Here is a 72,089-nt window from a genome sequence, read left to right as displayed (position 1 = left end):
AATACCCCTTTTATATTAAAACAGTTGGCATAATATTAGACATTTTTCTGATAGACAGAAACATACAATACACAAAAGAAAAGGCAAACCGAGAGCTCGTGGAGGACTAAATTCAAAACCTTTAATCAAGAAAAAGTTTGAAAGTACTCAGGAAAAATCTCAGTTTTGTTTTGGAAAAGATTAATTACAATCTTAATACTCTGTGGCTAACTGCCACTAAAGAATCTAATGTTAAAAGTAATTTTCTAATATAAAGAAATGGAGAATATATACTGGGATTTTTTTGTCTAGGTCCTATAGCTGTGGCTTTTAAGCCTATAGCCAAACTGAGCAACCCTATATGGAAGCTATTGCAATATTTTCTTAGCATGGCCCCCATTGCTTTGCAACAAGTATGGGGCTGGGCCTATTAAGACTATATTGATGTCAGTGGGTCTCACTGTGTTATGCCTGCATACAGTCAATTGTGCAGAACTGAGCCTAAGGTATATCAGAAACCACTATATCATAAATCGGCACATGCTACATTATAATGGTGATAAATGCAATTTCAAAATTTCTTTCATTGTGAACTGGCTGCTCATTAGCATAGTGATAATCTGTGAAGAAGAAAATAAAAAAACAATCTGGGCAAAATAAGATAAAGCATAAACATATTACAAATGAAGAACACATATATTAGATAATTTTATCTATTCTTAAGACCACAAATATATTGCTAGCAATAACACTTATTAAATATATAGCATAAGAATATTTTAATATAGCCTCATTGAATATCTGAGAGGATTCACTGGTGCAAAGAATATATGACATAAGAGTCTCTGGAATATTCACTGCAAGTTGGAAAGATGAAATCTTTTCGGAGCCACATAGCTTGTATATGGAAGCAACCTACAATCAGGGAGGTGTAGATGTCAGAGTAAAGAGTCTGTTCGTAATCATTTGCATTATCAAGACATACTCTGAAGAGGCAGTATGCTCTTCAAGAGGGAGCACAGCCCAATGATCAGAGTGCTGGCATAGTGCTAAGACTTGGGAGATCTCTTCCCAGCCAGCTCTGCCACTGGACAGCTGGGTGACCTGAAGTAAATCATTTCTTCTCTCTGGATCTGTTTCCCTTTCTGTCATTTGTCTTCCCTATTTTGATTGTGTGCTCCTCAGGGTTAGATATCGTCTCTTACTGTATGTTTATACAGCACCTAACTCAATGGAGTCCCGATTTCATTTAGGGCCTCAACACACTGATGTTATATAAGTGATAATATAGTTTGAGTTTCTTGGGACAAATTTAAAGTCTTCTTGCCTGTTCTAAAAGTGCTCAACGCAAGAAAAGGAAATGCTACCAGAATGGAGTATCAAGCAGACCAGACATCTCATACTAATAATTAATATGAGAGTGGGTGTTTTTCATCCCCCCTATTAGTGGTAGCTGACACTAAATCACCAGCTGATAGTTGGAGAAACAGATGCTGGGAGGCTGATTTTTCTGCATTAGGAGAATCACTCCTTTTATGTGATTCTCTTTCTGCAACTTAATGAGAGATGGAGGTTACAAACATATAGCTTGAAAAAAAGCACATTCTTTCCATAAGCACTGACAATGTACACAACGGCTACATAAATGGCATAAAGCTGATTATGAATGCCTCCACAACATGATTAACAGAAATGGGAGGCAAAGTCTTTTCTTAACCTTTCCATGGGAAAGCAGAATCAGATCTTGACACACTTTGTCCATTTGTCTGGTTAGATTTCAGAATCTCTCAATGATACTATCCTTAAGAAAACATTTTAATTGCTGGATTTTCTGGTAATTGTTTGTAGAGAAGATACTGCCTGATGAATACATTCAAAACTATTAATATTAAAATGAACAAGTAGCTCAGCACTACAGATTCATAGCTTTGTTATTACATTATATTACTGTCAGCTGATACAGTGGAGAGAGCATATGGGATAGCTTTGATCTATATAAAAATTAAGTTTCTGCAATGTTCTTCCTTATTGCCTCACCTGTTAAAATCAGGAGTTGTGTCAGCAATGTCTGAATCACAATCCTTGGGCACCACAGAACCAGAGATATGGGGAAGGTTAACACTTTATATTTGGAAATGCTCAGTTCTACTTTGCCTGTGATTATAGATGAACAGGAGCTTATCCCTTGTTGTTCTTGGTAATAGACTCAGGTTGAGATATTCAGTATGGATAAGATTCCTAAAATCCTTCAGGAAAGGATTTTAAATCTTTTGAAAGCTAAAGCATGAATTTAAGCTACTAAACTAGGATTTTAATGTAGATATGATAGCACATGTAGGTAAAGGCAAATACTACTCTGAATTCTGTGGGCCATTATTCCCCATAAATCAATATATATTTAACAGATTTACAGAAAAGCAAAACTTGCAAGAAGTAAAAAGACTGAATTAAATCTCTCTCCTTAGATTTATTACACCAGTCTGTGGATGAAAATAAATTTGCAAAAGAAAGTGAACATATGTCCCCGACTTCCAATAGTTAGTGCATAAGTAGTGACACACATTCATAATAGTGGGGCAGTTTCTGGCAGCGCCTTACTATAATTATTTATCCATTAAAATAAACTAAAATAAACATTCAATTAAAAATCATCTGAATTCTTAATGAATCTTTTGTCACATTCATGCTTCTTTTTTATTCACTTTCTGCAATTGAGTTTCACTGACAAAAATAGTTGACAAAATTAAATATACATGTTAACATTTCATGCGTGAACTAAAACTGAATTTTAAGTGTCAGACTATCTTGACTTGCTTGGTCCCAGACAACCAGTCACTGGGCGCATCTACATGGGATGCTTAACTTCGCATTAGCATTATTTACTGTGAAGTAAGCATGTGCTTCTACACATACACATCTTACTTTGCAGTAAATCTCCCTAATCCTGAGTAAATGTGTTAGTGGGAAATGCAAGTAGCAAATGTACTCAGGATTAGAAACAGTGCCATAGCACTCATGTAGATGCCTGATTGGGAGCAAAATCTACTCCTGGTCAGCTGTCCACCAGAGGGTGGGAGATAACTCCCTGCCCCCAGGAGCTGCCTGCTGCTGGGGCAGGCTTTGCCACAGGAGCCTGGGGTAGGAACTATGTCTCACTGCCCCAGCAACAGGGAGCTCCAAGCCCCCTGCTCCCAGATCATGACTGGGACCAGGGGTTGAGAGATACTTATCTCCCAGCCCAAGCTCCATGGTTGTGGGGCTTGGGATGGGAGACCCTTATCTTCCAGCAGTGGCTCCACGACCGTGGGAGATAAGCATCTCCCAGCATCTCTCAGCATCTTCCAGAGATAAGCATCTCCCAGCAGCAGCTCTATGATTGCAGAGCAACTGCTAAGACTTAAGTGTCTCCCAGCCTAAACCCCATGATCATGGAGCTCAGGCTGGGAGCTCCTGCTGGCAGGGCCAGGGGAGCCTGTTCCACCCCAGGTCTGAGTATGGAGCTGGAGAGGAAATAGGCTGGGAAGCTTCTTCCCCCCCCTCCCCCTGCAGCTCCGTGCTCACAAAGCTGGGCAGGGAGCAAGCTCCTCAGCCCCCACCCTGCATACCCAGGTGCGGACAATGTTCCCTTGCCCTGGCAGCAGGGAGCTTCCAGCCCCCAATCCCCGATCATGATCATGGGGCAAGAGCTGGGAGCTTGTTCCCAGCCGCCACTCTGTAAGCATGGAGCTGGGGCTGGGAACAGGCTGGGAGCTTATTTCCAGTCCCCACTCCGTGATCGCAATTGAGACCATGGAGTAGCATCTGGGAGCTCCATGCATGGGGACAGTTCCCAGTCAGCCCCAGGCTGTGCACGGAAACATGTACAGCCTGGAGATTGCTGGGGACTGTCCAGTTTTGGGCAGCTCCAGCCAGCTCTGGGCTGCACGTGAAGACTTCCCTATGCAGCCTGGGGTTGGCCAGGAACTGCCTCAGTCAGGGACAGGTCTCATCCCTGTGCCCCAATCAGGTGATCAAGGCACAGGGCTAGAAAAGAGCTGCAGTGGGTGGTGTAGGTCCCAGCCCACTGCAACGATCTGCTGGTGCAGCAGCTAGTAACTAGATACCTGTTAGCTGCCCCACTGGCAGATCGGGGCAGGGGGCTGGGACCTACCCCTCCCCTGTGGCTCTTTTCAATCCCCATGCCCCTGATTGGGAGGCAGGGCCAGGAGGTCCCTGCTGCTGGGGCAGAGGGACATTGTCCTCACTAAAGTAGCAGGCAGCCCTCCGGGGCTAGGGGACATCTGTCTCCTGGCACAGTGCTCTCTGCCAGCCCCTGGGCTTGCACCCAGGGGGAGCCTGGAGTTCCCTGCAGTGGCCACAGGAACCCATTGCAGGGCTGCAGGGAACTGGTTGCAAATCAGCTTCTTAAACCCGGCATGTGTAAGTGACAGATTAATGGTTAGTGGGGCCCTGTGATCCAAGCAGGGTGTGGGGCCCCACCTCCTGCCCCACAGCATGTCCATGGGGGAATTAGTACGGCACACTGGCCACGAGGCGGAGGCCACAGTTTCTGGCCAGAATGGCTGAAGAAGCCCACAACTTGCTGGGAGGGAGGGAGGGAGGGAGGGCTACAAATAAAATATGAGCGGCTCGGCAGTGGTGGCAGGGCCTGCTGTTGTTGAAGGCCCGATGCCACCACACAGTTTGTTCCACGGTAAATCCACCACTGCATGTGCAGATGCCTGCCCAAAAACCCTTACTCCATCTTAGTTTGCACCTGAGTAAATCTAGGTCAGAGTAAATGCATGTGTAGATGTGCCCACTGGGATTTCTGTTAGGTAGAATAAGTATTAACTGGATCCATAGTGTGGATCTTGTATGGAGTGCAGCTTCTACTCTTCAGCTAGTCCAATGCAAGCGGGAGGGTAGACAGTGGCCAGTCTTGGCTTGCCATCCTCTATGTGCTAGGTATTGGAACTAGTTATGAACATAAGGGGCAAAGTGCAACCTTTCAAATGCTTTAATAAGCTGATTCCATTACACATCATCCCTTATGTAGACCTGACTCTAGAGATTCTGTCTAGCCCTCAATTTGATTTCCTGAATATTTGTGCTAAAATTCTTGTATACCCTGAGCCAGACAAGGAACCAAAACAATTACATGTGACATTTCTGACCAGCCACTCATCATGAAAATTCCAGAGAATAAATATTTTGAAAAGCTGTTTTTAACTGCATTTGAATAATAAATATATTTAAGGAAAACATTTGCTGCAAAATAGTCCAAACAGAAAAAGATGCTACATCTGTTGACTATATTATTCATTAGGTACATCTACATGTGCATTTAAGCACAACTAAATTTAATGTGCATTAAGATAATGTGCATTTTGGCAGGTGTCTACATGTGCAGGGACCTGGGCCTAAATTTAGTCCCAAGTCCCTGCTGCCCTGCCATGTGCCCCATGGCCACAAGGAGGAGGTCCACCCTCTGGCCACATGGTTGCCAGAAGTTAACAGCCATGTTGAAACCAGAGCCAGCTGCCAGCACCTGGCAGCCATCTGGGAAACTCTGATCCCTGGCCAGCTCCTTCCCTGCCGAGGAGTCCTGTGCCCAGCACAGGGGCAGCATGCAGCAGCTCCCTCCTTGCCCATTCTGCTTCCCCATGCCAGGGCTCCTCCAGCCCCTGCTCCTACCAGCAATGCCCAGCATCCCACTACTCCAGCCCAAACCCTGCCAGCAATGACCAGTGCCCCATACTCCTGCTGGCCATGGTGTTGGCCCCACCAGATCCCAGAACAGCTGCACACCTGCTAGTGGGGATCAGGCACTGTCTGTGGGGTGCTCTGCCCAACCCCATCCTTTTGCATTCCCCGCTGTGCTCCAGCCTGCCTCCCCCACTGCCCTCCCACCCCCTGCCCACCCCCAGCACCACTCTCAGGACATGCACACGGGTAAAACAAAAAAACCTTATTACCTTCACAACACCCACCTCCACCCTCAATGAACAGAACCCCCTCACTTTCTCCCCTCAACCAACAGAGCCCCTTCACCACCCTCCCCGCTCACCAACAGTAAAAATCCTACTTACAAGTGGGAAACTGTATATAAGGGGAAAACTACAATATTCTATATCTTCAAGCCCAGAGTGAGGAGGTTGTAGGGGGCTGTCACAGGGCACCTCAGTGCTCTGCTCCTAGGGAGTGGAAACTGCCAGGGAGAGAGAGAGCGAGCCCTGGCAGGATATAACGAGCCCAGCTGAGGGTTGCCAGGGTAACGAGCACAGCTGCGGGTTGCCGGGGCAACTAAGGAGAGCCAGCTGCCTGTAGGAGGCAGGGCCTGGCCCTTATAAAGCCCAGGGCTGAGGGCAGGCTGGTAGTTCTCTGCCAGTGGCCAGGGAGGTAGGAGTTCCTGGAGCTAGGAGGCGATAATCATAGGAATTGCTCTAGCTGGGTGAAGGATGGCAGCTCGGAGAGGTTTGAGCACCATGGTTCTTCCAGGAGGCTTTATGTTTGAGTTATAGCCAGGAGGCTCGAGTTTATGTTTGGCTTTGATATTACACCGGTGGTTTGGGTGAGGCTATAGGGGTTGGAGGAGGCCTCATGGGGACCCACAGGGGGTGGGACCCTAGTGCCAGTGAGGGCACAGTATGCTCAGGGGGAACCCCAGTGGTATGGGGACCCTGGCGCCAGTGAAGACATAGTGCCAGTAAGCGTGCAGCTTGAGGGGTTTAGACCCCAGCCCCAGAGAGGGGTGGCTTTGAGAAGCCCCAGCGCGGGCACAATGAGCCCCAGAGAGGGGGCAGTGTTATGAGGAAGCCCAGTAGGGGCACAGCAAACCCTAGAGAGGGGACAATATTATTAAGAAGCCCAGTGCAGGTGCGGTGAGCCTCTGAAGAAGGGCTAGTGATGCAACAAAGCCCGGAGCAGGGTAGAGTGCTGTGGTTGCCCTGGTGAGAGGGGGTAGTGGTGCGATGGCCCTTGGAGAAAGGGGCAGCAGTGCGGTGGGCCCGAGAATCGGGCAGCATTGCCGAGAAGTCCCCAGAGTGGGTGCAGAAAGCCCCAGACGGGGGGGTGTAGTTTAGAAGCCTGAGTCTGGGTGACATTACAGGGGGAGCCCCAGGAGGGGGCACTAGTGTAAAGGCCCCAGACAGGGGGCGACACTCTAGAGAAGGCCCCAGAAAGGGGCAACATTACAGGGAGGCCCCGAGTGGGCTAGATCATAGAGGAGGCCCGGGAGAGTGGGCGTGTATTCTGACAGACCAACATCCGGTACATCTGCGAGGCTTGGGGCGTGGTATTAGGGGTTGGTAGGAGCCACGTGTAGCCCATAAGGCTAGGGTGCCAGGGAAGCACCCATCATACCGGGAGACCCCCAGGGGGTCCGGGAACACATGGGGACAGAGGTCCCAGCTAACTGTGCCCAGGGAGTCGTAAGGCAGCCTCCCAACTTTATCTAACCATCAGAGACATGGCAGGCGAGAATTTGAGGGTGCCCTTGGGCTGGCCTTGACACGGTGCGAGGGACCTCAGGGAGATCACGGCCCTCCTATAGGACCCGCCGTGACAGGGGCCTAGGGGCAGGGCCCCGGGGCAGGTACCCCGCAAGGAACAGGGCAGCACTGGATGTTCCCTGGGGCTGGGCTTAGACTAGCCCCCAAGGAAAAGGGCAGACCCAGCACTTAAGTTAGAGCTGGGTTGTGTCTACATGTGTGTTAATGTGCATTAACTAATCATGCCTAAATTTGATACCTGTATTTAAGGGCGCACCCATGTAGATGTGTGCCCGTAATGCACATTAACTTAGACTAATGTACATTAAGAATTATTGCTGTGGCTTTTTTTAGTTAGTCTTCCCTTTCATTGTTTGAGATATGAAGAAGTTATTTTAAAGATAAATGTTTAAATATGGTATCATAGGAAAGTGGGGCTGGAAGGGACCTCATAAAGTCATCTAGACCAGCCCTTGCTCAGAGCAGGATCACCCTCAAGTAAAACATCATGTCCCAGTCAAGTATTTGTGTATGAATAATAATTGTTTCAGTAAAACATGTATTTTCAGTGAAAGAATTGGTTAGGAAAACAGCAATCTTGGTTTATGAGATAATATGCTTACATGCATATACTACATCAGATAATTGCTATGGATATTTAGGGCCAATTTCTGCTACTAATCACCTTGCTTTTGGAGAGGAATTCACAATTGGCAAAGGACAAACACAAGGTCTACATAAGAGTTGAGTCTCATATCAGGCCTCATGGAAGAAATCCTGCTCCTACTAAACTGAGTTGGATTTTGGTGGGGCCAAGCTTTCACCCAGTACAGGGGGTTTAAGTGATTTGGTAACTACAACAGCTTAGTCCCAGCAGCCTCCTGGGCTAGGGATAGACATTCAAAAAGTCTGAGCCTGAATTGATTCAATCTTTACAGGTTAGTCTAACCTGGCTAGGCTGAATTAGTTTGTAACTGTAAAGACATTCCAGAAATGCAGGCATGTGCCTGCAATGGTTCAGGCTAGAAGCCTGGGGAGAGAGGTGTTCAGGCTAGAGCAGCCCTCCTTTTCCTCCCACAATGCTGAGCTGAGAGGGTACGGCCAGACCCCAGCAGGACACTCTGATAAGGGAGGGGTCCCCCCCCACTACCACCCCCCCCCCCCCCCTGCTTTTGGCCAACCCAGCAAGGAATTGATACCACAGTGTTTATCACCCCATTAAGAAAACAACAGAGAGGCATTACCAGCTACTTGTTGATTCTGCCTTTGTCCCGTCTGCCACAGCACAGACTGTAGTCAGCATGTAGTCTGATAGCTAATGCTGTGTCTGTGTAAGGCAGAGGTGATGGGGAAAGCCCTGCTTAGGAGGGAGCGGGCAGGGGAAGTGGGAGCAGAGAAAAGCCAAGCAGACACCTGCAGTTTCTGCCAAGCTCCAACCAGGGACCAGAGGGGAGAGGCCAACCCTGCTGGGGAGCAGAGAGCCTTGCCCAGCCCAGAGAGCATGCTGGGATTCTGGGGGACTCTGGTTTACCAGTGAGGGATCTGGGACAGACATTGCATAAACCGGTTTGAGTCAAATCAGTTAAGTCCGATAGTATATTCAGCCAGGTATATCTTAAACTGGTTTCAGCCATTTTCAAACTGGTTTATGTGCATACTGTTCTGTTACAGGTTTAAACCAGTTTCTGATCACTTAAATCATTATATATGTAATGTCTTTCCCTAGTCCTGGTAAATTAGCTCATAATGTGCTGATGTGGGTAGTGTGTTTCAAGGCAAATAGCTAGCTAGAGTATCTCTGGAATCACTACAGTGTCGGTTTATGTGGAATAATTTCTTGAAATCACTGGAATTACGTAAGATGTAGGGCAGTAACATGATTTTTAATACTGCATTAGAATTAAACATATACTGGTGGCATGGACAATTCTTATTCTTGAATGTAAACTTTATCTTGATGGCAGTTTATAAACTATGTCAGTACTTTACAAGTGTAAATATCTGGGGAGAAATTGCCTGCCAGCTTAATTCAATTAAAGTCAATGCAGTTCATCAGTAGACAATATGTCCCTGTTTCTTTTAAAGCCACATAAACACACAAAATCAGTCAAGGGTATTACATATTCAGTCCTTCTTTCACTTGTGTTGTGAGTGACAAATATCTCTACTAAACAATTAATTTTCAGCTCAGCTCAGAAAAATATTCTGCGGTAATAAAACAGTTTCTTATTGTTTCTGCCAAATGGATGTTTCAGCATAGGAACACACTTGAGTACACTGATATGACACTAGCCACATTTGCACTTTTACTCTGCTTTGGTGAGGCAGAGAAACAGATAAATGTGGTTGGCATAGAGAAACCACAGTTTATGGACCTGTGGGCATTGTATAGCTGTTCACATGAATTTCTTACAGAGTTACTCAAACTTTGTAAGATCCTGTAGGTTTCTCCCTTGGCAAATACAAATCTGAACCACAGTTGACAGATCTATGAAAGCTGCCTAAACTATACAGCCTTGTTTCTACAACAAACCATACCTTTCTTTCAGAAAACTGGATCCTGATACTATGACATACATTATGCTATACCCTTTGCATAGCCTGGAGAGTTTGCTCAAGTTGTCACAGAAAAATAATAGTGGTTTATCTGAGATGAACAAGCTTTGGGAGACTTAAGACATCAAGGGATTTAACTAAATGAATCCTACTGAGAGCTGAAAGGGTGATCCGGCTGGAAATAATTACTGACACAAAAATGTTGAAAAGATATCCATTGGAAAGGGGCTCTTCTGCTGTGTGAAGTGAATGCACAGCACATCAAACTGGTATTACCCCCACAGTTTATACTTTAAAACTGAGCATGTTAAAACATTGTGACAGATGATATATATCATCATTTAACAATATAGCTAATGTGAACACTGCTGCCCTTTCAAAGTTCTTCCAGTGAAAGGGTCTTTTACTTAGTTTCACAAGTTATTTACTAAGAAATGCAGGCAGCTGCTTGGATACTCTATCCAAGGCAGCTTTCGTGGAGCACATCCTCAGTGGCTATAAACTGTCATAGCCACATCGACTTTAGCAGAGCTATATTTTATACCATTGAGGTCAAGTCCTACAATTCCTTGTAGTTCCTTGTTTCAGTTTTCTAATTCAAACCAAGAGCTCGGTTCTGGAAACACTTCTTTGCATCCTGCCTTCTTAACCTTTTAAGCATTAATTGCAATACAAAGGAAGACTGACAGGAGAAAGGGTTTACAAGATTAGAAACTAAATCTTTTGGTAATGTTAACTAGTAGAAAAGGGAGAAATTCTCTTTGCTCATCTTTTCACATAAGGGCCAGTGAGAGTTTCTGGATCACACTGTACGTATCAAGTGCATAGTCCAGAAACAGAACAACTTTATAATGAAAGGCAAAATTTGTTTTTCCTCTCTATTTATTCTTTCTTTTCAATAGTGTTGACCTCCACATCACCCTCCCTATTTAGCATTCAGAGCAGTCCATATATATTTTTTTTTAAATCAGCTTAAATATAAAGCAAAATTATATCCATTTGTAAAAGTCTATTACTATAATAATTAGCAAGCAATGCTTGGAATGACATCTCTGATTTATAGGATTATTTTCCATCTGAAATGTAATTCAATTGGGCTCATGATTACAGTAGTTTTTCTTTCTTTCTTTTTTTTTACTTGCATAGGATAAATGGTACCTAATTAACCACATGAACTGAAATACACAGCTTTCATTTTTGAGGCTCATGCAGTACATAGTTAAAAGTGGTTTGCATTGTCTGACATATATGGTATGGGCTTTCTATGACAAAAGAAATGCAATTAGAAATATTTTACATCGTCTCTAATACTAGATTTATCCATATAATCTTAATGAATAGCATACAGCTTTGATGGCCATTTAATTACAAAATCCAGGTCTTGCCTTACTTTCTTTATGTGACCTGTCTACATTTGCACCTTTTCTTTTTATTTAAATAATAAAAGGTGCCCAAATAAAATGGGTCTTTTTATGTGCCTCACTGTGAATATGTAGTAATTTCCAAAGGAAGGAGAGCTGGCACGCCATTTAAGCCATTATGCAGAATGAGAGGGTATTTGGGTTTCCATGGTCAGTGGTACATCTTTTTGCCAATAACAGGGCTAACAAGGCAACTCTGTGTAGTGCTTTGATGAAGTTCAGTGATATAAAACATACACATGTAGCAGGCCAACTCCAGGGAACCAGGGCCAGATTTACAGAGATATTTAGACACTTAAAGATGCAGATAATGGCCTGGTGAGATTTACAAATGGTTCTGAGCTCATCTACCTGACCTCACATGCCTCTAGACATTCCACTCGTGCCCATCTATAACAATAGGCACCTCCAGTGGCATCTTTTTCAATGTAACGCTCAAGTCGTTAACCTCTTAGATAGCGCCCTGTAGAAAGACTGAATAGTTGCAGAGAAATAATTCTTCCCTGAAACCATAGAGTAGCTGAAGAACCACATCATGCAGAATATTCAGCTCAGCATCTCAAACAACCTTGCATATTCTGAACACCACTACTGTCAGACTGGAGCCTTCTCACAGGAGTAAATTCTCCAGCTTTACTGCTTTCCCCTGCTTCATATTTTCCAACATCATCCCCTAGGCCAGCCATGCCCAAATGGCTGTTAGGAAAGGAGCTTTTCCAAACGTCCCCCTTGGAAAGTAGATGTTCCTGGGTGGGGTGCATGCAACAAACAGCAGCAATCAGCATCCCCCGTCACCCCATCCCCTTCAACCACTCTTGTATTCCCCTAGTCAGTAGCTGCCCCTGCTTCCCTTGCAACTGATTGCCACTGGTGAGGGAAATTCGCAGTAATCAGCAGCAGAGGGAATCACTGATGGGGGAAATCAGTGCTGAAGAATGGAACAGTGGCAGATGAAGTATGGGGGCATGAGCATACATGACTTTACTACAGTGGGGCATAAATCTGCAAGATTTGAAAAAAAAAACCCTGCCATAGACAACTATGGTCAAGGAAAACCTATGGGCCTAGGAAATCCTCCTAGTGTGAGCCCCTTTAATTTATACAGTAGAGGCACATCCCAACGAGCATACATGTGCAGTTTGTGGCACCTCAAGCCAGTGCAGTGCACATGTACCCATTCACCACACTGCTAGTTTGCAGTGCAGCAGGGGTTTTTTGACACTGGGAGATCCTAGTGTTAAAAAAAAAAAAAGCCACTAAAAAAAGCAGCATGGCACACACAGCAGCAGCATGTGCCACCTGAAACTGGAGCCTGACTGGCCAGAGCCATACTCTGGCTGCTGCCCAGGCTCTGAGCCGCCAGCTCAGCACCACTGCTGACCTGGGAGACCAGCAGACCCCAGGTAAGGCTGCTGGGTCCAGCACAGGTGCTGGCTTCAGCCTCTCCTACCCTATGCGGGGCAATTTGCCATGCGCTGGAACATGTGTGCAGGCATGCTCCCTGGGATAAATAGCAGCAGCAAAAATATGTGCCAGTGCTTTTTGTTGCAGGGAAAGTGTTTGCCCCTGTGTGTGCTCATTGGGAAGTGGGTTGACCCCTACAGCCAAAGGCATTTCTGTAGTTACAGTGGTGAGTGTTGCATGGCCCCTGACGTAAGAGTATTATACAATTGAATTATATATAGTATTTTTTTTCCTAACACATGTAAAAGTCACAAGCTTGCAACTGGCATATATGAACATTTTAAAAAATGCATTCAGCCATATCTCTTTAGAAATTAGCTAGTGATGGGAAAGACCATAACATATCTATTAAGGTACCGTCATGGGCTTTGCCTCTTTGACAGGTAGGAGAAGTTTATCTTTGAAAAGTTGGCAATCTGCATGGGGAAAAGCACACTCTATGCAAAACATTGAAAAATAAGAATGTATATCCAGCAGTTATGCTTTTACCAGCAGATAGTCTCATCTCTTACAGTGTCAGTTCAGCATGTGTTCAGGGACACAGCTCACCGGCCTTTATATTAATTTACTACTCATATTCAGCTTTGGCAATTTAAACTAGTTCTTTTGGTGGCAAATTAATTTTAATAACTTTGAAGAGCATATGTTTACAGTGAAGAATTAATACCAATTAAAATAGTGTGTGATGCTCTATAGGAAGTGGCACAACATAGTCAGCAATGTTGAAATCATGTTGTCTGTTTTAAATTAAAGGGTTAGTTGCATAAGCCAAAAGTTACATTTGTGTTTAATTAAGAGATTTAAAATAATTTATAACTCATTGGTTTCCTAACGGAAAATGTTAAAAATCTGAAGGAAATTCAAGGAGGAATCACACCAAGATTTATTGGGTTCTAGTCCACTGGTCCCAGTTTTGTTGCACCATTCTCCAGCATAAACTCACAACACGTTTAATTATACTGAATGGCCATGATCTGATATAGGCTTTGAATCAACAAAGTATCTTTCTTTTAGAATTCTCTTAATCAACTCTTGTTTCAAAGCTACAAGAATGTTAATTATTAGACTAAATTAATGCCTGAGATCATGCCACCTAGCATAAACTTTGGGAGGGGAGGAGGGGGGCACAGAGTCAGGTAATCTCAAAGGAAAGATTGACCACTAAAAAGCAGGCAAACAGCCAGGCCCCCCATCCTAGTTGCAATCAAGCATTATTAAATACAGACCAGACATCTGTGTTCAGAGCCATATGCTAGAGCAGTGTACATTGCTCAGGCCCAGGCGTTGTCTTTTGCTTTGGACCCTAAACTCATTCTGTGGGCAAAGACTCTCTATCACTGGTGACCTGGCCCGAAGATCAGAGCTGAACCTGTCCCAGCTACTTCAGCATATACTCCCTCAGGGGTACTCTGGTTTATTATTTAACCTTTTAGGGTTTGTGTGACAGTGGACACTGATGTTATTATTTATTTTATGGATTGCTAAATTAATTACCCTTCTCCTTAAATAACACAAATGGCTTACAGAGTTATGCAAAACAAGGCACATCTGAACCTAGTTCCCTGGCTCATTTTCCTCTTCTGTTCTTGAGTGGCCTTGGGTTCCCTCTCCTGGACGTTGCTCCTCCCACTCAGGCCTATTTTTAACGGCTACAGCCAGCTGTCTTCTGCTTTAGCTGATCCAGAAATCAAAAGGTTCTTTTGAACTTAGACAAGTTTCTTTCTGCAAACAAGTTAAAGATGCTCAGTGGGCACATCTACATGAGATATTTACAGCAGAGCTGCCTAATTAGCTCTACAGTAACGACTCAGAGCCTACATGTGCAGCCCTATTGGGCCACAGTAAACTAATTAACTCCTCTGTAGGTTAGTAATTATAAACACAAGTACAGTCCTACAGCAGTGCTGTTTAGTGCACAGCAATGCACATGTAGAAGCTCATGTGGCTGGCTGGGGCACGAGGATGCTTCAGTGTGAGACTGCCTGCCACTTAGCCTCCCACTACAGTACCCTCATGTCTCAGCTAGCCCCTCTGCAGCACATTGAGCTGGGTCAGAGCAGCCCTGGGCTGGCAGGCTGACCTCCTGGACCCTCTGCTAGCCAGGGCTGCTCCCACCCAGCTCAATGTTCTGCAGTCCTATGTGCACATGTAAACACAGCACCTGAAAGCAATGAACTGTAGTGAGAGATGCACCAGAGTTTATTGCATTGCATTCATTTCAAGTATAGATGCCCCCAGTTTTTCCAAAATTGCAGCTTGATTGTTGTCCTGCCAAGACGAAGCATATTCAGCAATAGATACCCAGGTACATTGCCCCACCTCCTTAGCCCAAGAAGTAGGATGCAAGACTACAGCAAAAGGCAAGCATATAGCATAAACATACCAAATCCATTTGCTGTAGGCAACTAGCTAAGCCTTCCGAAGCTTCTACAGAGAAATCTCATGTATCTTGGGGGATCTTTGGGGTACCAGGGTCTCACATGAAGTCCCAAACCTTCCAAATTATTTCTAGGTTACTATGTCTGAAGCTTTCAGTGTACTATCCATGGAAAAGCCTGCCCGCTCAGGTCACTATTAAATCATAAAATCATAGAAAGTGAGGGCTGGAAGGGATCTCAGAAAGTCATCTAGTCCAAGCCCCTGCTCAAAGCAGGACCAGCCCCAACTAGATCATCCCAGTCAAAGCTTTGTCTAGCTGGGTTTTGAAAACCTCCAAGAATGGAGATTCCACCACCTCTCTGGGTAACTGTTCCAGTGTTTTACTACCTTCTTAGTGAGAAAATTCTTCCTCATATCTAACCTAAACTTCCCTTGTTGCAACTTGAGTCTGTTGCTCCTTCTGTCATCCGCCACCACTGAGAACATACAAGTGAGTCAATGCAAATCAGAAAGGTATCCATGAACTTCAGAAAGGATACATCTACTCATTATAAAAGGGAATACTAGAAACTCTAAGACAGTGGTTTTCAACCTTTTTAAAGTCAGGGCGCCCCTCCATGATTTTTTAATGTAGTGGCACTCCTGTTCAAGAACTACTATTGTAGTGCCTCTGCTTACCCCTGTGCTTTTTAACCAGGTGCTATTGCATGCACACTCCTGTCTATATTAGGGTTTTCTGATAAACTTAAAGCAGGCAGAAGCAAAGACATGGCTAATGGATTTTGTGCTGTTGGTAAAACTCCCTTGTGCCTCTGGTGTGGAGAGTTAGGGGGTCTTACCTGCTCTGGGTCTCCAGCAGTGCAGTGAAAATGGCTGCTCCAGCACAACAGGACTCCTTTAGCTGAGCGTTGTAGAGGGTTGCTCCACAGCCCAGCCTGACCTTCCAGACGGGCTGTGCAAAAGGCTGCAACCAGAGCATGACCTTTTGCCACAGTCCTTTCTGGTCTGAACCTTCATGCTCTTCCCAGAAAAAGAAGGGTGCAGAATAGTCTCACATGTCCAGTGTGACTGTTTCTGGAATCAAATGGTGGAGTTAGATTGGGAAGAACTGCAGGAAAAGTTTGGGCCCCAGCTGTTGCTGCTTTCCAATCTGCCTCTACCAGAGGCACAAAGGGAATTTTAATCTGGCTTCAGCAGTACCCATGTCAAAGCACTTATGGAAGGGGCTCACTGCACCCCAGGGTATGACAGAACCCTGTCTGAAAACCACTGCTCTAAGACATTCACTGACACTCAGATCCACCATGGGTACATCCACCAGAGATGCTTTAGTGCACAGAAGACTACTGCACAGTAAAGCATCACTAAGTAACCATGCATAGCAGCTACTGTACATTGAAATAGGTTATTATACATTTTTCTATTGTCTATAAATGCAGGTAGTGGGTTTACTATACATTAGGTAATGCACAGTAGTGCACACTTACATAGTTAACCAGGAGCAAATTGCTCCTCGTCAGCTCAGGCAGCAGCGGGCAGGAGAAATGTCCCCTCCCCTGGGCAGCTGCCTGGTTCCCAGTCCCCGCTGTGATTAGAAGATTGGAGCCAGGACTGGGACATTGTCCGTTGCTTTGGCAGCAGGCAGCTGCTGGGGTTGGCTCCTGTCTCAAAGCTGTAGCTGGGACATTGTCCCCTTCCCTGGCACCTGCCTGCTGCCAGGGCCAGCTCTGATCTCAGGGCTAGGGCTGGGACACTGTTCCCTGCCCCAGCAGCTGCCTACTGCCAGGGCAGCGGACAATGTCCCAGCCCCCGCCCTGATCTTGGTGCGGAGGTTGGGCTACTGGGGCAGGAGTGCAGGGTAGGAGGCAGCTGACCCAGAGGAAGGACAGCTCCCCCTGCCCACCGGAGTCCAGGCCTGACCCTGGTGCCCCCTGCCAGCCCAGAGTTGGCACCTGGGATAGCTTAGAGCTTCCTCTCGCTGCTATATGGGAGCAGAGCAGGGCAGGAGCAGCCTTGCTTTGAACTGCTCCCAAAAGGCACATGTGGAGACATGCTCCCAGGGAAATCAAGGACAATAAAAAGTCCTTTTTCAGATATGTGGGGAGCCGGAGGAAAAGCAGGGGCAACTTTTGACCCCTGCTGAACCAGATGGGGCAACTGACAACTGACGCCCAGGAAAAAGCCAACCTATTAAATGGGTACTTTGCGTCGGTCTTTCATCAGTCCCATGGGACGCCCATGCCCGCTACGGGACAGGGAAGTCCGGGTGAGAGTGATTCCCTGCCCTCCATTAATGCTGACTTTGTGAAGGAACATCTTGAGAAAATAGATACCTTCAAGTCAGCCGGCCCTGACAATCTTCACCCCAGGGTACTCAAGGAGCTGGAGAGCATCATAGCCCAGCTTCTAGCGCGGATCTTTGAAAACTCTTGGCGCTCTGGTGTAGTGCCCGAAGACTGGAAGAAGGCCAATGTGGCACCTATCTTCAAGAAAGGGAGGAAAGTGGATCCGGCTAACTATAGGCCCATCAGCCTGACTTCTATCCCGGGGAAGATCTTAGAAAAGTTTATTAAAGAGGCCATCCTTAATGGACTGGCCAACACCAACATCTTAAGGGATAGCCAGCACGGGTTTGTCGCAGGTAGGTCTTGCTTGACCAATCTCATTTCCTTCTATAACCAGGTGACCTATCACTTGGACAAGGGAGAAGAGATTGATGTTATATATCTTGACTTCAAAAAAGCCTTCGATCTGGTACCCCATGATCACCTCTTGGTGAAACTGGCCAATTGTCACCTCGGGTCCACCACGATTCATTGGCTGGAAAATTGGCTCCGGGGTCGGACCCAGAGGGTAGTAATTGATGGAAGTCACTCATCGTGGTGTCCTGTGACCAGTGAGGTCCCCCAAGGCTCTGTCCTTGGACCTATATTGTTCAACATCTTCATTAATGATGTAGACACTGGAGTCAGAAGCGGACTGGCCAAGTTCGCTGACAACACCAAACTTTGGGGCAAAGCATCCACATCAGAAGACTGGTGGGTGATCCAGGCTGGCCTGGACAGGCTCAGCAAGTGGGCGGACGAGAATCTGATGGTGTTCAATGCCGATAAATGCAAGGTTCTCCACCTTGGGAAGAAAAACCCACAGCATCCTTATAGGCTCGGCAGTGCTACGCTGGCTAGCACTATGGAAGAAAGAGACTTGGGGGTCATCATTGACCACAAGATGAACATGAGCCTGCAGTGCGATGCTGCGGCTAGTAAAGCGACCAAAACTGGCTTGCATCCATAGATGCTTCTCAAGCAAATCCTGGGACGACATTCTCCCCTTGTACTCGGCCTTGGTGAGGCCGCAGCTGGAGTACTGCGTCCAGTTTTGGGCTCCACAATTCAAAAAGGATGTGGAGAAGCTTGAGAGAGTCCAGAGAAGACCCACACGTGTGATCAGAGGTCAGGGAAGCAGACCTTACGATGACAGGCTGAGAGCCATGGGGCTCTTTAGCCTGGAAAAGCGCAGGCTCAGGGGTGATCTGATGGCCACCTATAAGTTTATCAGGGGTGACCACCAGTATTTGGGGGAATGTTTGTTCACCAGAGCGCCCCAAGGGATGACGACTAGGTCGAACGGTCGTAAACTACTTCAATTTCTTTACTGTCCGAGCCCCCAAGGTCTGGAACAGCCTGCCACCGGAGGTGGTTCAAGTGCCTACAATGATCACCTTTAAGAGCAAACTGGATGCTTATTTTGTTGGGATCCTATGAACTCGGCTGACTTCCTGCCCTTTGGGCAGGGGGCTGGACTCGATGATCTTCTGAGGTCCCTTCCAGCCCTAATGTCTATGAAATCTATGAAAGCTTACTGTGCAGTATTTTCCTGAGCAGTAAGCTTTTCGTGCATTAATTGCACATGTAGACACATCCTGTCTTTTCCAGATCTATCTTCATATATATTCAGGTGTTACATACATTTGCATATTAAAAATAACTCATTGGTTACTAAGTAAAAAGGCTACTTTGAGACCTGAAAGCTGACACCCTTGCTCCAACCTTTTGTTTTCAGCCACATTTGCATGGTCACAGAGCAACATCGGCACACAAGAAATTTCTTGCCCAGGAGAGCCTTCCATCACCCATCCTCCTGTGAAATATGAAACATCATAACAAGAAGCCAAAATTCAACATCCCGCTTGCCCTCAGACAACTCTGAGGTAAATAGACTGCTCCAACTTTTACCTGAGCCTATTTTGCATAAAATGAATTTTTCCAACCAGGAGATCTTACACCACCTTTCAGCTCTCCTATGAAATATGAATTTTCATTTCCATCTCAGAGAAATTTTACAATCGTTGCACTCTCCTATGCCCCAAAGATTGCAAATAAAGAAAAAAATTTGCCACTATCAAGTTGCTCTAATAAAAGGTATCACCTCCCCAAGATTTCTGATTACTAAGGCTACTAATGTAGCATTCAGTGCTGACTGAAATGTATGTTATGCTTAATCCTTTCCCTCAGTTATGATTTTAAGAGAGGAGATTGTAGTCTGTCCTATAAACATCTATTTATATAGCATATAGAGCAGATATAAAGTGGGCTTTATGAAGGATTCTTCCCTGATCTCAATGGGCTCTCAGCACCTTATACAATCTGGCCTTTAATTAGATATGTTCTAACTCAAGGTCCTTGTGCAATGATAAGTGTGCAACAGAATCACAAATAAATTTGTCACCTGGCTCTCTCACCTACACTGACTCTCAAGAGGAGACAGTGCACAGGGGAATTTTTTGTAGCATGCGTGGCAATTAAGTGTATGTGTATGTATGATTTATAGCGTCTGTAATGGGATTATAAATCTTTCCAATTATTATGTGCCATATTTACAGTAGTTATACTTCATATGGTGCAACTTTCTTTCCTTTAAAGAGTCTCTATCAAGGTAAAATTCTTTGTGCGATGAAGATAAAGGCTAAGTTTAGTCAGCCAGCAAAGAGATTTTCATGCAAGGAGCTTCTCAAACTGGTTAATGAAGAAAAATATGTCTATTTGTGCATGCAACTAAACTAGGAGGGGTGTCTCTCTCTTTGATCAAGAGTCATTTGAAGTGAGAAGACACCTTTAAATGAACCAAAGTATCAATGTAAATTAAAACAGGAAAAGAAACATGACATGTTGGTCCCAGACCTACTATTGACTTCGCTAGGAACAAAATCAGACTCATTATGTAACGAATTAACCACAGTCAGTGCTGACACGCAGCCTATGTAGCCAAGGTAATAAAGGAAGTGTGAGTAAAGATAGAATCTGGCCCAATGAATGTATTTGTGAAGATATAACCACAGGGGCGCTGAGATAATCATCAACATTAACATCCATGCCTGGTCCTAAGCATCCCTGAATTCAACTAACATCATTGAGGACCCGTTAACCTATCAAAGCCTGCATGCCATCCTACAATCATGGCTTGATGAAGTAGCTTAGAAAACATGTAGTGCTTTAAGAGAGAGTGAAGTGGAAGAGACACTTGGAGCATCTCATCCTTATTAAGATAAAATGGAGTGTTCTTTCACTTTGCCCAGAAAACTGACTCATTAATAAAGGCAAATGCAAAACCAAAACATTTCCGACAGTCAAGCTCCTTGAGTACCTATTAGAATAACTTTTTGCAGGAAGGAGAATGTCCTTGATGGGATGGCATTCATTTTAAATTGCAGGAAGAAGCAGTTGCCAAGCTATGTGCAATGTGATAGCTATTTGCCAAGCACATCATTTCCAACAAGGATATGGGACACTTGACTTTACATAAGCCTTTTCTTCAGAGGAAAGAAATACAGGCAAAAAAAATACAATAAAGATGAACAAAGGGTGAAATGACAGAAACCCTGAGAATGAGGAAGCAGAAATGATGGGGAAGTGGAAAGGAAAAGCATTATATTTACTTTTCTTTTGATTTCATAGCTGTCATTATTTTTTCTCACTACATTAGCCACTTGGATCATATATCCCTAGCTCCATGTATCCATTTCCCACTGAAAATTTGCTAGCCTATAAAATCCCCCTGAAATATTAATCCACTGATATGTCACCTCAAACACAAGGGATCCAGAATTTGAGGACTTAACCTGAACTGGCCACTTATTTGCTGTATATTTGCTAATTTCCCTCAAAACTGTAGCTCAGGGTATAATGCAGGGCCTATACAATCATTTTCTAAGTTCAGTTTAGCAGTAATCTTTTGATGCCATTAGTTGCCAATAAAAGATAATAACCTACACTCTTCTGTTATCTAGCATCAAGCTGGAATAACTGCTATTGACACCAACAACCACCCTAAGTAAATCCACTGATTTGAGCAGAGTTGTTATGTACTGACGGCAGTGATAGTGCAGCTAGGAGCACGTGGCTCATCAGCCCTGTTTTCATACCTGTCCCAGGCAAACTCAAATAAATAGCGAATAAAACTACGGTAGTATAATAGGAAAAGTCTGTTGTAAACAAACAGATTTAAATCCTTAGAGCTACATGGATTTGGTTTGGTTTTATGTATTTTTTCAAATATGGAGCTGATCCTAAACCTAGAAGTCAATGGGGATAGTTCTTACTTTTGACTTCTCTGGGCTCTCCCTACAAAAAAGCAGCCTGAAAATGAACCTTGCCAGGCTGAAAATGAGCCCTTTTCTTAGGAAACCTCAGCATTGTGGGGATTCTTTTTACTTCTAAGAGAAAAATATCTTATGTACAAATCTATGGTGGCTGGAGTCTTAAAGTTGACAAAAATCAAACGCCTGATTTGTTAATATAAAATGTATCAGTATTATCAGCTCTTTGTTTTATGGGCCAAAAAAGCAAAGTACCAGAATTGGTGAGATATAATCTTTTCTTTTCTTTTCCATAATGCACTACCTTGGTAGCAGAGTTTTGAACAAGTTGGAGTCTGCTTATCAGCCTGCTTGGAAAAACTCACAAACATTAATCTAGTCTGAAGGCGATTAAGAAATGGACAAGCTTCTCAGTGTCAGCCATGGATAAGCACAGTCAAAACCTGGCAAAAAAAGAAGGTGCAGTGAAGATGGAATATCTGTGCCTGTGTTTGTGTATGAGAGGCAGAGGAAGACTGAATGAATATGTATGTCAGCATTCTCCATTTACCTGCAAGTCTTGCCATTTTTCTGACTCAAAAATTGTTAGAGATTTGCATTTTTTTCATAGGCACAAAACAAATCATTCTCATTATTTTAGTGGACATTTCTGCTCTCTCAGTAGGGATATTTTTGCTGGCACACGCTTGAGAATCTGTACCGATAGAAGCTAAGAAATAGAAGAAATGTGACTTACATGAGGAAGGAAGAAAGAGAAAGAACGTATGGTTTGGGAAGCAGCAAGAGTTTCTCTTTAGAAAAAGAATCTAGTAATGAATATGTGAAGAAGGCTTTGATCCTTCAGTGTGATGCATGTTGGAGACCCCCAATCCAAAACACAAGACTTTGCAAGAAGGGGGTCCTAAACTGATTCTCTTAGTCATTTCTGACAAGCAGTTAAGTACAATAAACCCAACTTCACCTGCATTTTGATGAGATGCTGTTTCACCATCACTGATTACCATCTATTTTGGTGCAAGTTAGATTATTGTAACATTTATAGAACAATAACATTTGTTTATTGAGAGAGCAGTGCTCAGCTGACTTTTCTGCTGTTCCCTTCAGTTCCCTCCTGCAATCCTGTGGCAAATGTAACAACTTATACATACAAAAAACTAGAACTCTTGGTTCCAAAATTATACCTTTTATTAGACCAACTGGAAAATGGCAAGAAAACTGTCCTTTTCTTCAAGCTTTCAGGATCAAAGTCCCTTCATCGGGCTCTGGGAAATGTGTAGATGGTACAAGATGGTAAAAGTCCCCATAGGTAGGAAATAAACTTCATTTTTGCACAGAGGGAGGTGAAGATGGAAGTCTGTCCCTCTGGGTCCATGAGTGTCTTTGTGAGCTGTGTTGAGTAGCTCTTTGATGTGATGATCAGGTAGAATTCCTTCCCTGGAGGTGTCAGATGGCAGGCAGGGAGGCAAAAATATTTCCTTGTTGATCTGCAATGAAGTTTAAAATCCAAGACTGACTAAAATTTGGCATTCAGTCTAATAAAAGAGTTCTTGCTCATGTTGGAACAAAGAGTTCTAGTTTTTTCTATGTCTTTTTGTCTCAGACCAATATGGCTACCAAGTACACCCGTGACAACTTATACATAACACTCTTCGAAGTATTCATACACCTTCTGCCTTTACACGTAACATATTCCCATGTAATACTAACATTGAAAGTTTAGTTCAACTCATAGTTAAAGCATATTTTAAGAGGTCTCTATTAGTCTTTGTGTTGACTTTTTGGCTCAAAGTGATCTCCTCAGTTACTCTGCATTCTCAATCATTATTGGTTCCATTCTTGTTTGGTTTCTTTGTTCAGGTGTCTCTACTTCTGTGTCATTTTCAATCTCCTCTGTCCTTTCTTGTTGCTTTGATGTTATCTCTGTTTCCTTCGGTGAATATCATGATGTTGCTTCTTTTCTCCCCGTTACTGGCTGCAAGTGTCATCTGTTCCTTCTGAACACCTGGCCTTTTGGTGTTACTATTTTATAGGATCTGAGAGTCACTCGATGGAAAGCTAGTGCTTTTTGTTTTCACATTTGTCCATCTGAAATAAGCACCATATCTTTGTTGCGCAGGTGTGGTAACTCCCTGGAACCCCTATCATAGTACCATTTTTGTCTGAGTTTGTCAAACTTTTAAAATGTTTTCATGTCTTGCTTTTCATTATGAGAGCATCATCCACAAGATTTGGGAGCCTGATTTTGAGTTTTCTGTTAAGCAACATTTCTGCTGGGGACAGTCCATTGTTTCATGGTTGTTGCCATATAATTTAAGAGTGACAGGTAAACATCAGCATTTGGTTTCAACAATTTCTTTCTTCAACAATTTCTTCACTATCTGTACTCCATTTCTACCAGACCATTGGATTGTGGATATTTAGGACCTGAAGTGTTGTGACAGAACCTATACTTGTTTACAAACTCTTTAAAATCAAAACAGTTGATGTGAGGCCCATTGTTTGTTCTCAGAATTTATGGAATCTCATGTTTAGCAAAAATCGATTTGATGTGAGTTATGACATGGGTTACTATTGTACTTTCACGCCATGCAATTTCAGAATAGTGAGAATAATAATGCAACACTAATATATAATTTTTTCCTGCATGTATGAATAAGTCAATGCCCACTTGATACCATGGAACCACAGGCTCCTCCATGGCCATCATGGCCTCTTTTTTTTTTGCTTATCTGTAATTTAGGCAAATTATACAGGCCTTTATGTCATTATTTATGTTGTGCCAATGTAAAGCACCTGTTGCTCTCCTTTTACAATTTTCAATGCCCTTCATGTGTTCTGTTTAACATGTCTTTCTTTAGCACTTCTGGAACAACCAGTCGTGAGTCTCTGAACAAAATGCCATCCAGTACTGACAGCTCTTCCTTGAACTGAGAGTAGGGACTAGGTCAGGCTTGTCCAACATATGGCCCGTGGGCTGCCATGTGGCCATCCAAGCTGTTTTCTGAGGCCTGAGGTGCTGCTACGGGAAACAAAAGTAAATACTGTACTTTTGTTTCGGGGGGGAGGGGGGTGATGTGATACCGCTTCCTGTGAGGTCTTTGAATATGGCTTGCCAGCCCACTGGTGATAAAAAGTTTGTGATCCAGCCCCACATTCAAAAAGGTTGGACACCCTAGGTTAGGTATATATTTTCCAGGCCAACCAGTACAAATAGCTGTTATCACTTTTTGCAATATGGTGTCCTGAGCAGTAGCTTCTTCAATTAGTACACACATTTTAACTGTGACAGGAATCACTCTTTTAAATAGATTAGCATGTATTATGTCTGTATTTGGAATTCTGTCATCTTCCATTGTACCATACGCTCTGGACAATGTATATGCAATAAGTAGATGTTTTCTTGGTGTATACTGTATGTCTAGATCATACATTTGCAGTTGAAAGAAAAGTCTGTAATCTTGATAGCATATCTGGTAACCCATTCTTTGCTATAATTACCAAAGTTTTATAAGCAATTTCAGCTACCACAGGCTTCCCATAGATTAATATATGACATTTCTTAATGCCATATACCACAGCTAAACTTTCTTTCTCAATTTGTACATATATAAACTCTGAATTAGACAGTAGGGCTGGGCAAAACAGCACCATTTAGTTTCGACTTCCATTTCACCATCTTAACAGGACAGTGTTTCTTTTTGAGTTTCATTTCATTTTGAAAGCACTGTTCCATTTTGTTTCATCAAAATTGTTTTACTGTTTCGACGCTGTTTCAACATTTCGCCCATAGGCTATAATGGGGAAGCATGAAACTGCCAATAACTTTGTCATTTCTTGCCTGATGCAGATGAAACTTACAGGAGTGGCAGACCCTTCTGCAGCCATAAATTCTGCCTAGTTACAAGGAGATAGGTGCATGGGTTACTGGGAAACTGTACCTCAAAGCCTTGAAAGCAAAACTTGTGTTGTGTGTGTGTTAAGGCACAGTTGGGTGAAAACTGCAGGGATGGTAGCCCCTGCTAAGGCCACAAAGTTTGCCAAGTTTCAAGGAGATAGGTGCAGGGGTTTCTGGGGAACTGCACCTCAAGATGATGACAAGCAAAACTTGTGATGTGTGACTGTGTGTGGGTGTTAGGCACAGCTATTTTTCCGTCCCTCCCTTAGCACACTGGGATTGGAAGGGACCTCAGGGAAGGATCACAGTCACTGGTCAGTTACACATCTCAACATCAGAGCAGTCCTTCCCCCCCTCTTCCTCCTCCCTTTCCTTAGTTTCTGTTTCCCTGCAAGTAAGCCCAGCTTCAAAATTTGAAACGTTTCAAAACTTTCAAAACGTTTCAAGTGCCTTCATTTCATTTTGAGGCTGTTTCAAAGCTTTTCATTTCAATTTTGCTGTTTTGAGCTCGAAATTAATTTAAACAGTGTTGAAACAAAACACCCAGAGAAATTGCACAGCCCTGTTAGACAGCAGCCTAGATGTATATGTTACTGGTTTCCAGCTATCCCCATGTTTTTGAAGCAAAGCTGCTCCAATTACTTCTTCAGAAGGATCTGTTGACAATTTAATCGGTCTTTTAGAGTCATAGTATTTTGGTATTGAAGCTTTCATTATTTTTTCCTTCAAGTTTTTTAATTCAGCTTCATGCTAATATCCCCATATCCACTGAGTATTATTTTGTAGGAGTGATCTAAAGTGTGTGCTCTGCTAAGTTAGGTAGATATTTTCCTACAAAATTGATCATTCCCAGTAATCTTTGCCCTCCTTCCTTATCTGCAGGGGGTGGCATGTTTGTAATGGCTTTAACCCTTACAGGATCAATTTGCACCCCTTTCTCCCAGATATTTTATTTCTTTGACCCTGAATTTAAATTTTTGTTTGTTCAGTACAAACCTGTTCTGCTTGCTCCTTCTAGTGCCTTTCTTAGCCTCATGTCATGTTCTTGCATAGTATTTCCCCAGACTAATACATCATCAATAGAAACCATAGGTCCATCAAGACCTTCAAAAATGTGTTTCACCTTTCTGTCAAATACTTCAAACGAAGAACACAGTCCAAAAGGAAGCCTACAAAAGTAATACCTTCCAAAGGGTGTGTTGAAGGTACATAATCTAGTGCTATTCTTTCCTAGGGGAACTTGCCAAAACCCAGAAGAGGAATCCAACCTGGAGAAATATTTGGCTTCTGCCACATTGACAAATACCTCTTCCCTAATGGGAATGGGGGAATGCTCCCTTTTGATGTATCTGTTCATTTGTTTAGGATCCGGACATAAACTCAAGGATCCATCTTTTTTTGTCTATCATGACCAATGAATGAACCCAAGCAGTTGGTTGTTCTACTTTTTTTTTATGTCCATGTTAACTAATATATCTAATTCCTTTTTCAGTGTCTCCCTTAGCACAAGGGGAATATTTCTTATAGCATGTATGGGGAGAGTATTTGGTTCTCTTAATTCTATCTTGTCCTCAGTTGATAGTTTCCCTATGCCTTGAAACACAACATAAAACTTTTCTGTTCTTGCTTTCTAGTTCCTCTGTTACGGTAGCTTGTCATATTTAGCTTCAATTGCACCTGCTTGAGCAGTGAATTATAGTATTATTTGAACTTTTCTTTTATATTCAGCCTTATTTAACCATTGTTCAAGTTTTTGTATACTCTTATTATTATTTGAACTTTTCTTCAGCATTCTGAGCTTCTCTTGAGCTTGCTTTAGTATTGTTTCCTTCTTTTTTTATCACTGTGAGAAGCAGTTTATGCTCCTCTAAAACTATCAACATAGGCATGTAAAATGTAAGCCTTGTTACTAGCTCAAATTAACTGGACTTGGCACTAACTGAGTGAATCAGAGGGATGACAAGATTGGATATGTTCATGAAAGGTGATAAGAGGGTACCAATTGGACAGTGCCCAATTGAAGAGCCCCTGGAATTTCCGATGTTAATGAACAGACCAAACTAGGAGTCTGGGCATGCCCAAATTAAGACACTGGTAGAAGGCCAAATTAAGATGTGTGAGTGCAATGGGCTTGCTAGAATAAAAGAAAATGCTGACAGGATAAGAACATGAACAATATGATGATCACAGGGAAACCAATCAACAGTGCCTACAAATGAAGATGCATCAGAAGAAAAAAGCATAAAAAGTGGGCAACAAGGAAGTTGGGTGTGTCTTTTCATCCAACAACATCTGGACTGAAAAGCAGCCATTACCCACAGATTACCACCTCTACTTTCAGGAACTGATTGGCCACCTTTTCTGTGAAGTAGAATAACATCTGGGATTGGGTGAGATCATTGGACTGTTTTTTTCTATCTCTATGTAAAAACTATTAATGCATTTAAAGTGTTAGTAAAGTTAGGTTAAGTTTAATTGTGTGAGGCATATTCCATGTTAAATTCTGGCTATATAAAAGTTACCATTAGTCCATTGGTGTCTAGGGTGATGGTTCAGAATGAATTTCTTGCATTGTGCCAATGAGGAATTCTTTCTTTTCCTCATTGCATTGAGCATTCACTTGCTGTTTCTTATGTGGTGCATCTTGTTCCTTTCTGCAAACTCTTGCAAAGTGATTGAATCTTTTGCATTTGTTGCAGTGTTTACCAAATACAGGGCATTACATGAGTTTGTGGAATCTGCAGCTGACCATTGTTTCATCAAGCAATTCTCTTTGGTCTCCACTTGCCTGTTCCATAGTGAGGTCCTCCTTTCTGCTTTGTTTTTGTGTTATCTTAGGTTTTTGCAGTCTTGTAATCCTGCCTAGTTCAGCTGTTCTGATTTTTCCTCCAGCTTTTGCTGCCTGGCATTTGCTATCTCAGCTGCTTGGCACATTCTAACTGCTTTTTCCAAATTAAGCTTAGGATGCAATCTTTTCCTGAGGCTTATATCCCTTATACCCAATACTATTTGGTCTCTGATCATGGATTCTTTTAGGTCTCCAAAGTTGCATGTCTGGCTCAGCAGTCTGAGGTCTTTGACAAACTCCTCTATTGGCTCACAGTCTTTCTGCTGCCTCATGTGAAAATTATATCATTTAAAGGTTTAATGTTGTTTGGGTATACAATATTCCTCATACTCTTTTATTACTGTGCCATAGCTTTTCTGTTCTGCTTCTGACAGTTGTAGGCTATTACAAGAAGACAAAGCTTCTGGACCTGCTATATTTAAAAAAAAAAGCTACTTTGAGTGGATCTTCCTTCTCTGTAGCTCCACTGGCTGTTATATATATGGTGAAGATCTGCTTAAATTTCTTCCACTTTTCTACTGCATTGCTGGACAGCTTTAACCCCTCTGGAATTCTGAGATGCTCCATTTTTTGTCTTTCTTCACACCCCACTCCTGGTACCATGTGTTATTCTCAAAAGACCAAGGAGTTAAGCTTATAGAATGATAAAGTTTGTTTATTCAGAGAGCAGTGTTCTGACTACTTTTCTGCTGTTCCCTTCAGTTGCCTCCTGCAGTCTCCAGGCAAATGTAACATTCTTAAAGGTATCCACACATACTCTGCATTGTGGGTTTTTTTCTCTACCACCTACAAACAAATCTTCCCTGTCTATCATTTTATTATATTGATGTATGTGTACATGTTACATATATGGAAAACATACAACAGCAAGATACTACAAAAGCAGGAAAAAAGCTTTGGAAACCTGAGTATAGAATTATTTATATAGCATTCTATTTTTAAATGTCAAACAGATATTTTCCAAACAAGGTAACTCAGAATATGCATTTCTAAGGTTTTTGAATCACTCAAAGAGACTGTAAAGTTGATCAAGATACATTGCACATACTAGTGAAACATTCCAGAACTGTTCAAGAAAAACAGTAATCTAGAAATTAGGAAACTAGAGATAACATAGGTGATCAGGCAGAACTAATTTTATGCAAAATATAATAAACAAATATAATAAGCTGCCAGGCATGGTGACTTAACTGATTTTTCAGTTCAAAAGCCCACGTGATATCTTACTGTAAATGGACCTTAAGAAATGTAGTTAAAAACATGGAAAAATAGCAACAAAATAAACTGAAAAAGGGGGTAAGGTGTTCCTAAAAGATTCCATTTTGCTCAAAAAAATGAGAAACTGAGACATCTGAGAGCTCTAAAGAGAAGTTCAGGTTGATACTGCAGAGGTTTTGTTTTGAATTTAATCTCACTAATTATTTTAATAATTAAAAATGTTCTGCTAAAGTAGGTTGTAATCAGCTAATTATTTACTCTGTTTATATTTCCTGTCAGCTTATGCATTTCTGTTGCAGTAATAAATTTAAAGCTAAACTCTTCAAAGGTTTGGGTGTCTCTCTTTCAGGGTGTCCAAACTAAGACATTTGGTGTCTTCTATAACTATTTATGATTGCCCAATTAAGTGTAACCCAGGCAGCAGACCTACCTGCCAGCTGTAGCCAGTTATGGATCCCTGGGGTCTTTGTCTTGGAGTCCCCTTCCTAGAGTGTGGGGAGTCTCTCTACAGAAGGACGCTTGGAGACTCAAAACCTTTGATCAGACAACATTCAATCCTTTATAAAATGTATTTACATAGGGAGGAAAAAGGACGGTAGAAAAGACCATAAGAATCAATATATACACCAACAAAAATACTAATAACTATTATATACTAATAACTATTATACATATGCTATAGCAGTATGAAACTCCAAACAGCCTCTTCTTCTGGAAATTTGGAAGCAGTCCATGGGGAGGGGGGGTTGGTGAGAACCCTTTCCACTCAACCCTCAGGTTGGTTCCTAGATGAGTTTCACCCTATGTTGCTTGTAGTGACATTGTACAACTCTCAGCATTGAACGTCACACTGGTTCTGGATGCAAGTAACAACCCAGTCTTTTACACACACTCGCCACCCCAGAGGAGAGGCAGCAATACTCTGACTCAATCACATGTGTAAGCCCCTTCAGGGTCTTATACTCTATAATGTAGCAGTCATAGATCCTTCTTGGATCAGTCTCATACCAGTTACCCTCACCTGAAGGGTTGGTGGAGCCAACCTCTTTTGGCTAGAACCTGGCTTCTCCCACTCAACAGGGGCTCTGGCAAGCACTTTTCATCTTACGCACCATCCAGAAATGACCCACCACCCACCGTGTTCCATTATGGAATTCCACTGGACTCTAAACTCCATTCATTTCACTTTGAAAGTGTGTTTCAATCCTGCTTCTTATGCAGTCTGGGTATATACAATTTCTTGTACCTATTAAGCATGCACTGTAGACTACATAGGTGACTTGTAACTGTTGATGGGGGCACAATTTAAAGGTCTCAGTAAAAAAATGGGGAATGGAAGAACAGACCCCCTTTAGATCTCTCTCTTTCTCATAATGGCACCAGATCCCACCTGAGGCAGTGTTGGGGACAGGATGTGTGACTTCTACCCTGCCATGCTATGCTGCTGGTGCTTGGGCAGCCTCTGGCCACAGGGGGAGCTGATGCTGGCCATGGGGGGAACTGGAGCTGCATCACAGCTACCTTTGGCAGACCCCCTAGATATGCCCCCTGTTGCCCCCTGAGATGTTGCCTGTGGTAGAATACACACTAGCTGAGTTGGTACCTGGTTCCAAATGCACTGTAAGTCACAAAATGCCACCCAGCAAAAAACTGTGAGCTGGAGAGGGGACCAGATGACCTGTGACTCAGTGGTTAAAGTACTATGCTAGGTAATTAAAGAGCTACAAGTACCCTTGCCCCCTCTGGGTAAGGGGGACCTAGAAGTTGCTGTTTCCTGGAAAAACACTCTAACCACTTAGCTATTAGGGCTAAACAATGGAAGGATTCATCTATTTTTTTCAGGATTTACACTCAAGTGCATACATATATATCCACATATTGGGCAGATCTAGGATTTTGAAAAGTGGGGCGCAGGTGGTCTGGCACATTGTCACATATAACACAATACATATTTCTCTCTAGTTAAAAAGAAACTAGAAGCTTTATTAATATGCCGGGGGCTATCACTATAATATTCAGTTTAAGATCAAAATAAATATAGCTATTGGAATGTGCACTAATTTGCTAGATTATATATTTTTTAAAAATTAAAAAACCAGGCAAACATAGTCAAAATACTCAAAAGCTATTGTGTCATTAGTCCTGTAGTCATTGTAGTTAAATGTATGTCTCTTACTCAGAGTGAGTGCCTTGACAATGCATCCAATATTTCACAGTGGGTGCGCCTACATGAGTTGCTAACTGCTCAGTAGCCTAATAACACTGCACAGTAGTGCGTCACAGCACTGACTGCACTGATATGCTACTGTGTAATATTATTAGGTTACTCTACAGTAGCATCACTAAAAAGGTGTTCTCTGGCACTACTGCACAGTAACTCTGGTTACAGTGCATTTTTTTTTAGTACTTAATTATCCAGGTACTAAATTAAATGTGCAGCAACCCCTGCACATTCATGAACATGTAGACATGCTCAGTCATTTCTACATCAGAGGACATATTACTAAATTAAGGTTTCTAGCTAGACCTAAAATAGTCTGAAGGGTTGTGAAACAGAAGAGATACATAAGCAGGAATTGCTAACAGGCAGCAATAGTGCACAAGAAAGGGTAGTTTGAATACTGGAACATCAAGATCATTAAAAAAGAATAGCAGAATCATGGAGATGATAATGAGACATGAAGTCCATTGATTCTTTCAGTGCTGCCTGAATAGAAATGCTGTTGCCACTCCCAGGCAGTTGGTTTTAAAGTTTGGGTGGAGCAGGAATCAAAGTGGGGTGCAACTATATCACCCCCACACACACCTTGAAACTGCACCTGGAGCCACATAGCTGCTTGGCTAGTCATAGCCTCCTACACAAACTCTGTAGCTTTGTGGACACTTATGTATTTGCACCGCACATAAAATAGGATCACAAACTGCATTAGTATTAAAAATACTACTTACATGGCTGTCAAACTATCATTTGGGTATAAAGCAATTCTGCCCTATGCATCCACAAATGCACTTAGATCATTTATTTGTATTTATATTTTGGGAAATGGGAGAGTTGCTCTTTTAATTGATAGAAAATACTATGCTTTTGCATTATTTGGTTATTGTTTTTGATTGGTTTGATTGATATTGTATTGCTTTAGAATTTCTACAAGTGAAATATATGCACTTGTCACTTTGAGCTGAAGTCTTCTCAAAATGAGCACCTAACTCAGCATAACTTGCACTGTAGTTCCATCATAAAGACTCATTTATTTATTTGTATGAAGCCCTTACAGGCCAAAACAAAATTATGAAAACATTTTCCAAAGCATCAATTTCCATTAGATATAAGATGAAAAGCATCAGATACAATGTTTCTAAAATCAAATCAAATTAATTAAAAAAACTTTTCTTTTAGATTTTTTTAAAAAGGCTGGTTGAAAATATTAACAAATATGTACTAAGTAGTTAAAGTGTTCCTGCATTGCTTGTTTTTTCTTCAGAGTGACAAACACAAGTATCAAGATATCATTATACAGTTTTTCTTGTGGTACCAACAGGTGTAGATAACTTTGAAAGGAAACTTTGGAAAAAAATCTGATCCAAAGGAAGATCTAACCTGAAATCTGAAACCAAGAACTTAAGAAGTTGTGCTTTAGGATTTAAGGTTTACTCATCACTGATCCCCATCTTCTCTGGCCTTCCATCCACTAGCTAGGTGCAGTAATAATGCTGAGTTCAGACAGCTTTCTTAAGAGAGCTGGCCATGTGTCAGCTCCTTAAAATAGAGTAAATTTACTATAGAGTAGAACCTAGAGCAAATAACTGTTTATAAATCATGTTGTGTGTCTGCACCTAAAATCCATGACATTTTTTTCTAAAACCTGTTATTGTACAGACACTCTTTGCCTATAGGGGATATACCTTGTTTTAGCTTTTCTTTAGCATAGGTTTGGAAACTGTTCTACATCTGTGGGAAAATAATCCAAGACACTAATTAGACCATACTAAGAATAGTATGCATTGATGTAGAGCAAACAGCTAAGAATATTGGAATGAAATTAAGAGTGGTAAATGCAGAGTTGGCTTCTGGAAAATGTTACCTAGTATGAAAAGTATTTCTGATTGTGAAATAGTCCTACATAGAACTGAAGAAAGGCACTTAGGGCATTTTTACACATGCAAGCGCAGCAGCGCTAGACTCTTTGAAAAGTTCCCAGTGTTGCAACACTTGCAGTTGTATAAGCAGTGAAATGTGCTTTTGAAGTGAAACACATAGAAGGTGCTTTAGTTCAAAAGTGCAGCGCCACCATTTTCTGTGACCTGACAAGTGCCCTAAATCAATACATTCTGTGTACAACAGTCCTGTGCCCAGTTGAGCTTGCATTGGCATGCCGAGTACCATTTTGTATTGCCTGCCTCTCATGCCTCTTCTCTAGCTCAATGATCCTCTCTATCTTGAAGCTGTGTAGGCCCTTTTTTACAGTGGCTTTTCACTTGCAGGGGTCCAAAGTGACTGATTCCCAGCACTGGTCATCAATGCGAAGCTCACGTGCCTTAAAGCTATCTTAATTATATCTTTAACTGCAGGTAGGAATCAAAAAGAAGATCTGATTATGCCTCCTTCCCCTGGTCACGGCATTTATACCATCTGGGGAGTGTTGGTGTCTGTAGAAGTCACCGAGACGGTTCTGCACCACCAAAGGACCTGTCCAGCCATGGCAGTTTTACACAGCTTTGCACTGACAGTGTGATATTAAGCAGTGTTCATGTGGGAGAGAATCTGGCCCAAATTCTTATATGATTTCAATAACCGTGTGAAAACTGTTCTGCTCCTCATTTACCTATACTAAAAATAAACTCAGAGTAGTTATTTTAATTATAGAGTAAATATAACAAATTGATGCAATTATAATTAATGCAGGAAAAGTAGTGAGAACTGGGGGAGGTATGAATTAATGCCAGGCCCTTGCTTTAAGCTAGGAAAACTGTTTCTCTCTCTCTCTCTCTCTCTCTCTCTTCTCAATGACACTCACCTCACATTCTGGGGGCTGCTTTAGTTTCCTCTCATTTATGCAGGTGTGAATCAGAACTAACTGCATAGGAGACAGTGGTAAAAATGGATGTTAGTGAGAGAAGATTAAGGCCTATGCATGTGTATTATTCCTCTACTATTCGATACTGAATACACAGAGCACTTGTGATGAGTATTTTATTATTGTAGGGATTCAGAGATATCCTGCTTTGTATAGGCCACTGCACATTTATTGAATTGCTTGCAGATCTTTATTTATTACTGCTGACACATCTCAACAAATAAGCGATATTTTCTCGTTTACCTATTCAACTCTACAGTTCTTCCTTCATCAAGAACCATCTGTGCACAGAGTTTGGAGACTAGGGTTTTTTTTAGTAAATCTGTTCTTCTATCACACTCAAACAGAAGTCTTACCAGAATGTTCTGTTTTGCATAGGTTATATTGATATTTTTCCTAGCGTTGTGCATAAAGACAGAAATACCCAGATAAGAGAAGTAAACAGAAGGTGAAATACTGGCTGTTTTGTTACCTGTCTACCTACTCACCTGTCTATGGTGTTTCTGCAACTCTCACCATATTTGTTTCTGAACACTTCTATTTTCAGATGTTTGGAAATATACACGATCAGGAGAACTATTCACTGTATACTTTTTTGCCTATAAGGGTAGGGACAGAAATTACACATAAACCAGTATATATGATCAGAAACCAGTTCAAATCTGTAACACAACAGAAGTTCAGTGCATATAAACTGCTTACAAAATAGCCAAAACCAGTATAAGATAAACCTGGATAGGTGTAGTATCAGATTTAACTGATCTAGGTTATGTTAGTTTATTGAATTTCTGTCTCAGATTTAAGTTAACTCACAGTCCCCTGGTATTCCAGGATGATTTATACCTTCCCCACAACCTCCCCCGCCCTTGCAGAATGGGAAGGCTAGCCTTGGCCCAAGCCATCTGCTCCAGCCAAGCAGGGAGATATGCTCTAGCACCCCTCTGGCTTCTGGCCTGGACCACTGCAGGCATGTGGCTGCATTTCCAGAATCATTAGTGAATGTCTGTTCACTTGCTTATGGGTTCAATCTACACAGCTTAGGCTAAAATGCAAAGACTGAATTGATTCAGCTTTTTTGACTGTCTGTACTTAGCCTAAAAGAACTGAAGCTAGATTCCAAGGTATCAGAATTTACAATATAACACGCTCATTACCCAAGACTAGTCAAAATGAAAATAAATATTCTGACTTATCAGGACTCCATTTTAAGATCTTGCTTGAAGATCTGCATAAAGAATGTGGCTTAAGGGCTCACCATGATACATTTCTTCAACCACCAGTTAGATGAAATCCTAAATTCCACATGATGTCTATGGGTAGCTTTCAGTCAATAGTTCACAATTTCACTCTGGAAGATAAAGGAAGCAACAAGGGAAATGGAAGAGTATTGGAATAGATGTCAGGAGAAAACAACACTAAATAATGAGGAGGAATGTACCCAGATACAGAAAGGCTTAGGACATTTATTACTAATATATAACAAAGACAGTTAAACATAGATAAATGACAGCTTTGATGAGCCTTTATTGCAAAATTCTTTGCGCCTCATTAAATATGAAGAATAAAAGAAGAGTACAAGAGTCAAAAGACAAATCTGTGCATATTGCTAATGAATGATGAAGAATTGAAAGACAAAGGACAAATCTGAGAATATTTGAGAAGTCTGCATTATACCAAGATTTGTGCTTAAATGAGATGAGGCTTTTAAAAAGAGTCAAAAAAGTAGATGATATGAGGGAAATTTCTTGGTTATTGCTTGGGGAAGGGAGCCAGATTTCATACCTTAATTCATTATCAGGCAAAGAAAGACTTATCAAAGCTGCCAGCATCAAAGGACTAAATGATGCATTGTTATAAGAACTTTCCAAGGAGTTGAAAAAGTGAAACATATTAGTCAGTGTTCAGACTTAAATTCTCAGTCCCATCTGTGCCATAATGGGAGAGACTGCAAGGAAGAAAACAGGCTAGGAGAAACAACAGGAGAAGCAGGTTAGGGGAAACAAGACAAAAGAAAGGAACTGCCTTTGTGACATAACTTTATTTTTAGGAGCCACACTGCATTAGACCGTCTTTTTCCAAGCAATGCCACACCCCATGTTGATCAGCACACCTTCAAAAGTGTTTAATTGTGCGTTCTGTTTCTGTGTCAGCAGCTAGCTTATAAATCAGGGATCTCTACAGATAACATAGTTACCCATGACAGCAACTGCTCTGACTGAGCAGTCTTTGGTAATCTGCAATGCCTCTATTTTTTGATCCTTCTTTTAAAAGGGCAGCTATGTAATTGGAATTTTTTCTGGCTTCATCTTAAGAAAAGTGAAATGCTCCACTTTGCTTCCAATCTCACATTGCCATATTGCCATCAGCAGGATTGCTTTGTGTTCAGCCTAAACTTCACATATTCTTATTCTCCCCAAGAAGAGCCCCACAATAAAATCCTTACCGTGTCTTTATGGCAGTGCCTTCTGATACTAGTATGAAGCACATCACCATGGCAGGAGCTCTAGGAAGCAACCCCCATAGAAGCTTGTCGGAAAGCAGGGCAGCACAGGGCTAGCAGCACAGGGCCACTACTTCATAGGCCCCCATCATCAACATCAAGGGCACATCCCTAGAAGCACACGTGTGGTTTGTAATGCCTCAGAGCAATCTGAGGTGCCACAAACCACACATGGCTTATGTGCACCTGTCCACTGCAATGCGGTGGTTTCTTTTGACACCAAAAGTTACCAATGTAAAAAAAAAATATATGCCTCTGAAAAAAGCGCATGGCATGGACCCCACGTAAGGTTGCATGGACCAGCAGAGATGATGGTTCCAGCCTAGCCTTCCCCACCCAGCTCACTTTGCTGCACTCCGGAGCACACAGGGGCATGCCCAAGGACAGACAGGAGCAGCAGATCCTTGTGCCACTGCTATTTGTCCTACGGGAAATGTACACCTTTGCACATGAGTGCTCTTTGGGGTGCATCCAAAGAGGTTAATGCTAGCTTAAGATGAGCAGCCAGATCTCCAGCTGGTGTAAATCAGCAGAGTCTAATCTCTGTTCTAGCTATGCCAGGTGAGGCAGAAGCTGGTTCCATTCCATTGCATGGACGTTCTTAAGCTTAGGTCTCATTCTGGGACAGGTTGCAGGAAAGCCCCTCTCCATGGAGGCACAGTCTCCTTGCACTCATATACAGGGCCTTGCACTCATATACAGGGCCAGGGTTACCATGTACTACCCCCCCTGAATTTTTACCTTGCTACAGACAAGTTTTCCCCACCATCCCTTGGAACAGAGTTCTCTCTGCACAAACACATTCTTTCTAGTTACATTTGAGACCATTTTTATTTTAATTTTGTGAATGCATTCATTTATTTATTTGCTTCAGATGAGAAGGTGTGTAGGGGAGTAAAGGTCTTGCTGGGGCCCATTTCCTACATAGCACTGCAATACCTGCAGAGATTTCCTGCAGCTTCACTGGAGTTTAACATTAACACAGAATGTTGCTGATTGAATCATTTGCATTAATCCACAAGCTAACACAGCACTGCTGCCCATAATATATACCACTAGGCATGTCTATAGCTGGCTTCAGATGCACACAGCTTGTTGGACTCAGTCATGCTCTCGCAAATGTTGCTCAAATATCTCACATATCATTCTGTATCACACATTCATGGATCCACTTTATATTCAAAGCCTCTCTCTGTGCTTCACGTACTTCCTTTTGCCTTATATTGGTATGTATATAATGACACAAACTCAAACGTGCTTGTCTCTTGCTGTTGCTACTATTCATTTCTGTTCCTTCAATCTTTCATGTATCATGAAGTTCTCAGGCCCTCATTCCACACTGTGAATTTAGGCAGACCCAAGCCCCTAACTAGAGTTTACCTGTGCACAGTGATTCAGCAAAGAAGGAAGACTGATACACTAGAATGAGAGGGATGACATGGCCTGCAGTGTTCTCTCTGATCTATGCCTGCACTCTCTGATACTGTGGTTTCCATTCTGCTCTCTTCACCACTGTATATCATTCCTTGTCAAACGATTCACTGACTCTAGAGTCTATGGCAGCTTAAAAGCCGTATCTTTTTCCAGGGTTACTGCACTACTGTCTCCTTTGCTTTCAAATTCAGTCTTCATTTGTTTGAGTAAGAAGTGCATGTAGCTGATAAGTAGATCTTATTGAGTTACCATTTCAAATGGGTAAACAGAAGATGGTGAATAAAGTGACTACAATATTTCAGTAACTGGAAGAAAGGACAACAGTTCATTTGTACCTACTGGCATACACTGCTGTCTTTTTACAGCTTTTTTTGTTCAAAAGCTTTTAAGGGCCAGATGGTTAAATGTGTTTAGGTGCCTACTGGGATTTTCAAAAGCAACCAGGTGCCTCCCATTGAAATTAATGAGAACTAGGCATCTAGGCACTTTAGAGAATTCCATTAGCTGCCTAACTGCTTCTTTGGGCACCTAAATGCATTTTAAAATGACATGGGAACAGAAAGAAGTAGTTAGCCATGTTAGTCTGCTGTTACACAGAAGGCAGGGTAAATTTGCACCTTAAGCTAAAAACACACAGCTTGATTCGATTCATATACATACTGTCTCAGTCTATTGGCCTTGTTACACTGTAATTTTAGGCAGCTCCTGGAGTTCTTAACCCATGGCTTGGCTGCATAACACCTTTATGTGGCTTAAAGCATTTATTTGATGCAAAATTACATCAGGGCAGGACATCATTACTTCAGGGTAGGGTTATCTGCATAACCTTCATAGTTTCATAGTTGGTAGGGTCGGAAGGGACCTGAGCAGATCATCAAGTCTGACCCCGTGCCATGGGCAGGAAAGAGTACTGGGGTCAAACAACGCCGGCAGGGTGTTCGTCTAACCTTCTCTTAAAGACCCCCAGGGGAGGAGCCAGCACCACTTCACTTGGAAGTTGGTTCCAGGCCCTACTATGTCCTGACAGTGAAGTAGCGCTTCCTGATGTCTAGTCTGAATCTACCCTCTGCCAGCTTGTGACCATTATTTCTAGTCACTCCTGGTAGTGCTCGGGGGAACAGGGACTCCCCCAGTGCCTGCTAGCCCCTCTGACTAGTTTGTAACAGGCCACTAGATCCCCCCTCAGCCTTCTCTTGTGGAGGCTGAACAGGTTCAGGTCCCTTAGCCTGTCCTCTTAGGGCCTGCCCTGCTGCCCCCTGATCATGCGAGTGGCCCTCCTCTGGACCCTCTCGATGCTGTCCACATCCCTCCTGAAGTGCAGCGCCCAGAACTGGATGAAGTACTCCAACTGCGGCCTGACAAGTGCTGCATAGAGGGGGAGGATCACCTCCTTGGACCTGCTCAAGATGCATCTGTGGATGCACGACAAGGTGTGGTTGGCCCTCCTGACCGCATCCCCACACTGTCGGCCCATGTTCATTTTGGTATCAATAATGACTACAAGACCCTTTTCTGCCTCTGCACTGATGAGAAGGGAGTTCCCCAGCCTCTAGGTATGCTGCTGGTTCTTCCTCCCCAAGTGCAGCACCTTGCACTTGTCAGTGTTGAAACCCATCCTGTTCTCATCTGCCCACCCCTATCACCTGCCTAGGTCCACTTGCAGCCTATTCCTCCCTTCTAGCGTGCCCACATCCCCCACATCTTAGTGTCGTCTGCGAATTTGAACAGGGTGCTTTTTACCCCTTGTCCAAGTCGCTGATGAAGATGTTGAACAGCGTGGGTCCGAGAGCCTTGCTCCTGTTCTATTAAGGTGTGGCCTCTCACCACAGATATTTCACCCAAGTTGAAGTCTTTCAGTATTCCATGATGCTCCAGGGATGTGGTACTTGCTCTGCCTGCCCAGACTGGCTAGCTGCTCGCATTGGGCAGAGTGAGCACTGCAGCCCTGGAGCACCCAGAGGTCACGGTACCTCCTGTGTGGCCAGCAACAGGACCACACAGGACCACAGCCAGAGGAGCCCCAACCCCTGTGTGCATCAGGTCCTGGCTTCCCTTGGGGTTGCAGGGGATGCTTCAACCACCTTTTATGCCTCCCCCCCCCCCCCCACTGAAAGGGGTTCAGGTTTAGAGGGATTAAAGAGTACCATCTCTGTCTGGGGCCATACGCAGAGCTCCTAGCCCTTCTCTTGCTCATCAAGCTGCTAATGGCAAGTCAAAGCTGTGCAGGTGAAGGACAACAAGAGTAGTTTTTTTCATTTGAAGGTATGACAGTTCCACTAAGCTGGACAACACTAAGCCAATTAACAGTTGTGCGGCATACAGCATAAGGTATAACAAGGCCCTATGGCTCCCTTGAAAACTGATTCAAGGCACACTAGTCTTAAATGGCAAAGTGTTAATTAGGATAACTCACAGGTACTTAGTGTGGGTCAATGGTCTTGTCAGTCTGTAAAGTCTGGAGTCTGCTGCAAGACAAGACCCTCAAATGCAGATCAAGATGGTTGGTTGTTTGTTTCTAGCCTTGTAGACTAACTAAATCAGAAACATACAAGCTTCTGTAAGCATCAGCTTGCTTCATGAGATGCCAAGAAGGACCTGAAGACCAATTTTCAAGACTTAGGCATTTAGGGCTCTGAGTTGCGTAAAATCCCCAAAGCCTAAATCACTTTGAAAAAGGGACGTCCCATTCATTGAAAAACATTGTGACCAGAATTTTTATCCTGGTCATGTTGATTTTCAAAGGTACTCAAATGAGACCTTGACAGATTTCAACAACCTGTTGAAATGGGAGTCAGTTGCCAAAGAACCTTATCTAACCTGCTTAGATTTTTGAAAATCTGATTAGGTACCTAGCTACATCTTTCAGCATTTAAATACCCTTCAAAATCTGATTCTTATTTTTCAAGAAGTACTTAAAGTTATGCAGGCAAGGTTCTTTGGGTAGATGTGACATATTTTATTAGACCAACTGAGTAGTTGGGAGAAAGCTATTTGCAAGCTTTCAGACACAAGCACCTCTGCAGAGTTTCCCAATGCCTGAAGAAGGGTGCTTGTGCCTGAAAGCTTGCAAATATTTTTTTCCAACTGCTCAGTTGGTCTAATAAAAGATATTACATCTACCCAAAGAACCATGTCTGCCTATATTCTTAGACCAACATGGCTACAACCAACAACCCTTAAAGATATGTCTAACTTTAAGTATATAAATAGTTGCATTGGACTACTCTTCTCTGAATCAGAGCATAAATAAATCGAGTTCCATGGAGTTTCTTGTTGAGATGCTGTTTTTGTTTTTAAAAAATAACTGAGTCAAAAATGTATTTTCTGACTTGTTTTCAATGAACTTTGTTACTTGCAAAATATTGTTAAAGTGTTTTTCATATATGAAGTTAGATTAATTCATGTTGTATGTTTTGCAATACTTACCTGTACAAGAAATGTAGGACAATGCAGCAATGAATATACCCAGTATTCCCACAGGACTTCAGAACTGCAGAATAAATGGAGAACTGAACTGAAAGGATCAGCTGAGCTACAATACCCTTGAGCATTAAATTAAAAGAGAGTTGCATAACAGTCATACAGAGATAGGAGAAACTGTAATAAGGGCCATACCCACAATTGGCAGATAGTGTCCCATACCCACAACTGAAAACATATAGGTAGTAATAGGCAAAACACATGCTCAGCTTCATCTTCAGCAGCGAATTTTGAGGGCACATTATGCAGAAAAGGAGCTGCTGATTTACATCTGCATTCAACCAGAGCAATATCAGCATTTGACCAGTGAGAACTCCCTTTGGATTTTTGTTTCATTTGATGGATCTACAGCAGCATATTATCTCTGCATCTGACTGAGCCAAGTCAGGTTTGAAGTATCACCCAGAGCTCATCTAGATCCAATTTTCACAGGCAGTAATGACAGGGCAATGGAGTGATACCATTTGAGCTGAAATGAGACAATTTTTGGAAAATCCTAAAGTTAGTGGTGAGATCTTGCTTGAGGGGATGAGCCTCGCCTATTGTAATGAGATGGAACATTAGCAAAAGATTAGCTGCACAGGCAGAGCAAGGAGTGGTGTACAGCAGAATGAGGCAGGGAGCCAGTACAATCCCCAGCCAGCCATGCTGCAGATAGAGAAAGCAGGCAAGAAAGAAAATGCACTATTTTAGGAATTAAAGAACAGTTAGCATGCTACTCAGGACAGGACATAGTCTCTCATGTGGCTTTTTCAATAACCCCAAGGATTCACTGTGTGGAGAATGATGGGATAACCTCAGGGAACTGGTAACAATGGTATTGTATTCACTGGAATCATAGAGGTCACTGCTGTTAGGAGTGTATCAGTGAAGTACACGATGCAACCAGAAGAAGAATACACTGAGAATAGGAGGCAGGATCTATAGACAGACTGGCAGATGGACACAAAACTTCACCTCCATATACTACATGTGCATAACTGTGTAAGAAAAATTGCCATTAAAAGATATATTATAATTAGCTCATACAAATGCTTGTATTATAAACACATTTACAATATTTTCATTAACTTATTGCTATTATTAATGTTTCTGTTATTAAAATACTTATATGTATAATTAGACATAGATGCAGAAAATGTAAGGAGGGTGACCTTCTGGCAACCCAGTAAGTGAGTCTTCTGCCAGAAGAAGCACAAGGCAAGGGGTAGAATATCTGGATTCCCTATAGGCAGACTATGACTTTAGCAATGCTTGTGATTCACTGGCCAGTGATTCCTCATTGGAAATGAGATTTTCAAAGATGCCTACAGGACACACATCCCTTTCACAATCCCAGCTTTGTCCCACATAGGTGTACATTCCACACACTCTTTAAATGCCTGAGCCATTTATGTTAGTGTGGAAAGAGCTATTTGGAGCTTTCCTCTAGGTATGCATGATATTCTAGTGACTCTAGCTATCAGCCCCATTGCTATGCAGTAGAACTACTACATTCTGATTTCTTTGGGGCTTCAATTCCTCATCTTTATAGCTGAAAAGATATTATGCTAGTTTCATACCTGGTATTCATATATAACGAGGTGATCACAAAACCACTAGATTACTCCATCCAGTTCTTCTGTAGTCTTTATTTTGTCATTTGATCTATTGATTATGCATGGATTCAGTCTTCTGTAATCACAATACCTTGCTCAGTGACTCCTCTATTGTTCCAGTGAGCACCCAGGTAAGTAAAATCTTCCATGATTAATGTCCCAGCCCTCACACAGACTCCTCTTATCTGCATATATATATATATATATATATATATATATATATATATATATATATATATATATTTCTTGACCTAAGGTCCATTATAGTTTCTTATCATTTGTTTTCTTACCAGTGCTATCATTTGCCTTAATCCAAATGATCTCTTCACTAGTATGGCTGCATGTGTAATGTCTTTCTTCAGACATTACTGTATATCCTCCTAGCTTCTTCCTGTCCTCTCAAGTCTGGCCTTTTACTATAAGCTCTAGCCTGATTTTTAACATTCTTGTCATTTCCTTCATATAGCCGTTTCTTGGTTATATCAAAATCTTGCTTCATCGGTTTGCAAACTTATTTATAGCTCTTCATTTTTACAGAAATAACAAACACACTGTGTCTCTATCTTGTTGTTGGTTTTCTTTCAGGACAGATATTCCTTCTCTCTCTCTTCCTATCATTTCTCCCATTATTCATTGTTAGTTTAAAAACACTGTCTTTCAGGGGGGTTTTTTGGTCTCACATGCCTTAGTATTCTACCCAGCTCTATGAATATATCTTTTAAATGATATTATGCAGGACTTCAGGTACACTTTTCTCCTTAAAGTAAAAAATAATCTCCTCCAATTATTTCTGTTTTATGAAGGGAACAACAATGTTTCTATGAATTTATTTTACGGATACAAAAATGTCCTATTCTTGAAACTAGGAAAGAATTTTATTAACTCAAATGGCTGTTTTCCTTTTCATGTTTGTGTTTGTCTTTCAGTTCCTGATCCCCTTCTCACCATTCATTTCACTCCATCTCACCTCCCCCCTGGTTATTTATTTGCTTACTACACTACATTTTCAGGACAGCCTATTTCCAAGAGAAAAAAGGAAAGAACTTTAGGGTTTTAGTAAACTGTTTTGGGAAGCCAGAAAATCAGGAAAATGCAGTTCATCAAGGCTCTGTATGTAAATATATCTTCTTTCAGGAGGATAGGCATTATCAGATCTGTAAAGTCATTTTTGGAAAATAAATTCCCGTGGACAGTTATGACATTCCTGCCAATTATAAACTCAGCCAGTCATTGATAAGACACATGGTAAATGCAGTTTCATTGTTCTATGAAAAAGCCATCTTTCCACATCGCTTTCTTTGGACAAGATTTCAGACTAAGTTACAATATTGGGTGAAGTCTCTGTTACTGGGTGCTCAAACTGAGATGGTGTAGTATAGCCTGATCTTAGAAAAAAAGCTGTATTCATTCTTTGTAAATCAGACCTCTGCAAGATATCTCAAGACCTGAAGTACCCTGGCTCACCTCCCACTAGCAATGTTGGCTAAAACATATTGTATGAGAAGATATTGTCCTCATAGTTTGGGCAGAAGTGTAATATATACAAATTAAGAAAATAAAATGACTTCACCATTCTGCGATGGAACTCCAGCTAGCTACAAATATCAAGGATATGTGGGGAGCCGGAGGAAAAGCAAGGGCAACATTGGACCCCTGCTAAACCAGATGGGACAACAGACAACCGATGCCCCGGAAAAAGCAAACTTGCTAAATGGGTACTTTGTGTTGGTCTTTCACCAGTCCCATGGGAAGCCCTTGCCCATTACGAGACAGGGAGGCCCATGTGAGGGAGATTCCTTGCCCACCATCAGTGGTGACCTTGTGAAGGAATACCTTGAGAGGCCAGATACTTTCAAGTCAGCCGGCCCTGATAGTCTACACCACAGGGTACTCAAGGAGCTGGCTAACATCATAGCTCAGCCCCTGGCACGGATCTTTGAGACCTCCTGGTGCTCTGGTGAAGTGCCCGAAGATTGGAAGAAGGCCAATGTGGTGCCTATCTTCAAGAAAGGGAGGAAAGTAGATCCAGCAAACTACAGGTCCATCAGCCTGACCTCTATCCCGGGGAAGGTCTTGGAAAAGATTATCAAAGAGGCCATCCTTAACAGACTAGCTGACAACAATTTCCTAAGGGATACCCAGTGTGGGTTTGTTATGGGTAGGTCTTGCTTGACCAATCTCATTTCCTTTATGACCAGATGACCTATCACCTGGACAAGGGAGAAGAGATTAATGTCATATATCATGACTTCAAAAAAAGTCTTCGATCTGGTATCCCATGATCACCTCTTGGCAAAACTGGACAACTGCAGCCTTGACCCCACCATGATCTGGTGGCTGGGGAATTGGCTCCGCGGCAGGACCCAGAGGGTGGTGGTTGATGGAAATCTATTGTCGTGGTGCGCTGTGACTAGTGGGATCCTTCAAGGCTCTGTCCTAGGGTCTATACTGCTTAACATCTTCATCAATGATGTGGACATTGGTGTCAGAAGCGGACTGGCCAAGTTTGCCGAGGACACCAAACTCTGGGGTAAAGCATCCACACCTGAGGACAGGAGGGTGATCCAGGCCGATCTTGACAGGCTCAGGAAATGGGCGGATGAGAACCTGATGGTGTTCAACACTGAAAAGTGCAAGGTTCTCCACCTTGGGAGGAAAAACCTGCAGCATGCTTATAGGCTCAGCAGCGCTACACTGGTTAGCACTGCAGATGAAAGGGACTTGGGGGTCATGATTGACCACAAGATGAACATGAGCCTTCAATGTGATGCTGCAGCTAGTAAAGCGAGCAAAACACTGGCTTGCATCCATAGATGCTTCTCAAACAAATCCCGGGACATCATTTTCCCGTTGTACTTGGCCTTGGCGAGGCCACAGCTGGAGTACTGCGTCCAGTTTTGGGCTCCACAATTCAAAAAGGACGTGTAGAAGCTTGAGAGGGTGCAAAGCAGACCCACGCACATGATCAGAGGTCAGGAAAACAGACCTTATGAAGAGAGGCTGAGAGCCATGGGGCTCTTCAGCCTAGAAAACAGCAGGCTCAGGGGTGATCTGGTGGCCACCTATAAGTTTATCGGGGTGCTCATCAGGATCTGGGGGCAAGTCTGTTCACCAGAGCACCCCAAGGGATGACAAGATCAAACGGTCACAAACTCCCCCATGACCATTTCAGGCTGAACATAAGGAAGAACTTCTTTACTGTCCGAGCCCCCAAGGTTTGGAATATACTGGCACCAGAGGTGGTTCAAGCACCTACTTTGAACACCTTCAAGACACATTTGGATGCTTATCTTGCTGGGATCCTGTGATTCCTGCTGAATTCCTGCCCCTGGGGCAAGGGGCTGGACTCGATGATCCTCCGGGGTCCCTTCCAGCCCAAATGTCTATGAAATCTATGAATTCTGATGAGTTCCCTAAAAGCATACTCTAAAATGCTTCCTCCCTCTATAATATTTCATCAGTTGCTTTTTCTGCTTGCCTGCTTGTATATCTTTTCAGATTTCCCAATTGGACTCTGTCAACATCTCCATATATACAGTATATGTTTTTTTTTCCCTGTAACTCATATTCCTTTGCATTGCCTTTCTTTCCAGAAACATCACTTCCAGCATTTCTACTCTAAAAATAAGCTTGTTGAGTGAGATTTTAGGGCTCCATATTTGAAATGCACTGTGCCTGTTGTGTCTTTACAGCGTAGGATGCCTGTTCAATCCATTCTGCCTATTCTATGCTCATTGCATGTTTACAGCATTCTATAAATAATCAATTTCACCCCGATGAAATACAACATGGGTGCTTAACCTCCAGCTCATGGGGCTCCCTACAGGTCAGGAAATCTGGGGCAATGGCAATAAATACAGCCACCCTCTTCTGCTGCCAAATTCCCAACCCCTGAGCCCTGCACAGCAGGTTGGAGCTAGGTCAGGCCCCCACCCTCATCCCCATGGCTGCATAAGATTGGGCCACGGCAATCCCCCCCAAGCTGAATGGGACTGGGCCATGCCCCTGGACTGGGGTTGACTCAAGTTCCTTCCTCCCCGCTTCCCCGCCCCCATGGGGCTGAGTCAAGGACCACTAGCCCGATCTGGCCTGCAGATAGTCTAGGCATTGCTGATCCATCCTCCCCAGCCAAAAAGGTTGAGTACTACTGAAATATAATTCTGCTGTCTCAAATATATATCCAGCAGAAATATTTTATCTTCACCACATTTCCATATAGGAGGCATCATACAGTTTGTTCATAAACTGCATTTGTCATGTACATATTTACAGTTCTCAAACCTTTTAGGTGTGTTTTTTAAGTCTATTTCCCAAATAAAAATTGTCAATGACAGTGGCCTATATATTATAGATGAGATGCTAATTTTTTAGTGCCTTTGTCCATAGATTAACGGGGACAAAGAATGTAGAGGAAGAATCTCAGAATATTTTGTTAAAATATTTCTGAAGATTTAAATTAACTCTGGTCAGGAAGCTGCTCCGTACTTCCTAGGTCACTGATACACTATCAGCATATGTTATGTCATATGAAATATACACATCCTTACGTTGCTTAAATTATGAATGGATATAAATATATAGCTACAACTGTGTACAAGTCAGAAAAGCTTCTTTGAAATGACAACAGAAAAGCTACTTTGAAATTACTATATACTCATTAACAGAAAAATAATGCAAATGATATGCTTCTGTAAATGATGTCATTCAGCTAACGAGAGGTTTAATGGACTAAATGTTCATCATAAACACATCACGAATAAATCGAATAGCCATTTTATCTGCATTCAAATTTGTCGAGGTTGTATTACTATATTACAGTATTCTTATGCCTGAATAGAAGGATATCATCATTAACATTTATAGTTCTTACTGGTAAAGAAGCAGATGACATACGGGCTACAAAATGATACTGTAATTCAATTGCTGGCACATTAAGATTTTTAACATTAAGGCTTGCACTATAAATTCCAATTCTGTATTCTGTCAGTAACTAACAAATGCTGAATTATCTCCTTCCTTAGACATACACCATTGGAATCCATTTAAAGTGCTTAATGATGTATTAATAAACCATGATTTTCCAGCAGAGTTTCTGAACTCTAGTCACTGGCGCCAGTTACCAGCACTGCCAATCAAATTAGGATGTCATCATTTCTGAGTAAATAAAGGTTAATTGGATGTATAGTATGAAAGGATCAAGAACATAGGAAATATCTATAGTAGCCTTGTTCTTGATTTAAAGTATTTCATATCACATTTCCAATTTCTCTTGGATGGTGATTAAAGTTTGCTGACAGTTCTAAGAGAGCAATTATTATTATCATTACTATTGATTATTTGATATGTATTTTTACAAATTACTTTGAAAAAGTTCATGGACATCATATTTACTAATTTTATCACTGATTCCCTGGAATTGTTTTGACCTACTGATTTCCAGGAAATGTAGACAGATGTGAAAATTCTCCCCCTGTGTGCTAACCATATCTGCTCCCAGGTCTCTAGAAAAATGCGGATGACAGGAAGTAATGAGACATGTATCTTAAACACATCAGACACTATATTTTCTGGTAGTAGTCTTGCTTCCTTATCCCACCATCTCTCCCCCAGTTCTGGATATAATGGCCCAGATTCACTTGCAAACCAAGCTACACCTGACAAGAGGTGGGAGGGGACATAGAGAGCTAGAGGAAAGCTTCGGCTGCTTTGATTTTCTTGGTGTCTCTTTCACCATCTTAGACCCACTTGTTTGAACTGTTACAATTTATGCCATCTGTCAAAGGGACATGCACCATTTCTGACACGATCTGGTACAGGCATGCTGTGCCTTTCTCTCAACACACACATTTTTGCTCTGTACACCAGGGAGAAATGTGTCTGATGTAGAAGACGGCTGTGACACTTCACCCCAGCTGAGTGCTCCATTTATGCTGGGGAGAGCTGGTTAATTGGGACCTAATTCCACTATTTTTCCTGCTGTACAACTCATCTTTTTTGTTAGCATTTCACTGCTTATTAATGAGCTGGAGCTATGTGCTCTTAGTTCTGCCCCTGGGGCCTGATCTTGGATCATTAAATCCATTTGATGTTTTGAGCTGGTCAAAATATTTCCGTCAAATATTTTTTTAATGAACAAAAGACTCCAACCAGAACCAAAAAAAAAAAAAAAAAGAAAAAAAATCCCATGGACAAGATTGGATTTTGTTGAAAAGTTTTATTTTTTATTGCAAAAATAAGAACTGACAAAAGTTTTGGTTTTATAAAAACAACCAACTGTTACAGTAAACATTTTCAGCTTTGAAACCCAAATCATTTCAGGTTTTATTTTCTCATTTAAAGCCCAACATTCTCAGGTGAGCTTCATAAGAAATTATTTTTTAAAATATAAACTCCCATGAAAAACATTTGTCATGTTTGACTGTCTCTGCCGTCTAGCCATTTACTCCAGATGAAATAAGATGGAGGGTCCAGACTTTATGGTTCAGTCTTTAACTATCACATTGTTTTTGTCTAATACCAGACCTAGTCTAGTTCCCATGGGAGTCCATTGGCTTTTTTCTTTAACTCAAGAGAAAGGGACCTGACTCTTGGGATACAATGCTTTGCTACATAAACCTCTTCTTTAAGCATAGGAATGGTAATAACTAATTAAATATGAATACAAAAAACCCCTCATCCACTAAAATCTAAAACTTTCCTTCACAGGTTGCTCTACATATCTAGTAAGCTAATTTAAAATCAAATTAACTTCTCAAAAATGATTGGTCAGCACCAGAACCTTGATATTACAATGGTATCATAGTATTACATAATTATCACGGATGAACAGATGTATGAGACCTGCAGAGAAAATGAAAAGAGGTATTTCTCAGTTAAAAAAGAAAAGGAGACAAAGAGGACATTACCTCTTGGTTTATAATACAAAGCTGGCATGCATTAATGGCACAGTTTTTGTGAGCTAATGCCATATCATCAGTGCAGCTCACTGCAATTGCTCTTGTGGCAAATACAATATTCAGTAATTCGCAAATCCATGGGCATCTGTGAGACTCATGAGTCTCTTTTTATTTTTAAAAGCAGATTGAATTTCTCCCAAATTTTCTATTTCACTGAAATATAGAGTGTGCAGTCATGCACACATGCATGGACAGTACCTAAAAAAAAAAAAAAAAAAAAAAAAAAGCACAAGGTTGAGGTGCTAGCATATGATGCTAAAATAAAATGAAGTCCATCTTCATCCATTGAGATCCTAGAGCTAAGAATTTGTGTTAGAGTTTACATTAGGCAAACACCTTTTGAAGATTGAAAGTATCTTCTAAATGAGTGCATAACTGTTATTCATGCTTTCTGGATATAGCTGATTTGAAAAGGTTTCAGGGTGGTTTCTAGTTTTGCTTTCTCAAATGTAGTTCAAATAATTTACTATGGACACCAATGAGAAATCATAGATATATATGCATATGCATGTCATGTATTTAGGCACCCAGATTCTGTCATTTGTAGCCAGACTTTTAATCTTAAGATTTTGAGGTATACTTAACTTTAGTCAGATGAGCTAGGTTTCCCTGTTTTCTCCGCCATCCAGATTGCCTTTTCTCTGGAAGGAGCACTTCCTGGGCCTCTGACTGGAAAGTAGAGATGTATCTGGCAGATTGATTTTCTGTCCTTGGCTTTCACTTTCCCTTGTCTTTATATATTTTAGAAGCATTGATATACTTATATATTATATATATATTTTATATATATTAGAAGTATTTATAGCATGTTAGTTATTTTAGAGTTGTTTCTTCAAATCTCTGGAGCATTCTGTCTTACTTCCATATTCTCTTTTTTCTTCTTTCCTAATGTACTGTATCACCTGTATTATATTGCTCTTTTTCTTCATCATTCTAGTGTTGTTTTCCACCCTGCCTCTGTGTCTCCATGCCATGCTATAGTCTGCCCTGTGACTTCATTTAGTAGGTCACTGGACTAACAAGCCCTGACATGGTGCTGTGTACAAAGGATCATCATCAGAAACACATTTCATTTCTCTTCATCACTTTTGTTTCTTCTCCACAGCAGGATTCCACTCCTTCCCTTGCAGAGCTAGCTTCTGGACTGAGTTACACAGTTTTTGCAGTTTTTTCAGGCCTCCCAAATTTCCTCCAAAATCATTAGACTCCTGGCCAAATTCTAGAGATGGGTGATGAGATTTAGTGGTGGCTGGTACAACATAAGAATCTATGTAGATTAATGGTCATTGTAAGCTCTGTGGCTCAAAGTGCCTCAACCAGAAATGTGATGTTGAAAGAAATAGGAAAGGAAGAAAGAAATGGGTCCTTTCCCCATTTACGAGGAGTGGAAGCTCCCTGGGAAGAAAAACCTGTCTGTCTGTCTGTCAAGGCATGATTCCAAGGGACCCTGTGCTGCAGTGCACAAAAGTAGGATGGAATAAAATGCGGAAGTTTGAAATAAAGGTGGGAAAATAATCTCTGTTGTACAGATCATCTCATGCTTCCCCCAGTAAGTGGATCACTGCAAAGGACACCCTACATTAATGAAAATTCCTATAAAACAGAATAGACATGGACTAAGATTTCAAAGCATTGCTCTAGAAGTTGTACAGTTGAACAGGGAATAATCATTTTTTACTATTCTGACCAATCCTACAAAATCTTGTAGTAAGGGTCATCTTCTCTGAGGTTATCTAGAAGAGTTCAGTATAGAATGTGCCCAACTGTTGAGCTGAAATAGTTTCTGTGGAGTGGCTTCTGTCACTGCTCTATTGCATGGTAGGGGGAATTTTCTTCCCCCCCAGGTGCCTTTTTAGACCTCTGTTTGTGTCCAGCCCAGCAATGCTAGCCAGGTACTAGGCAGTACATTTACCTACCCCTAAGGTGACTATATTATTTTTTAGTCTCCTTGAACAGAAACTATAGCTTACAGAAAAAAGAATGTCAATAGTAATGACAGCAAAGATGAGTAATGATAGTAAAGAGAGCAACTTTAATGAGCTAGGTGACAACAAAACATGTGCCATGTGTGTTTGTCTAACTGTACTCATCTTTTCTTCACGCTTTAAAGCCAATTTCCCTTCATTTTATATGTGCTAGAGAATCCCTTCCAGCACAAAAGTCTTCCTCCCACTCTTTGCAATATTTCCCCAACCAACTGTAATTGTTTAAAAAATCTATCAGAAAACATTCACCTCCATCTGGAGAAGAGAGATGCGGAGGGTCACTGTGAAGGTCACCCTCAATACCAGGCCAGGAGAGAAACATTCACTGTTTCAGCTTGAGCAATACTGTTGGTCCTCTATGTTTATCTCATCTCATCTCTAATTTATTTCTAAGGTTTGTCTTATTCCTTTGCTACCTATTCCATAGTTATATAATAAAGTTCAGATGTTTTGAGATTTAGCTTGCTCTCTCTCACACACACAGTCATCCCATATCTCTGAAACACAATGCTGGTGATGGGCTAATAATAACTTTCCAATCTACTTCTATTTTTGAAAGAGTAGGGCATGAGAAAATTATATTTTAGCTAACTGGAATGCATCCATTTGAAATATTTTTTCTTCTGTTTGTTTTCACATTGTTTGGATACATACTTGATTTCAAACAGGGAGCCACCTACAAATATAAAGCTAATAGTCATTTTATGACTTTTTATTACTTCAGAAGGATGTCGAAATGAACCAAAGGGAATCTGCTTCTTGGGATAGTTGATTGCTCCTTAGCTGTTACATTAGAGACAGAATTTACAGGAATCTAACCTGTTTCTCCAGGTCACTTTTATGTGTTAGAGTTGCTGGTAAGTATGAGGAAACTCTATGGGCATGGCTTGGGATTCAAGAGATCAAGGGATTCAACAGGTTTCATATCCTGGCTTTGTCATAGATCTCTTAAGATATCAACCGACTTGCCCAAGGTTCTGGATCCCTTGTCTATAAATAATAATGCCTTTGCTAGTCCTGTCTATTTAGATTATAAACTTGCTAACAAAAGGACTGTCATTTGCCACGTGTACAAGGGAGTCCTGATCTATACTGGCACTTCTAGGCATTGCTGTGATACAAGTAATAAATATTAAGAGCCTTGGGAAACACTAACTTCTCACTGATGGCCACTGCAGATGTTACAGTAATTGAGATGTTTTAATTAGAATTAGAGAGTATGAACATTGAGTCCATCTCACATCCTCATCAGGAAGAAAAGGGTGACATAGATATACTGAATTGGGAGAGAGATTTTTCTATGGTTGAAACCTACACACTGTTACTAGTGTGTGCTGTACCATGTATGCTGTATGCACTGCAACACAGACTTCTTTCCTATGGAGGATTCAGTGATAGCAAAACACATGCTAAATCCTTCAGCCATGCTGAGAATGAAAAAGAAGATAAGAAGAGTCAAGTACAGTGGAGCCTTACTTTTTTTCTGCTATGGATTCTTTGGAAACTGAAAAATTGACTTCCTTTTCATCCATTTTAATGTTGAAGGGTAGGCTAACTTTGGCTTAACTTAAAGATTGTCAACACTTTGTCAGTTTGACACTGCAATTTCAGAATGTATAATAAGAAAAGTTATATTAATATAGGACTCAGGGTGAGATTTTAATTACGCAAAAGTCACAACATTCAGAGTTTAGAGTCCAACAGCTGCCCTAACATTTCCCCCTTGTGCATATGCATTATAATAAGGCTTTTTGTTGCATGATCTCAAAACAGATCTGCAGTAATACAAAATGGTGCATGGAATATGTTTCGCTAATTTTAAAGGAAATAGGTTTTAAAGATATATCTTTCCAGGAACCTCCTTATTAACACATTGTAATCAAAGCAAAGTAAAATAATCTCCTGTCTATTATATTGTGTATAGAGAGGACCCTCAGCTTCAGAATTCAAATAATGATATGACATAATTCAAATTTTAGGGACATTCACATGTGTGGTTTGGTTTGGGTTCATGCCTAATTATATCAAGTAGATTAAACTTCTCAAGGCAAGGATTTTGTCATCGCAGCTGCAGCCATGGTGCTAAGTGTTAGGTAAATAACACGGGGAATGATTTTGGCTCTTCCATGGAAAGGGATTTCAGCCGTCTCTGCAGCTGATCTCTTTCTCTCTTCACCAAGACCAGTAGTGGATGTGTCACACTACTCTACAGGAAAAGGTGGCAAGGCAGCAGGGCCAAGAGAAATTTGTACCTGCCTAGTAGAGATACTCAGGATGACTGCTAGCAGGAAACGGCTTTGGTATGTTTCAGATGAAGGTAAACTCTCTTGGGAAGGTTTCAGCTACACTCCAGGCCCTCTGCCAGCCAGGGCTGCTCTGACTCAGCTCAACGTGCTGTGGTCCCTGGTGTACATGTAGACAGAGTGCCTGGGAGCAATAAACTATGGAGTAGTAAGCTCTGGAGTTTATTCATGCACATTAATATACACATGTAGGCTCATCCACTCAGATCTAGAATCATGCTAGGAGATTCAAAGGGCTTGGTAGTGAGCAATGCTGCAGCAAGGGGAGGGCGAGTGGGGCGACTGCCCTGGGTGCCAAAGTGAAGGGGTGCCGACGGGTGCTGCCCAGCTGCGGCGGGGCATGGGATGGAGCTGCAAGCAGCTCATTTGGGGTGGCAAGGGGACTGGGGAAGGGGGGCTTCTGCCATTGTGTGCACTCCCAGGCATAGGGAGCAGAAGGCCAGGGCTAATGGGGCTTTGCCCTCCCCAAACGTGGGGCAGCAGTGGCAGCACAGAGGACCATAGGGCAGCCTGGGTGTGGGCTCTGGGAGGCTGCAGCAGAAGGGGAGGGTGTGCACAAACACGGAAGAGCAGGCAGAGCCTGCAGGCAGCCAGGAACTCAGCCCAGTCCTGCCGTGTGTGGAGCAATGCCCAGCAGGTAAGTGTGTAGGGGAAAGGACGGGGGAGTGGAAGGGGGGGCAGATTGAGGCCCCCACAATGATGGAGGGAGTGGGGAAGGGGCAGGGACTGGGGTGAACAGGGCCCAGGGGGCTCATGGGAGGGTTCAGGCCTGAGTGGCTTATCCAGCGGTATGGGGAGCTCCTGTCACTGTGCATACCCCAAGGGCAGGCATGAGGGCACATGCTCCCCTGATCTGTGCATGGGATGTTGGTGGCTGCCGCTGTGGGCTGGGGCTCTGTGCCTCCCAGGCACAAAGCGGACCTCCCGGGGCTGCAGCCACAGCGATTCTGCCATGCGTATCCTGGTTGGCAGCCGCAGCGCAGCTCTGGGTAGCCTGGCTCCACTTTTCAGTAATGTGTGCTGGCTGACTGTGCATTGCACTGTTGTTTTTTTCTGCATTTTTTTTTTATCTCTGGATATCCAGGGATAAAATTTTTTAAAGTGGGAAAAAAAACCTTGCACAGCACACGCTCGGCCAGTGTGCCCGTGCAGCGTGGAGAACACCAGACTATGCAGTATGTGGCGCCATATTTGTTTGGCTGCACAATTCTCTGCACTTGGGAGAGTGCGGGGTGCAGTCAGGGGAGCCCTTTTAGCTTGGCTCCGTTGGAACTACACTCTCAGTCAGTTTTCTGAGCTGCAAGTGCATCAAAACTCTTTAATATATGACTGTGGCCTGCTGTGGGTCTCATAAAATCTGCAGTGCTTGGCAGGGAGGGGGTAAATCCCACAGTGGGGTCCATCTATGAGCTCAGTAGGGTGTTTAAATTAGAATTGCTAGGGGGCTCTCCATTTACCATGGGGCTAAATAATCACCCCCCTAGTAATTTCTTCCTGTAAGGCCCACCTTTATTAAAGATCCCTTTGAACTTTCTTCACACCCTTCTCACTGAGCTTTGGTACTCAATGTGATTGTTGGTGTGATGGTCACTAGTGGCCTCATATTTATTCCCTTCACTACCTCCAAATGTATTTTATTTATCCATTCTTTTAATGTAAACTGGACCTTTTTTTTAGCGTTATTATTATTATTATTACTATTATTATTTTTATTATTATTAATGCCTCAAAATGAAACTGTAAAAAACAGGTACAGTAAACAAATTTATCATCTTTAACTGTCACCTCATTATCATCACACTGTCCACTTTTCAATTGCAATTGTAGCATTTTAGATATTGTGACTAATAACTAATTCCTATCAATTACTATATGTACTTGCGAACATATAGTAATCTGCATTCTTAGATCACATTAAATCAGTGAATTTACAGTTGCGTGAGTCCTTCACAGAAATTAGATTTGTGAAAGGAAAGATTAGCCTTGTATAACATAATAAAGCATTTTATTGTTCTGAGTTGTGCTAAAGGTAAATCATGTCTTGCATACAGAAATAATTCAAACAGATCATGGGAAAGAAATAATATACAAGTAAAAGAGAAAGATAGTGCATATAGTAATATAGTGCATTTGAAACTACATGAAAGTCAAAGAGACACATTTATTTGCAATGTTCAAATAGTGCTCTGCCACTGTTTCTCTGAAATAATATAATATGTGAATCCTTATAAATGCTACAGCAGGAGGGGAATATCAATAAGACTGTGATAACCCATTACTTCGTTCAGCAATAACCCAAAACTTGTTCCCAGGTTCATGCACTCATAGAGTTAATGTAATAAAGAAATATAGAAATCCAGGAACAGCTGTCAATATTATTTAGCATTAAAATCTCAGAATCTGTGATGTTAGAATGAGTAGACACCCTTCCAGAGTATGGCATAGAAGGGGTTAGCCCTTTCCTGATGACTAGAAAGACCACAGCTGCCTATACTAAGTGAAAGCTAATTCTGCTAGGCCAGCTGTAGGAAATTAACTTCTTTCCTCCTGTACCCTATAAAAGGGATGTGGCTATAGGGCACTGGGCTCTAGAGTATGCTTGTAAGAGGAGGAATGGCTGCTATATAGAGAAAGGGCTGTATTAAGAAGCAAGTTATATTCTTTGTCTTGCCTGTTCTACTCTTCTCTGGGAGCAGGATAAAATGAGCTATGATTAGATTTCTATGAAGGGCTTGCCTCCTGAAAGCTATGCTCTACACTTCTAGTTGAAACTTTTTAAACCTTTGAGTAGATTTAGCCCTTATAGGAGCAATCAAGTAGTATAAAAGATGCTGCCCCTCCACACCTCTGCCGATGGTTTGAAGTATCCTTTATATTCATTCATTGTTAACTGTCCTACTACTGTTGTAAGACTGTACCATTTCAGTAGCTAGCACTTCATCATTTATAATATCAATAGTAATAGCAGGGTGCCTCTCAGGTAGTGACAATAGGCAGTGCTGATACAAAGTAAGCACATGTCCAAGAATTCTTCAATGGAAGAAATGGAAGAATGCCTTCAATCTCTAGGTTTATGAGGTCCAATAAACTAAGAGATAGGTATGGTTCTAATTTGAGGTTGGGAAGGGCAGGATTTAGGGAACCTGGGGGAAAGGTATTGGGGTAGTGAGATGCTTCATGAACTGGAAAGCTGAGCCCTTCCCTGCTTTGCCTGCAGTAGCATAGGGCATGTTTTAGTAACAAGAATTGAGCCAAAATGTACTTACTTGTACAAAGCAGCTCACTACTCTCCCTTTACCACTGAAATGGGGGCATAAGTAGCTTCATTGGCTTTGCTATAGCTGGTGATAGTTGTGTGTGTATGGGGGGAAGGGGGCCTGTCTTTTCTTCCTGGAGGATCATTCACGAGAAGGTCATTTATTCAGTCTATGTACACCATCCTATGTAACTCCTCGTAGGAACCCTGTGAACAAAACGACTCCAAAAGGCTAGGCAGAGCCCTTAAAAATGGGAAAATTCATTAAATCTAAATGCTTGCTCTCTCTCACACATACAGCATCTGTAGTCAGACCTAAACTTTCCCTCATAAACCAAGGGCTCCAGCGATCTGATGGTTCATTTGCTCAGCTCAGAGCTCCCTCTAATTTGTGATGAGGAGGTGTATTCAGCACTTTGTATGTATGCACCAGAGTCAGGGTAAGAGGAGGGACTGTTATTTCCCTGCTCTGTGATGTGATGCCTCAGCACATACAGCCCAAAATGGCACTGGCCTCTTCAACTGCCAGAACTTAAAAAGTTTTTAATTGCCCTTTTCAATCAAGTCATTTGGTGTTGCAAATGTCTAGTAAACTTCCAGATTCTGTTACCCTGCATTTTTAGTCAGCAGCTTTTAACTACCACCAGGGAGATAAATTAAGCTTAGGGGCATTTTATAGCTGAACAGGAATTCATGCAATATTAATTGTATTGGTTTTTAAAGAGATGGTTCCTAAATTAGTACTAAGAAGGCCCTTATAAACTTATAAAATGGAATGTCTCATACTGAATATATGCATTATACTGTATTCTTTGGGTGATTGTTTTTCAGTATCTCAGATTTTCATAACTGAAGCTTTCATGAAGCTGCTTTGCAAAACAGGATAACCATATGGGTTAGGGTATGCTCTGCTCTATGAGTAGTTCCACTGAAATCAATGGGGCTGTTCAGAGGCTCATATGCTGTCTCATACATATAGCAGATACTAATCTTTAAGTTTCCCAAAAGACTAAATCCTGTTTCTCTGATAACCTTGACTGATCCCCACTGATGTTCAATTTAGTTCAGTAAGAGCAATAACCAAGACTCTGTGGAGAGTTAATCAGGTTTCCCTTCTATAAACTGCAGTTGCTCCAGATTTTTAAATAGAAAATATTGTTTTGGCTGTCAGGGGAACAACTCTTTGGATGAACAATAATAGTTTTCAAATGTATTTCAACATTAAAGCAACAGTATTTCTATGATGATATGCTTTACTTATGGGATCACGAGCCTTCTTCTGTAATTAGCAGTACAAGCTGACCCTTTTGTTTAAGATTGTCAGGAAGAGCCAGTACGTAGTTTTAAGTTTTAGGCCCAGCAAAGAACAATATTGTCAGAATTGTTATACCCACAAGACCTAGCTGAAACCAGCTCATAAATTCTGGTTAATTTCTTGTGCCATGCAGAGCATATTTCCAGATGTAAAACACAGTGAGATCATAGTAGATTCTGGACAGGGTTGCCAACTCTCCATAAAAAAATGCCTGTCCATGAAGTCTACAAAAATGGAACTGGCTGGAAAAAAAAGAAGCTAATATGACTTCTCATCACTGTTGGAGTGAGGCTAGAAGTGTCAATGGACAGACTGAACAGATGGGTGTCTAAGCTAGAGCAACTGTCAGGGCTTGCTGGCCCATGTGAGCCTTCATTACCCCTTCCCTCCTCCTACCCCAGCCGTGTGTTGCCACTGCATGTTCCAGCTGTCACCTGCCCATAGTGGCTGCTCAGCACTAAACTCAAAATATTCACTGGCTTCAATAAATGCAGGTATATACAGAATGAGAAGTACTAACAAGTTTTATTGCAGAGAAGCACATGATCCTCAGCAGGCCTCTAGTCTCGCTTTCTTGACTAATCAGGTGTTCCCTAACTGAGGGACTATTGTCAAATTCCCAACTCTTTCAGTCTCCTGTTAGGGCGTATCTCTAAATAATAACTTCTATTACTACAAAAGGCATGCATGGCCCTAGGCTAGACAAGACAAGGAGAGAGACCATGCAGCTGGGATGGAGCTTCAGGGCTGGAAGGGGTGGGAATAGCCCAGCAGGTTGCAGGGATGGGGCAGTGGGGCTGGCAGGCATCGGGCTGGAAGGAGGTGGAGGGAACATCACAACATGGGATGCAACTGGAGGTATCATGGTGTAGGGTGAGTAGGGGAAGTATGGTATAAAATAATTGCTGCCATCAAGCAGGGTTGATATTTACATTATGTAAAACATATATCAATAAATACATATGTCAGGAAAAAAGCTTGGTTGTCAGTAAAAGTTTACGGATTGTCAGTAAAAAAAAATTCTGGGTTTGGTAATCCTGGTTTGGGACCTGATATCTGAAAAGCAGAGAGAAAAACTGGGATGGAACTATAAAAAACAAACAAACAAACAAAGAGTTTTATAGAGTTGCTTATACTGGAGAAAACTTAGAAAAGTTAGCATTTAGTTCAGTGTTCATCATAACTGAAGGCTCTATGACTGGAAGACTGAGGTGGTGACATAGATACTTTGGGGTGGTTAATTCACAGCCAGGCTAGGTTTGGACATAAATTCTGGGATATGTTAAGAGGCCATCTGTTAATTAGTGAATAGCCAGATTTCTACCATGATACCTTGAAATTTTTGCCTTTTCAGTATGGTCAGGCATTGGATGAACACAGGGGCTAAAGGGCACAGAGACTGGATTACCTTCTTGTCCCTGAATACTGCCTCTCTGGGTCCGAGTTGCTGAACTGATGAGAAATGAGAGGTGCTTCTTGTACTGTACCTGTTCTGCAGCCAAGGGAGTTCCCTTTGTACAGAGGGCAAATACACAAGCAGCTTTCACAAGCACTTTGTTATATTAATGGATAGGGAGAGAAAGAAGGTTGCTGTAGGAAAATGGAGTGCTGACTTAATGAGAGGGAAGAATGGTTTTTGCTGAGATAACTTACATTAGAAGCTAGCTAGTGATAGAGCATACTGCACCATGAAGAAAAAAAAAAAACTGGCTTGGATATTTTAGGAAATATATTGTGGCCACAAGTCCCATAAGGCCTTTGAGAGGCCTCACAAAGGGATCAATCAATGTCTGTGTGAGAACAGCGCTGGCCTCCCCTCCTCAGGTTGCTTGGGAATACAAAGGTCCGTGTGAGCTGAAGGGGCTGTAGAGCCATCCGTGCAGAATCCCTTTGCTTCCACATTTTGCTTTGTGTGACTGCTGGTGCTATGGGGTTCTCTTGGTGTTGCATTGGCTTCTGCACCTGGGACCCGGTTTTAGAGGGTTTGCAGGACAGAAGCTCTTTCCATAAAATTGAACACAGGCCCTACATGTCATAGATTTCCCTTGTGGGTTATTCTGGGCACAGAGACTAACTATAAGTCTTCTTGGTTGCACCTCGGTTTACCTGGATTTTTTTCTAGATATGAAGTCCTTTGTGGGCTCTGATGGAGTTGGCTTCTGCAAGGAATTGCCAGGGTTGTGTTCACAGAACAGCTGTCTTTCATGTACTGGTTTTAAGAGCATAACTTGAGGCAGTGCTCTGCTCCTTCCATATTCCCCTGGGTGCATATTGCCCCCAAGAATAGAAAGGAAAAAAAGATTTAGGCAGTGCCTTGGCCTTAACCTCCCCACTTCAATCCACTGTGGACTAGTCCCTAGAGAGCAGGGGAATAGGCTACTCAACAGCAGGAAGCTCAGGAAGGATTTATGCCTTTATTTCACATAACTCTTTCATGAATTTCCCCTGGGTCAAGGTGGTGTTTCTCCTCCTTCTCAACACAATCTAATCTTAAATCATCAGCAATTTTAAGAGATTCATCCTCTTAAAAACCAAAAGAAGCTGAGTTCAGTGATAATGTAAATAAAAGGAAAGAAATGAACTGCCCATGTTTAGTGACTAAAGAAGTCTGGTCAGATGGTATAGCAACAGGAAAAGCTTTGGGCACCCACTGTTCTCCTATAAGATAAAGACACAAACAGAAGGTGGGCATCCTGAGTATAAAGTTTCCTCACAGGAGATAATAAATCAGAGAGATGAGTTGGAGTAGGGCCATGAATGAGAATTGAAAATCAAAGGTGTGCATTATTTCTTGTGATTGCAGGTGATTGCATGGGTATCTTTAAAGAAATAGAAACAAACGCTGGTAATTGGTAAATATAATATCTATAATGGGGTCTGCATGATGAGTTTAGTATGAAAGAAACAGTGCAAATATGGAAATAATATAAATATGATGTTTGAATCCACCTTTTGAACTTGAATGTCATGGGCATTTGGGCAGCAATAATTCATTATTCTCAGACTGTAGAAAAGGATGAATGTGGATAAAATTGTATTAGAACTACCGTATAACATCCTTTAGCTGATTAACGGAAACTGAGATCAGCATGAGGTGATCAAGAAGAGTCAATCAGGTGTGCAGGAAAAAAAATTGAGACAAAAGTGCCCCTGTTGTACTTCAGTGAAATTATATCAGAAAATAATTTTATTACAAGTCCACAACTTCATATATGTCAATCAGTTCTTGAGAGCTATTGATCAAATATTAACTCCATTGCAGGATACAAAGTAATGGGGATAGATAAGCCAAGTGAACTAAAATACAAATTATCTGCAAATGTTGCCTAGAAATTTTAGGGGGACAGGAATTCAATCATAAAAAGTTTTGTAAAGCTAACTTTCAAATATGCTGTCTCCACCTTCCCAGCTTCAGGAACTAGAAATAGTGAGAGAATCACTATGATCCTAATATTACCAATGCCAGGTGGCACTAGATGTTGCACAAGAAAGCCTTCATCAGAAGAACAATAACCTGATATGACAGGTGTTCCTTCCTGCCTGTTAATTCGTGATGCCATCAATGAATTTTAGTGAAAATCAGCACATGGCCAAAATACAATTCACATTTTCTGTGTTATTCATCTCCGTTTTCTTGTAAGGTCTGACAGAAATTAAGAAGTTCTGTCATATTTAATATACTTGGTTAAACATTACAGACTATTACTTTGTAAATAATTTGAGATGAATTTGAATAAAAACTCCAGTAATGGACATAATATAGTATTGAAAATGTGGGTCTGGAAGGATTTTGCAGACTGCCCTTCTCTATACAATGGCTAGATCCAAAGAGTCTTCATATAAGAAAACCTTGAGATGGATGCTATCAATTGGGATCCATTTTTTTTATTTGGGTTGTTTTCATAAGTTAATTTATCCTATAACAAATGATAATATGTCATCACAGGAATACCCACGTTTGTGTAGTACAAGAAGTCACTCTTTCTCACAAAAATCAAGGCGCAGCTACTATTTGGAGAAAATGGACACAAACTCTCTTGGGTTGCTAAATGTAAAATAAACAATCAGTGATGTGGTAGGTAATACCAGTCATGTGAAACTCAGCATGATATTCTTCAACTCTACAGAGAGCAGCTCTGGAGGTTACTGAATACTTTAAATGTGAAATAGGTTTGGGAACAGGAGAATTCAAAGCTATCCCATAAATTCAGAGCCCAAACATAAATAATTATGCAAGGTCTGAGACTCTCCTCTTCAGTGAATGTTGCTTTCTAATACTTCTCAGTTAAATTTTTCAGAAGAGTCTGCTTTTGGCTTGAAATCCTCTGTGCTTGTGCTCTGGCTGCAGGTAATTGTTGTTTTGTTTCTTGTGTTGTGCTTTATTAGAAAGTTTCGCTTTCAGACATCTTGAATTCTAAGACTGTGAGGAAAACACACATTTCCTTTAAAATAAAAGATCACCACACCTCTCTAAATAGAGCTACAGTGAAAATAATCAACGGATGTAACTAGTTACTTAGGTAGTTGTTCAGAACAAGTGCCATTACATGGGAAGAAATAAAACTATAAAAAGGACAAGTAACAGAAAAATCATACCTGAACCTCCTGAATTGGGATTTTAGGTTTTATTTGATGAAATCCCTCCCACATTAGCAAAAACAAATTTTAAGATTTTTAAATGGGCTGGGACTGGAATTCATCTTTTGGTATAGTGTGTTAAGCAACTATATGTTGAAGCAGGACATTGAAAAAATGTTTTTTCTTGTGGAAGTAGGTGGTATGGAGTCTTAAATTCATCCTATCCAGACCATCTTTCATCCTTCCTGAATGGGTTAAATTCCTTCCTTGTAAGGTAGAAAAGCAATTAGCATTCTCCTTCCAAAGCCCAATCATTTTTGTTTGCCTTCAATATATCCTTCAGAAAGGTATTCAGTCTTGATCAGAAGATGTCAAGAAATGGCAAACTCACTATTTCCCTGAGTAGTTTGTTCCAGAGGATTATTGCCTCTTCTCACTATTAAATATTTGTGGATGGTATCCAATCTGAATTTATTTGGTTTCAACTTCCAGCTAGTGTTTCACATTATGCCTTTCTCTGCTCAACAAAAGAGCCCTTTAGTGCCCAGTATTTTCTCTCTCTGAAGGTACTTACACCCTGCAATCAAATAATTTCTCAAACTTTTTTTCTGATAAAACATATTGTGGTCTTTAAGTCTTTCACTGTGTAAAGTGGCTTCTTTAGTCTCATATTAATTTTGTGGCTCTTCCCTGCACTCTCTCAAGTGTTATAATTTCTTCCAATTTACTATGGGACACAATCTGTGCCAGAGTTTCCTTGGCTTCACTGGGCAGCCCGTTTGCTCTTGTTGCATTCATGACTAGCACTCTCGCATCTGGTCAAGCCAAAGTGAAGCCAGGCAAGGAAGGACAGGGCAGGCACATCTAATGAACTGCAGCTGTCTCTATTTTGCATTTGGTTGTTTTCAAATGCATTCTGTTTGAACGGGCCCAGGTTAGCACGCAATCTAGATCACACAACTGTCGCATAACTGTCTTATTTTCATTGTTATTTACCTCTTCACCAGTCTTTGCATCATCTGCACATTTTTTTCCTGCAGTGATTTCTATAGTTATGTAGAAATAATTGATGAAAATATTGAATAGCATGAGGACCAAGTCCCAATCCTTTTGGCACCAGTAAAAACACTACAATTCAATGATTATTCCCACTGATGACTAAGATTTAAGATCTGTCAGTCTGCCAAATCTCAGCCTGTTTATACAATATCAATACATCTCATACTAATGATAATTTTTTAATGAGAGAGACTTGTGGCCCTAAATCAAACACATTTCAGGAGTCTGATATCTATGCAATTATCTTTATCAATAAAACTTATAATCACATACAAGAACAAACTCAAGATAGTTTAACAAGATCTGTTTTCATAAAGCAACATACACTGGACTTATGTATTCCTATGCTTTAATGCCTTATTAATTTAATTTTGTATTAGCTTTTTCATTATAATCTAAGTTGCATATGGTGGGCCTGTGAAGTAATCAACAAATTGGCCAACATGCCTGTTAGCCAGCTAATTCTGTAAGCAGATGAGCAGTTGCCACATGGCAGCAGAAACCTTTCTCTTTTCAGCAAAGTTCTTCTGACAAAACTCTGTATTGTGCAAAAGTCTGCTTTTTTTTTTTTTTTTTTGCACAAACTGGGGAAGGACAGGTAGCTTAAGTAGTACCTGGGCAGTAAAGAAGCTGCTGCTTGCTTGCTTAATTATTTTCTGCTGGGCCCAAAATTATATGGTAACCAGCCTTAGTTAGGTGCTAACAGGAAGACTTGCTTAGAGAACAGTGTTCAGAAATAAGTAGTTGGCATACTTTATCCTTTTGAAGCAGTGCCTTTTAATATAGAAGTTATAGGATACAGAACATGACTTCTGCTTGTAGCTTGTATTAATAACCATTCTATAGTTTGTTTGACTTGTTCTTTTCCTTTCTTTTAAAAATATTTGCACAACATTTTAAATTCTTGCTGATTTCTTATTTTTAGCTGGTAAAGGAGTTTTTTGGGGTTTTTTTTGCTTATATCTTTTAACTTAATCAATCTTCTAATTTGTGTTATCACTAATTTTCTTTTTTGCCTGTTTATTACTTTATTGCTTTTTGTTTCTAACTAGTATCTTCATTTCATCACTTTGGAACGCTAGGTATTTTGAAAAGTTGCCTTCTTTTACAATTTGGTATTTTGAACTTCTTGTAAACTCTTCTTAAAGGATTTTAATTCATGTTTCCCTGTCTAGTTTTTTACTGCAGTAAAATTTGGCCCCTATGTTTCCTAAGTATTGGAAAATCAGAATTTTTGAGATATTAAATAAATATATTACTGTTTGGGATTGGTCACCTGGATTATTTTTTTCCTGTAATGAAAATAATCAGTGATTTAATTAATGTTATTGTTATAATGAGGTCCAAAACAATTGCACCTTGTTGGGTGAAATCTTTTGCACCAGCTAATTAACGTTTTCATAATTATCATTTATAAATTTTAGAAAATTTAATGATGTTTTACTACTGGCTACATGCAACCTCCCACATGCACCTTTGTGTACCTCTTGCATATACACAAAGGGATTCAAAAAATAACATATCCTGTTTTTCCATATGATTTAGTGGCCCCCTCAGTGCCCCTTCCTGGGCTTTGTTAATTAAAGCATCAATCTATGTATAATAGCTCTGAAACAAGGAATAGTAGCTCAGAAAGTTTTTAAAGCTCCTCATAAGACCCAGGCTGTCTAAGAGAATCAGCAGAATAGTTTTGCACATCTGTGCCAAGTTCTGGTCCACAAAATATCAATTTGTTTTGAAATGGGAAACATCTTTCAGGCAGGATTTTTTTTCATTTAAAAAAGGACATTGGTTAGCAACTCAGTTTCTCAATACAAAATTGAAAATTTGGTTTGTTCTAACTAGTTTTTAATTTTTTTTTCTTATTGCCTGCAGCAAAATGTCACTTTGTCCTCACAAATGATTAAGACATGGCTTCACAAATAGGCTGTGTGACAAGCCTGTCCCATTGACACATGCTACAGAATCAGCATCTGAACAACCAGACAAGCTGTCTCTATTGACATCTGCTCCTGTTTCAGCAAATGAATTATCCTTCTGGGCTATCTGAATTGCTGCTGCTGATGCCACCTCATCAGTTAGCTGCTCCTTACCTGAGCTGCTGCATGCGACTATTTTTGATTTTTGTGGACAGTCAATGGATGTGTGTTTGTCTATGATCCCTAGAGCATCTGGCTCCACTGTCTGTATTTTTCCCATTCACTACTTTCCCCCCAAATGCTAAGGCCTATAAATAAATGTAGAGGAATATACATTTCCCTGAAGCTATACTGAAAATAGCCAGCAATGTCTGTCTGTCTTTACATCTGTTCATCTCTGATCCTATGAATGGTAAAGAAATTCCCCTGCAAACATGATTTGAAATGAGAAGAGTTCAAAATTGTTCAAATGTTTGCTCTGTACAAGCCTGTGGTTATATGTGCATGCATTGCTTGCTTAAAAGTGCATTTTCAAATCCTTTTAAGACCACCACCATTGAGTTAAAATATTATCATTGCTATTACAGTAGCACACAGGTATCCTACCTGAGATTTGCAGCTCTGTTATACACACTGTACAAATGTACTGTAAGAGGCAGCCTTTGCCTAGGAAGGATTACAGTTAAAGAGTGGGGATGGGTGCATGGACAGAGGTGAAGAAGTTGCCCACATAGGTTCACCTACTGGGAACAACTACAGGTACTGAATTGCAATCCAGCTCTACCTTTTAACTGGGCTACCAATTTCTTTAGCCCCTACTCTGGCTTTAGTAGGCAGTGGTGCATTAGGAACTGAAGAATAATTACCTCCCTGTACTTCAGGACAGCAAGTGGACAGTCCACCCTATTGTGGACACCCAGAGATGATGATCTTCATTATTGAGGGAGACCACAGTTATGATGTCACCCTCTATCTATGCTAGCCTGCATTTGTTCTCTCTGGGCACATCCCCACAAGTGGGAATGTGTTATCCCTGGAACAAGTAGCAGTGACATACCTTGTGTCACTGCTTTTTGTCCCCAGGGAATGCCCATGCTATGTGCACTCTGGTGTATGGCACATTGCCTCATGTGGGGTATGAAGGGCTGGGGTGTGCAACTGTACTGGCCCCAGTAGCCTTACCTGGGGTCCTGGGGCCCTCTGGGAGCTGCAGCCACAGTGCTCCTGCATCAGGGAGCCTGGCCAGCAGCTGGAGCATGGCTCTAGCCAGCAAGGCTCTGGTTTTGGGCGGCACACGCTGCTACGTGCCACCTTGCTTTTTTTAGCAGTGGGTTTTTTTGACCTTTGGATATCCTGGGGTCAACCCCACCACTACCCCCACCCTGCAGAGTAGCAGCACAGGGAATGCCTGCATGTGCACTGTTTGCAGCATGTGGCACTGCAGACAGGTGCACACTGCACATCCACGCTCATCTGGTCATGCCACCTGATGGGAGCTCAGGGAGTTTCTCCTGCAGCATAATTCCTCTCTGGCGATACAGCAGTGCATTTTCTTATTATCCCTACATAAGAGAGTACCTAAATGGTGTCATCTGGATCTTTTACAGATTACTCAGAGTATCTGCCTCTTATTCTATAATCAGACTTAATTGGAAAATCTTTTTATTTGATTGATATGTAAATAAAATGTACAGAGAAAACTAAAAAGTTTATATGCTGTCACAGGAAAGAATCCTTGCTCTTCTAATATATACAAATAATGAAAAGACAAAGGAATAAAAAGTTTGACTCCACAGTGATTCCTGGTTTAGATAATGGAAAAAATAGAGAATTTAACTTAACATGCACCATATAACAATCAAGCACAACTTACATTTATGCAAATTTAAAAGAGGAGATATTAGGAAAACAAGATAGGAGCATACGCTAACAGGTATGAGCAGAGGCAGCATGTGGAAGCTGTGTTCGTGCCCACTGTGCCTCCCTGCACTATGGCTGGCCCAGTCCCTGCCCCTAACTCACCACACCTGGCTCCCCCACATGCAGCGATCACCTGCCCACCCACAGTGTTCCCTCCCAGGATTCCCACTGCTGCCACACAGATGCTGCCACCAGGGACACACAGGAGGGGCTCCATGAGGCCACTGCCAGAGCTCTTGTCACCCTCCTGGGCCTCCAGGCCCACAGCCTCTGGGCCCTCCGCACCAGCCGGAACTAGTGGCAGCACCATGTAGAACAGAACTGGGACGATAAGCAGTGGGTGGGTGCCTTTAGGCTGATCGGGGCCACCTTTGGGGACCTGTGTCACCAGCTCTGGCCCCACCTGGAATGCCGGGACACTGGCATTTGCCCAGCCCTTCCTGCTGATACCACCCTGGCCCTGGTGCTGCTTAAGATGGCCACTCTCACCAGCCTCCAGTATATTAGCTACTTGTTTCACATGGGCAAAGCCACTACCAGGGAAGCTGTCCTGGAGGTGTGTGGTGCCCTCCAGGATGTGCTGTCAGGCACTATGCTCCATGTCCACATTCCCTGGGTGGTGGTGGCATGGTTATGTGCACTGGGCTTCCCCCAGTGTACTAGGGCCCTGGATATGGGACCCACATATTGGTCACTTGCCTGTCCCTATTATAGCCATGGGGGTTCTACTCCATGGTCCTGCAGGCCATCATGAGCCTGTAGGGGACATTCACACATGTGAATGCTGACTAGATGGGCAGTGCACACAACACCCATGTATTTCAAAACTCCAACCTGGCTGCACTGGTGTGCACTGCATGCTGGGGGTGGCAGACCTACAGCTGGTCACCATCATCATCCCACCTCTGCAGATCAGGGACCTTGCATACCTGCTTCTGCCCTGCCGAGGCCCACTTTAACTGGTGCCTGGACTGGACCCATACCCTGGTTGAGTGCACCTTCAGCTGCCTAAAGGGCCTCTGCCCCCTTTGAAGTTGCTGAGGAGTACCTCCCCTGGGTCATTGTTGCAGCCTGTGTCCTACATTATATCTGTGAGGCCCGGGGAGAGTTCTTCCATGAGGCCTGGGCAGAGAAGGCACAGTGGGTCGAGGTGGCCTGGTAGTGAGAGCACAAGCTGTGGCAGCAGCAGCAGCAGCAAGTTCCCTCTACTGAGGCCCCATAAGAGCCACACACCCACAAGCAGGGGCCAGGGCATTTGTGGGAGGTTCTCATGGACTACTATCTGGAGTGGTACTCCCCCTGTAGCCCACCTGCCCTGCTGCCCACAGGTCCCCTACCCCCTGCCCACTCCCCAGCACCACTCTCATTCCAGGCATGGATTCTAAGAATAAAAATGTAATCCCCTCACAGTACGCACCCCTCTTCTTCCCCAACACATGGAGCCCCTGTCCTCCTTCCCCCTGAACCAACGGTCCCCCTTCCCCATTCCTCCCTAACAAACCAAGCCCTTTCACTACCATCCCCACCCACCAACAATAAAAAAAACCCTCTTCCCAGTTTAAAAATTATGTACAGAATCTGTGTTTTTGGTGTCTTGGAGAGGGGACCATGGGATGGGTGTGTCTAGGGGGCAGAGCCCAAGGGCAGTGGCCAGCACCCTAACCTCAAGCTGTTCCCCCGTGGGTGCACACACCAAAGCACATGCAGTGAGCAGAGGGCTTTCCCAGGGGCGACAGACTCCAGGAGGAGGTCCAGTCCTGCATGCACCTCTGGTGCAGCTGGCAAATCTAGAGGGCTCCAGTGCTGGATGGCAGCATCCCTGAGCCCACATCCTCACTAGGCCCTGTGGCTTCTTCCCCATGTCAAGATGCTGGCCCTGTGGAGCCAAGAGACAAACCTTTTGTGAGAGGTTGCAACATTTCAGAGATAAGATGCTCCACACCAGTACCTGTGCCCTGCTCAGCTTCAGATTAGGGATCAGCCATGCCCAGGTGCCCAGGGACCATGGTAAATCAGGCCAGAAAGTCAAGCCCCCCATTCCCATGTGTTGTCCTAGGGCCTGTGGCCCACTGGGTACTGGCCACAGACAGGCAGCCCGTTTCCCCTACCCTGTCCCCAGGTTAGGACAGCCGGGCTCATGGCACCACCTGCTTCCACAGCAAATTTAAGCACAATTAAGGGTTTTTACTGCTCCGTAAGCATATGCATGTGTAGAAGCATGTGCTTGCTGAGCAGTAAATCAGGCAACCGTGCAGTAATGCATCTTATGTAGTCATGCCCACTTATGCTGTTGTATACCATTTCCATCATCTTTCAAATGTGACAGACAAGAAAGCAAGTTTCTAGAAATCAATTTCAATTTATAGGAAGGGGGGAAAGTTCCATTTTCTTTTGCTTTTTTATCAAATTACCTCAAAGTAAGATATTTCCCTTATTACACTGTTTTGATTTATGTCCTAGCCACTGATAAGATCTTCTATGATACATTACACAGCCAGCAAGCAGGCATATACCCATCAGCAGGCCAAGAAGCAGTCATATACCCCATTATAACTCCATAAGCAACTTGATCCTCAGTTTTAAGGTAGATGTGGGGGTCTCTTTAAGGGCATCTGATAGTAGTTATAATCTATGCAAATCCAAGTCCACTGGAAGGGTAATGTAGAGCGAGAACTTATTAGGCATGCTAAGAGATCAGTACTAAACTTCTGCTTGTGCAAGTTCCTTGATTTTAATTCCTACTGGATAGTTAGACATAATACTCTTTCTCTGCCACACTAATGGTTAGAATGAGATGTGAGAAGCATCCAACCCTAGTATGACTATAGGAATTATCTTTTTTATGGGTCTCACTATGGTGTCATGGTGTAGAATGTTGGCTATC

Source organism: Alligator mississippiensis, chromosome 5 (assembly GCF_030867095.1).
Source record: "Alligator mississippiensis isolate rAllMis1 chromosome 5, rAllMis1, whole genome shotgun sequence".
NCBI lineage: Eukaryota > Metazoa > Chordata > Crocodylia > Alligatoridae > Alligator > Alligator mississippiensis.
Note: the sequence above shows the minus strand (reverse complement) of the source record.